A 70,084-nucleotide genomic window follows, 5' to 3' on the forward strand; every position below is an offset into this window, starting at 1 on the left:
TTGCAGCCATGGGTCATTGTGAGCATCACAGGGAAGGTTGCACCTGTATGACCTGCACCCATGTCGCTGCTCTTCTGTTTAAGTAGAAGCAACAGTGTTGATCCGTGTCACAGGGACTGTTACAGATGAACCTACATACTGGGTTTTGCTGGGTAATATGGCCAAGATACTGTCAGTGGTTGGCCATAAGATAGACCTCTACTCTTCAGCGGCCCAAAAAGGGCTCTGGATCAAAACAAAAACAGACCATCTGCAGTGACAGGTAAAAGAAGCCGTCCTCAAAAAAGAAAAATTCCACCTGCTACTGTGGAGGAGTTGTCTCAAGAGATGGGAAAATATTTTTCCAAGCATAGTTCTGTTCTGAATAACCCATAATGTTGCATTTAGGGGGCTATATAAATGATTTGCATTTACTGAATATGTACTTACTAAGTAACACTGTTCAAAAGTTGAATAAAGAAACAAATAAATGTTTACCTTTTTTTTTTAAATTACAACCACGTTGTAAAACATCACATCAGTTACAATGTAGTATCCATGTCGTTTATAGTTTACAAATGACAAAATGTTCACATAAAATCATGACAGCATTTAAATAATATCACCCACTACTAGCATTCTGTAATTTACTGTCTCTTTTTAAATGTATCACTATACAGCACAAGACTTTTAAGAGTATTTAACAAGAGCATTTTCCCCTGGTTTTACTACCACACTGGGGCACATGTTCACCAAAACGCAGCAAACCTTTGCCATCTTATCCAGGAGGGTCACCTTTTCACCCTCACATGGAAGATGTAATCTGATTGGCATGGTGGTATGCAGCATGTAGTTTGAAGCAAAGGTTCCGGCAGTGCCCCATGTGTAGTGTTGGAAACCAGTTAGGATTTGTTTCATCCATTTCATAGGCTGGTTTGCTTGCAATAATGCCAAATAATTAGCAACTCTATAAATAAAAGGTAGTTCTGCAAAATCACTCATTATGATGTTTGTTCTAATTTGCTATGACCTCAGAGCACATTGAAAATAAAACTAATAGGCTATAAACAGTAATATGAACTTATTTAGAACTTACCAGAATGAAAATACTGTAGCACACCAACAGATATCTGGGGATGGTAGAGAACTGGATATCAGCTCGTCTCACAGCTGCTATGCAGGCTAGACGCCTTCTTTTGGTAACATCCGATACATAAGCTCCCTCATGATGCTTCCAGGTGAGGAAACAATGAAAAGAGGGTCCATTTTCAAGCTTATTTCCTTGCCGGTTGTGCAATCTAACATCACAACCGACCACACAGCAAGCATTTGTTTGGCCTGCTGATATGGCGCCTCGACCAAAAATCCTGGCTACGCCCCATCCGGTAAGATCACGCTCCAGAGCCCTATTACGGATCTAGAAAGAAGATGCTGCATTTTTAACTCTGAGAGAGATGGAGAATGAGCCTATTTCCAAAAAAAGTGGAGTGTGTTCCTTTAATTACTATATTGTATATATTGTCAAAAATTAAAGTGAACATAGCAGTTGTTGTATCTTGTTTACTGTATTACTGAAAGATGATTTCAAAGTCAAGTTAACGCCACATTATAGTGAGATATTGTGTAATGTGAAATACTGTAAGCAAATGAACAAACAACCTAATTCTTGCTAAACCTTTGACTGTTTTGTTTGAATCCAACTGTTTTTTGCAGATGTACATAAGACATGTTTTACTTTTATTATTATTATTATCATTATTGCACTAAATACATTTTAAATAAAGGATACTTTGATATACATTCTACCGTAAGGTTGGAAATGTATTTTCTTCACCCTAAAATATCTTTTGAAATGTATTTCAGTTTGAAAAAAATATATTTTCAATTTCAAAAATATATTTCTTTGAGCATCACAAATACAACATATTTACCATATATTTGAAATATATTTTGGCCAGGAAAAATGTATTTTTTTTACCGTATTAAATTCCTTAACTACAGCCACATTAGCTCCACTACACTGTACGCCGGGCCGGATGTGGCCCGCGGGCCTTGACTTTGACACGTGTTGTAAACGGTTTCTTTATAGTTGCGAGAAAGCATTTACGATGACGCAAAACAAAGGCAAGGTGAGTCTAACGTGTGAAGCAATGGTGTGACTATGCCGAAATTGTGTCGAGGTTAAGAAACAATCAGAGCGGTTTCCACAGTGACATCTCATAATGCTGTTTTGTGAAGAAAAAAAAAAGAAAAAAAAATACACAAACTCTGCACAATTACAATTAAGGCCAATTATTACACCAGACTATCAATAACTTCGATCAGCACGTGTTTTGGCGAAATACCGGTACAAACAAGGAAGAAAAAACACCGAGGCTGTTCCCACATTGAGTGCTCGCTGATGGTAGTGTCCTTCAGAAAATTTTCAACAATACCATTTTCTCTCTGTTGACCTTCTTGAAGCTGTTTCAGTTGCTTAGTGATTGTTATGAAACACACAATAAATCCAGCTATAAAATAAAATATATTGAGAATGGACCGATATGTTTATTGTGTCAAGCTGTTTTGGGGCTCAGTGAGCTTTATTTTTAGCGAGCCTTGCCAACAGCCTGGGAAAACACCCATAAAAAAAAAATCTGAATCCTTGCGCCTGACCTGCCTTGAAACAGCAGGTGAGCCACCAAACCCTTACTTATGTCACATGACATACGTGTTTGAACCCCACTCTGGAGCAGTGTTTCTAAACGAAACATCAATTCCATATCTATATAAAAACATATAAAGTCAAATGAATAACTGATTTATTTTGTGAATCTCCAACAGTTTGATGCATTTTTTCCACAAATGTTTCTATACTTAGTTAAAATCCACACAAACTGTGAAGAAATCTTACATTCAGATAGATAAATAGGTGCAACAGGTAAAGCTAAGACAATAGAAGGGTCACAAAAGGGCTGTTGGGTTAAGGACTGGGTTTAGCATGAGGTGCAGTCAGTCATGTACACAGGCACAGAACACAGAGAATGGTTACTTTTTTCCTCCAACAAGAGTAAATCCATCTCTAATACATCATAATACATGTTCTGAGGTAATGCAGACAGCTACGTTTACAACCATAACATATCTGATTTTTTTTTTAAGCTCAATATGTTATTCACATGATCATGTGTATAACATCTGGATTGTCACTTCTTTTTTTTCTTCTAAACTTATCATCACCTTAGGTCTAATAATTACTGATCTTTTGGACTGATGGAATTACAAGTATACACATTTACTTCACAGCATGTAGTGTGCTCCTCTGTCATCACTACAGCATTGAAGCAAAGAAGCAAGGAAATGGGGGATAGAGGATCATCACTGAATCTAAAAAATACTGAAGAAAATGTGCATCAAAGTGCTGTCTCAGAGGAAAGTAAGCATAGGAAAAGGTAAGAGGGGAAACATAAGAACAGAAATGATTATAATGATTGTGGAAAGGGAAAAACTACAGCAGAGACTGGATCCACACTAGAGCTACAGGGAAATATCATGCTGATTTTCTTGCTTTTCTTTCACTTGTTCAAACTGTCATCAGATTGCCTTGGCATGAATTGTCTCAATTCCAGCATACTGAACTGTTCAACAGAAAGATCCAGAATTTGTGTTCAGGTTTGTGGATGTGTATTTGTTTGAGAGAGAAAGCGAGAGTAAGGTGCAACTATCCAAACATGTTTTTCCAGCGGGCACCCAGAAATGGGAGAAGACACACTGAATCTAAACAGACTATACATACTGCATATCTATGTATGTTGTTGTCATGGTGTGCAGGGCAATAATGATTATGTTACTGTATACAGTCCATTACATGTATCTGCAGTGTGTCCATATCTGGAGCCAGGTACTGGCACTTAGGACAACATAAATCCGGCAGCTCCTCAGTTCCGACTGGACCTTGATCACCGACTGGTCCCAATCCCGGAGTACGGAATGAGGGAGCAGGGGGCACCGTGTTGAAAGGGGGGAACACACCTAAGGCCGAGAGAAAGAAAACCTTTAAAAGAGAAACCACGTTTTACATTTCCTCAGTACATGGTGGTGGTTAAAGGTAGATTTACTCAAGTACGTATACACTGATCTTGACTTGAAAAACTAGACTGTCTATTGTTATCAACAGGACGATTTTAATTCAGTATAGTTCTGTTGTTTCTCTGGTAATAATAATAATAATAATAATAATAATAATAATGGATTGCATTTATACAGCGCTTTGAGGGCCCCGAAAAGCGCTTTACAATTCCACTATTCATTCACTCTCACATTCACACACTGGTGGAGGCAAGCTACAGTTGTAGCTAGGGATGCACCGATACCACTTTTTTGGAAACGAGTACGAGTACTTGCATTTCAGTACTCGCCGATACCGAGTACTTAATAAAAACATGATTTAAATTTGCAGGTAACAGCTTTAGTCCTATAATTTAACAAAAAACAAACAAACAAACAAGGGACTAGTTTGGAATTAAGAACATTTATTTAATGTTGTATGCAACATATTACAGAATAAATAATTATAAAAAAAAACAAAATTTAATTTTAAATTTGTTTGTCTGTTTCTCTGTTTAGAAGTGTCACTAGCACAGTCACAGCTGGGATGACATCAGAGGCTAGTCCGTCGTAGCTGCTCACTTTTTTAGTTAGTTCCTCAAAGGGGGCGAGGATGGCAACAGTCGTCTCCATAAGAGCCCATTGGTGAGCGAGATAGTCAGGGAGTTCGTGCTCGGACACATACACGCCCAGCACTCGCTTTTGCTCAATCAGGGACTGGAGCATGTAATACGTGCTGTTCCAGTGCGTCTGTACGTCCTGCTGCAGTCTCTTTATTGGCTGGTTGAGCTGTCCCTGAATGTCCTCGAGGCGGGAGTAGGCTAGGGCGGAATGTTTAAAATGCCCAACTATTTTCCGTCCCACTGCTATAGCATCAGCTATGCTCCTCTGTGCTAATAAGCGTGGGTAAACTCTTTGTACTCGTTGTTGTGTTGGGATTTTAGGTGCTTGATTAAATTGCTTGTGTTAAATGCGCTACCTTTAGAGCCTCCTCTGGACAATTTCGCTGAGCACAATTTGCAGTCCGCGTCGCGTCTTCGTTCACTTTGAAATAGTTCCACACAGCTGATATGTCTCGCCTCGCTTTCTCCCAGCTCTGAACTGCAGCCGGGGCCTGGGGGCGGGCACTCGGCGCCTGTGATTAACCCCTTACATGCCGCTCAAACATAGACAGGTCTCAGACCGTGGTATCGGTCCTCGGTATCGGGGGACTTTTAACGAATATGAGTACTTTAGAAAATGTGGTATCGAGGCCGATACCCGATACCGGTATCGGTGCATCCCTAGTTGTAGCCACAGCTGCCCTGGGGCAGACTGACAGAAGCGAGGCTACCATATCGCTTCTGCAGCGAGGCTGCCATATCGCGCCATCGGCTCCTCTGGCTATCACCAGTAGGCGGTAGGGTAAAGTGTCTTGCCCAAGGACACAACGACTGTCCGAGCCGGGGCTCGAACCGGCAACCTTCCGATTACAAGACGAACTGCCAACTCGCCACGTGTAAGCAGCAGTGCACCAGTGTCCAGAAGGAAGGCTACCATAACATGAAGGAATTTAACAACAAGAGCTGAGCGGTATTTTGCACTTGCTGCTTCATCACCTTTTCTATACCTGTGAGTAAACCGCAAACAGCTGTCAAATTAGTACAATGTCATCTCTCTCCCTCTCTCATTATGTTCTGACTGATTAAATCAATACTTGTTGGGAAGAGGCTTTTGCACTGACAGTAATATAGCCAGTTGTAATCAGCTCCATTAATCAAGTTGACACATGCAAGCAGGTACTCAGCCAGTAGCAGTATGCAGTAAAGACTTTCACACGATTTTGAATTAAGGCTACATCCACACTAATGGATGGATCCATGAATCGTTTTCAAACGAAAATGCATTGTTTTCTCTCCGTTTTGGCCTCCCGTCCACACCGAGACAGCATTTTCCCCGAAAGAAAGCGCAGCGTTTTCAAAATGCTCTCGAAAATGCATACATTTGAAGATGGTGCTTTCGCGTCGCAGTGTGGATAGCGAAAACGGAGACTTTTAAAAGCAATGACACATGTTAGTCATATGATGCAGTCATGTGACCAATTAAAGATAGCGGAGGGCATTATACAGCAGTTGTTTTGTTTGCTCTCAATTTTGACAGCCCTATTAAAGATTAATATCAGTTTGTACATGCTTCAGATAGCTTTTCTTCAAATTCTTTAATTCTCACTCGCTTTTGCAACTTTGTACTTTTGTGTTACTCGGAGCACAACTCCACCTCATTGTTAGTCCATTTAAAAAAACTTGGTGCTTTTCCTCGACATTTTTCCACCAGTGTGGACGTAGCCTAAGAAAAGCAAAACAGTTAATAGCAAAAATAGTTTGTAAATTCTTACTGTTTTTAACTTGTATTATGTTTTTTACTTGTATTGCTATGTATTAGGGCTGCACAATTAATCGTTAGAAAATCGCGATCTCAATTCATACTTATGTGCCATCTAATTTCGAAATGACAACGATTTAAAAGAAAAAAGAAAAAGAAAAAAAAAGATGAAGATTGTACGCATTTTGATCCGGGACATAAGCTGCATGAAAACACGCGCTCACTCTTCCTGCTCAACAAATGACAAGGGCGGAGGCTTATACCACGTGATACAGAAGTCAGCTGGCAGGGAAAAAACAACGGAGAGCATGTGAGAGATGACGAAGCTGTAAAGGCCAAGAAAGTGACTGGAGAAAATCTGTCCCGGTCAACCACCCAAACATCAAACAGCAAACCGTTTTATTCTCCGCGGGAGTTTGCTTCATTCATCCTGGCCGCTGTTTACATCCCGCCAGACGCAGATGCGCAGGCAGCTCAGTGCGCACTCGCGGAGCAGATTCTCCACACGGAGCGGACATTCCCGGACTCTCTCATCATTGCTCTTGGGGACTTTAACAAAGCCAATCTGAGCCATGAGCTTCCAAAATATAAGCAGTATATTAAATGCCCGACCAGAGAGGAGAGGACATTAGACCACTGTTACAGCACGATCAGCGCCCCGCTGATCCCCCTATCGCGCGGTGCCCCGCGCTTCACTCGGACTTTCTGACCACGTCATGATCCACCTAATCCCCGCGTACAGACAGAGGCTGAAGCTCTCCAAACCTGTCGTGAGGACTAAAAAACTGTGGAGCAACGAGGCTGTGGAGGAGCTTCGCACGTGTTTGGAGACCACAGACTGGGACACATTGAAGGCTGCTTCTAACAGCTTGGACGAGTTTACGGACACTGTCACCTCCTATATCCACTTCTGTGAGGACAGCATTGTGCCATCACGCACCAGGGTGAGTTATAACAATGACAAACCCTGGTTTACTCCTAAACTCAAAAAGCTGTGGCTGGAAAAGAGAAAGGCGTTCAGAAGCGGAGACAGGGACTGCTACAGAGAGGCCAAGTACAGGTTCACTAAAGAAGTGGACATTGCTAAACATCAGCACTCTGAGAAGATGCAGCAGCAGATCTCAGAGAATGACTCGGCCTCTGTGTGGAAAGGTTTTAGGAATATCACAAACTACAAGCCTAAAACCCCCCACTCCACTGATGACTTGCTCTTAGCCAACACCCTAAACGACTTCTACTGCCGTTTTGACGAGCCATCAGGCAGCCTTCACACCTCCAACGGCCCCAACAATAGAGACACTTTGGACACTAATTCCCCCACCTCTCCCCCCTCCATAGAGCCATCACCACCTTCAAACCGTTCACCTACAACACCCCCCTCCTCACCCCACACAAAAGAGGATTTCACACCACCTCCTCCCACCACAACTCTTCATATTCATGAAGCAGATGTGAGGAAGCAGTTTAAGAACCTGAATGCTCGGAAAGCTCCCGGCCCAGACGGTGTGTCTCCTGCCACCCTCAGACACTGTGCAAACGAGCTGGCCCCAGTGTTTTCTGGCATTTTCAACTCCTCACTGCAGGCATGTCATGTGCCTGCCTGCTTCAAGTCCTCCACCATAATCCCTGTCCCCAAGAAACCTAGGATCACTGGACTAAATGACTACAGACCCGTGGCTCTGACATCTGTGGTCATGAAGTCTTTTGAGCGCCTAGTTCTCTCCCATCTCAGGACCCTCACGGCCCCCCTCCTGGACCCCCTGCAGTTTGCATATAGAGCCAACAGGTCTGTAGATGACGCCATCAACATGGCCCTACACTTCATCCTGCAGCATCTGGACTCCCCAGGAACCTACGCCAGGATCCTGTTTGTGGACTTCAGCTCTGCCTTCAACACCATCCTTCCAGACCATCTCCGAGGCAAGCTTTCCCAGATGAATGTGCCTGATCCCATCTGCCGGTGGATCACTGACTTCCTGACGGACAGGAAGCAGCATGTGAGGCTGGGAAAGAATGTCTCGGACTCCCGGACCATCAGCACCGGCTCCCCTCAGGGCTGTGTTCTTTCTCCTCTGCTCTTCTCCCTGTACACCAACTGCTGCACCTCCACCCACCAGTCTGTCAAGCTAATCAAGTTTGCAGATGACACCACCGTTATTGGACTCATCTCGGACGGGGACGAGTCTGCCTACAGGAGGGAGGTTGAACGTCTGGTGTCCTGGTGCAGCCACAACAACCTGGTGCTGAATGCCCAGAAGACAGTGGAGATTATTGTGGACTTCAGGAAGCACACAGCCCCACTCCCCCCCATCATCCTGACTGACACCCCCATCACCTCTGTGGACTCATTCCGCTTCCTGGGTACCACCATCACCCAGGACCTGAAGTGGGAGCCCACCATCACCTCCGTCATCAAGAAAGCCCAGCAGAGGATGTACTTCCTGAGGCAGCTGAAGAAATTCAACCTGCCAACACGGACGATGATGCAGTTCTACACTGCAATCATCGAGTCCATCCTCACCTCCTCCATCACCGTGTGGTACGCTGGAGCCACTATCAGGGACAAACAGAGACTGCAGCGTGTTGTGCGCTCTGCTGAGAAGGTGATTGGCTGCAGACTCCCATCTTTGCAGGACCTGTACACCTCCAGGACATTGCGGCGTGCAGCTCGGATCTCAGCTGACCCTTCTCACCATGGACACAGTCTGTTTGACCTGCTCCCCTCAGGCAGGAGGCTCCGGTCCATTCGCACCAGAACCTCTCGCCATAAGAACAGTTTCTTCCCCTCTGCTGTTGGACACATGAACAATAACTATATGACTGTACCCGCCACTAACACATGACCCTACGCTGTGTCACTGCATCATTCCATGTTTGGCACTGATCACCACCTGCACTCATGTATATATCTTTCAACGTAGCACTCTTAATTCTTATTCTCATGTATATATCTCATGTATATCTCATGCACATATCTTTCCACTTAGCACTTTTAATTCTTATCCCTACTTTTAATTTTTTCCATGTCTATTTAAGTGCTATTTATGACACTATGTTTGCACTGAAGCACCGCAGCAATTTCCTAATGTTGTAAACCTGCTCAACATTTGGCAATAAACCCCATTCTGATTCTGATTCTGATTCTGATCAATATCAGGAACCTTATACAGCGCCTCCCCATACCCGTCGAACTCCAGCAGGCACAAAGAAATTACGGAAGTTATCACTTATCACCTGACCAAAGATATGGCTCCCATCAACACTGTTCAAAACGAGGGACTTAGGAAAATTATCAACATCCTAAACAAACGCTACACAGTGCCGTCCCGCAACTATTTTTCTATTGTTGCACTACCTGCTCTATACACGCAGTGTCGAGCAACGGTGGAGACGGAATTACAAGCAGTACAACATTTTGCGGCAACAACAAAATGTGAGACATTTATTGTTTTTATGTTTATTTGTTGTTTTTATGTTCAATCTCAACTGTTACGAAGTTGATGTGCAGTTAATAAGTGCAATAAATATTTATACTGGAAAAGAAAATCGTGAGAGAATCGTGATCTCAATTCTAAGCCAAAAAAATCGGGATTCTCATTTTATGCAAAATTGTGCAGCCCTACTATGTATCACTTTTATTTATCTTTTTAGTTTCAAATAGTTGTACGGCACTTTGTTTGAAAGCACTTTATAAATAAAGTTATTATTATTATATAATTACTATTAAAAGTACACTGTAAGAATAACATCCACAAATACCCGTGCTAATATTTAGGCAAAAAAGTAGGATCGCTAATTTGAAAAGTATTTTCCTTTTTCACTGTTGCATTTATTTACAACATATACAGTGGGGCAAAAAAGTATTTAGTCAGCCACCGATTGTGCAAGTTCCCCCACTTAAAATGATGACAGAGGTCAGTAATTTGCACCAGAGGTACACTTCAACTGTGAGAGACAGAATGTGAAAAAAAAATCCATGAATTCACATGGTAGGATTTGTAAAGAATTTATTCGTAAATTAGGGTGGAAAATAAGTATTTGGTCACCTCAAACAAGGAAAATCTCTGGCTCTCACAGACCTGTAACGTCCTCTGTAAGAAGCTTTTCTGTCCCCCACTCATTACCTGTATGAATGGTACCTGTTTGAACTCATCATCTGTATAAAAGACACCTGTCCACAGCCGCAAACAGTCAGACTCCAAACTCCGCCATGGCCAAGACCAAAGAGCTTTCGAAGGACACCAGGAAAAGTATTGTAGACCTGCACCAGACTGGGAAGAGTGAATCTACAATAGGCAAGCAGCTTGGTGTGAAAAAATCAACTGTGGGAGCAATCATCAGAAAATGGAAGACATACAAGACCACTGATAATCTCCCTCGATCTGGGGCTCCACGCAAGATCTCATCCCGTGGGGTCAAAATGATCATGAGAACGGTGAGCAAAGATCCCAGAACCACACGGGGGGACCTGGTGAATGACCTGCAGAGAGCTGGGACCAAAGTAACAAAGGTCACCATCAGTAACACACTACAACGGCAGGGAATCAAATCCCGCAGTGCCAGACGTGTTCCGCTGCTGAAGACAGTGCATGTCCAGGCCCGTCTGAAGTTTGCCAGAGAGCACATGGATGATACAGCAGAGGATTGGGAGAATGTCATGTGGTCAGATGAAACCAAAGTAGAACTTTTTGGTATAAACTCAACTCGTTGTGTTTGGAGGAAGAAATGGCCTGGTAAATGGCCTGCATTTGTATAGCGCTTTTCTAGTCCATAGGACCCCAAAGCGCTTTACACTACATTCAGTCATTCACCCATTCACACACACATTCACACACTGGCGATAGCAAGCTACATTGTAGCCACAGCTGCCCTGGGGCGCACTGACAGAGGCGAGGCTGCCGGACACAGGCGCCACCGGGCCCTCTGACCACCACCAGTAGGCAAACATGGGGTTAGTATCTTGCCCAAGGATATTTGGAATGCAGCCAGGGTGCAGCCTGGGATCGAACCACCGACCTTCTGATTAGTGGCTGACCTGCTCTGCCACCTGAGCTACAGCCACCCTATACTGAGAAGAATACTGAGTTGCATCCCAAGAACACCATACCTACTGTGAAGCATGGGGGTGGAAACATCATGCTATGGGGCTGTTTTTCTGCCAAGGGGACAGGACGACTGATCCGTGTTAAGGACAGAATGAATGGGGCCATGTATCGTGAGTTTTTGAGCCAAAACCTCCTTCCATCAGTGAGAACTTTGAAGATGAAACAAGGCTGGGTCTTCCAACATGACAATGATCCAAAACACACCGCCCGGGCAACAAAGGAGTGGCTCCGTAAGAAGCATTTGAAAGTCCTGGAGTGGCCTAGCCAGTCTCCAGACCTCAACCCCATAGAAAATCTGTGGCGGGAGTTGAAAGTCCGTGTTGCTCGGCGACAGCCCCAAAGCATCACTGCTCTCGAGAAGATCTGCATGGAGGAATGTGCCAAAATACCAGCTACTGTGTGTGCAAACCTGGTAAAGACCTATAGTAAACGTTTGACCTCTGTTATTGCCAACAAAGGTTATGTTACAAAGTATTGAGTTGTATTTTTCTTATTGACCAAATACTTATTTTCCACCCTGATTTACGAATAAATTCTTTACAAATCCTACCATGTGGATTCATGGATTTTTTTTTTCACATTCTGTCTCTCACAGTTGAAGTGTACCTCTGGTGCAAATTACTGACCTCTGTCATCATTTTAGGTGGGGGAACTTGCACAGTCGGTGGCTGACTAAATACTTTTTTGCCCCACTGTATGTAGTTAGATCCAAATGGTTTTGGACAATGACACATTTTAGCCATTTATCCTCTGTACACCACCACAGTGGATTTCAATCAAATAATCAAGATGCAATTGAAGTGCAGACCTAAAAAAAAAAGTATTACAATACATGTTTAGGATTTACAAACATTTTTTTACATAATCCTCCATTTTAAGAGGCTCATAATTAGTTGGACTGACAAGCATTTCATGGCCAGCAAAATGAGTTCTAAAGTGTATAATAATTTACACTCTGCTTTAATTCAGCCTAATGCCACAAAACTGATCAGATAACGTTTCAATGTACAAATGGAGAATGACCCAAACCATACTGGAAAAGCAACCCGAACGTTTCTGAAGGCAAAGAAATGGGATATATTCTTCAATGGTCAAGTCAGTGACCTGATTTCAAACCAATAGCACATGCTCTTTAGTGACTGCATAAAAGGAAACTGACGGTGGTCAAGCAAAACTAGACATTCAACAGACATCGTCATAAGATACGGGCACTTCCAAAGAGCGTTACTATTTCTTTGAATCTTATGAACAAAACATTGAATCTACTAATGAATAAAATAATTGTTAAAAACTTTAACAAATTAATAGTTTTTAATTGCAGCCCTATATGTGAATAAATTAAAAAAGAAAATAAATTCCAAAAAACACACAGCATGAAATTTTCTCTATTTCAGTAGTGAAAGTAGAGCTTCATGAGAATAAAACTATCATGATTCTGTACCTTGTGGGGGGGGGATGAGTGTGGGCCGTGCAGAGAAGTCATCCAGGTGTCTCATCTTCATTTGTTCCATACGTGCACTGAAACAGAAGGGAGCATTGAAAAGTTCTATGTTAAATCTCATCTTATTAACTGTACATGCAGATGAAACACACATAATGAAGCATAAACACATCCACATACCCAATCTGATGACACAAATAATTATTATAATTTGCAATGTCTTGGTTTTTACCGTGCGGTAGCTTCCTGTTTAAGCCTCTCATTCTCAGCCAAGGCCTGATTCAGCTGCTCCTGCAGCTCCTCCTTTTTCTGGTTTAACTTCTCTCTGGCTTCTCGCTCAGCAAGGAAATCTGCCTTGTAGATCTCAGCCTGGGTGAGAGAGACATGTGAGGTCATTTTTCATGCAGTAATTTGGGTTCATTTCAATAAACTGGCATTACATACATGTTAAAATGTCGGCGTGGCTGATGAAGACTGAAGTTCAAATGTGTGCTGTCATCATTATAAGAATACTGAGGTTCTCTCTACTCTTTCCAGGCCAGCTGCTGAAGTCACCTTAGTTTGTGGTGGTTTGAAACAATTATTAGCACTTTAGATTTTCCAGAGTGATTCAAAGGACTCCAATGAGAGGAAAGAATCTGAGGGACCAGTTCACCTTGGCTGGGATAATGTGGAGGGGACTCAAGGGAGAGCATCTAGTGGCCAGGCCTATGGAACCTATGTGTTACACTACTCAGCATTCCTGAAAATGTCTATACCAGGGGTTAGGAAAGTCCATCCATTAGTCGAATTTAGGATTCAGAGGGAACAATGTGGCTTTAGTTCTGGTTGTGGAATGCTGAACGAGCCCCTTACCCTCTTACAGATATTCAAGTGTGCATTTATTCTACATGTACTTTGTGCGTGTGGAGAGGGCATTTTTCCATTGAAAGATACGGAAGAAGGTCATTTGGTCCCTGTGCACCCGCAGTGAGAGTTTCATCCACATTTCAGGCAATGAGCTGAACACAATCCCAGCAGAGTTGGTCTCCACCACGACTGTCCTCAACACCATTTATATTCATAATTTTTATGGACAGAATTTCTAGACAAGAGCTAAGTTGCACCGGTGGCTCTCAAACAGTCTTTGTGTCAGATTCAAGATGCTGCGATTAGCATTTGAGCATTTTTGCTCCACATTGATTACATCCCACTTGGGTCGTGACAATGAGATTCACTACACCACTATCGTGGACTAAAGAAATCATATCTCTAATATCTCCCAATTTATAGAAATTTTCAAAAAGTAATGCAATCATTTTTTATTTATTTAAAGTTACAGTGTGTAAAATCTCACCACTAGATGTCAGTAGACTGCAAATTGCATTCTATGCATAAACTTAGCTACATTGGCCACTGTTCATCTGTAGACTGTCAGTCCGCTGTTTACTTCAACTGTCAATATGTGTCCATAGTCACTGTCATCTACCAGACCTGTCAAGTGACCACTTTATAAGTCAGCTCAACAGCTAAGAAGGAATACCTGTGCAGTAAGGACAGGAATTGTTTCCAGGGAGCCTTTCTGTTGCTCCACCTCTTCCTTCAGTTTATCAATCAGGTCCTGCTTCAGGGCCAGCGCTCGCTCAGCCTCCTCCAGTCGGCAGCACAGATCTCCACCCTGGAATGCATAAACACAGATTCATGTTTGGACTTGACCCCCAAGGTATTCCAAAACTAATGAGTGTAAAAACCTTTTTTAATTTAATGTGTGTTTGGTTGGGTTTTTATTTTTACCTCATTCTTCAGTTTAGAATCATAGTCTCTAAAGAGACACGTGTATGCATGCTGTAGCTGTGTCAGTTTTTTCCTGAGGAAATAAAGTGCAATATATTGGTAAACGTTCAATAAACCAAAAGGAGGAATGACCAAAGAGACTGTTAACAACACAGAGCTATTACCAATCAGTCTGTCTGGCTAGTGATCTATCACAGTTCACATATGACTTTGACCACAATTTGGGTTAAAACCCATTAGGTTATAATTGTGTATAATTACCAGTGTAATGCATCAATAGTGTAATGCAATGATCGGGGAACATTCTTAATTTCGTTGTACCTGTGACAATGACAATAAAGGTTCTGATTCCGATTCTAATATAGAACCACTTTTTTGCACAAAAGATTAAATAGTAAAGTAATTATTCAGGGTCATCACAAGCTAGTGTACCCTTAAGTCCTAAGCTCGGATAAAATGGGAGGCTTGTGTCAGGAAGGGCATCCGATGTAAAAACTGTGCCAAATCAAACATACATATCCGTTCACTCTGGTGGCCCCTTGTTAAATAAGGGAGCAGTTAAAAGCTTCTACATTTTTTTAATGCATGTTCCTCCGTTCAAATACATCTTTCTAAATAGCACAACAGTGCAGAAACATATGAATCATGTTGGCTTCTTCTATCTGTACGCGTCTTGGACTCACTTCTCCTCAGTGACAACATGTCTCTCTGACTTCAGGGCCTGCTCCAAGCTCTGGGTTTGCAGCAGCAGCTTGTCCATGGCTACATGATGCTGTTTCTTCTGCTGTTCAAGCTCCCGCTCTGCCACCTGCAGGGCCTTTATTTTACTGCTTAATCTGCACACAGGCAAAAACAAAACAAAACACATGAGCACACCTAAAGGGTGAACTAAGACATAATTCTGTGTATGGATCTATTGCAGGTGATGTAACAACTTACTTGTCTTCCAGGAGTACGCGTTCATGCTCACTTTTGTCCAACCAGCTTTGTCTTTCCTGTAGTTCTCCTAGCAGGGAAGTTGCCTGAGCTTTCAGGGCCTCGCAGTCCTTGGCCAGCTACAAAAACACAAACAAGCTTTTTTGCACTCCGCTTGCTAGAATTAAAAGTATAGGAGGTAGAAGATTTTTTTATGCTTTCAGAGTAAAAATGACAGCTAGTCACATGTGATACCTGGGCACAGTCCTTGTCCTTCTGTTTGAGCAGGGCTTCAGTTCTGTCCCTCTGAGCTGAGCTCTTCTGCAGGTAATCAAGCTTCTCCTCCAGCTCCCGATACCTACAAAATAAAAATCACTTGTAACAGGCAGTGACAGTGACAAATATTGAAAAATAAATAAATAAATAAATAAATATAGGAATGCCCTTTTTAAATTACTGTCTAATACAAACAGACAGCATGTATATACAATATACTGCATATCATTATATATTAGATGCAAAGAGCTGATCTTTTCTATAAAAGCACAATTTGAAAGACCGGTTGATTTGACATAAAAATAAATTAATTTAAAGTAGTAAGAAAATCTAAATATTGTACTTGTACATTACTGGATTAAACATTTATAGGATGTTAGGGCTGCACAATTTTGCATAAAATGAGAATCCCGATTTTTTGGCTTAGAATTGAGATCACGATTCTCTCACGATTTTCTTTTCCAGTATAAATATTTATTGCACTTATTAACTGCACATCAACTTCGTAACAGTTGAGATTGAACATAAAAACAACAAATAAACATAAAAACAATAAATGTCTCACATTTTGTTGTTGCCGCAAAATGTTGTACTGCTTGTAATTCCGTCTCCACCGTTGCTCGACACTGCGTGTATAGAGCAGGTAGTGCAACAATAGAAAAATAGTTGCAGGACGGCACAGTGTAGCATTTGTCTAGGGTGTTGATCATTTTCCTAAATCCCTCGTTTTGCACAGTGTTGATGGGAGCCATATCTTTGGTCAGGTGATAAGTGATAGCCTCCGTAATTTCTTTGTGCCTGCGGGAGTTTGACGTGAAGCGTTGTATAAGGTTCCTGTTATTGATGTTTGGGTGGTTGACCGGGATGGATTTTCTCCTGTCACTTTCTCCTCATCCCTGACGTGCTCTCCGTTGTTTTTTCCCTGCTAATTTTAGCATCACATGGCACAGCTTCTGTATCACGTGGTATAAGGCTCCGCCCTTGCCATTTGTTGAGCAGGAAGAGTGAGCGCTTGTTTTCATGCAGATCAAAATGCGGTACAATCGTCGTCTTTTTTTTTTTTTTAAATCGTTGTCATTTGGAAATGAGATCGCACATAAGTATGAATCGAGATCGCGATTTTCTAACGATTAATCGTGCAGCCCTATAGGATGTCTTTTAATAACTTTTGGAAATCATGAATAGGGATGGGTATTGATAAGATTTTAACGATTCCGATTCCATTTTCGATTCTGTTTAACGATTCGATTCCTTATCGATTCTCTTATCGATTCTTTTTTTTTAAAAAGGAGAACACTAAAGTCGATTAGCTTAGAACTGTGTTTTATATCTTCTCTTTGAACAAGATAGAAATTTAGGAGTAACATGGCCTTACAAACCCAACAGTGAGATCTTAAGAGATCCACAGCCTACGGCTCTTCAATGGGGTGTCACAGGGTCCCCAGGAAAAAAAATGTATATGTAAAATAATAAAATAAATATTCTCCTGTAGCAATAACAAAGTTTAACATAAATTATTCTGTAGCAATTACACAAGAATATCCAGTAATGTCCTGCCTACAATTAAACACATTCACTTACCAAAGTGAAATCGGGGGCATCTGCTGTGGCAAATGGGTGCAAGTCTTTGACCACAAACTTAGACACTGCTCGGTGACATTCGTCTATCCTGGCCTGAAAGGAGACGCTACCGGTAGACTGCAGCGAGAACTGCCAGCATCTGAGCCAGCCAGACTCTGTCTCTCTCATCATGGTTATCTAAATGCAACGCACAGTAATAGCAGGTTTTGTAATAAGGTAAATCGCGCTAACATAATGTGCAATGCTAATTGATTAGTTACCTGCAGTATTAACGGGAGAGGACGTGGAAACGCTACCGCTGCTGCTGGGTTGAGCTTCGCTAGTCCGGAGCGGATCAAAAACACGACTTTATTTGAACGCAATCGCGTGTTTTTTGAGCAAATGCTTTTGCATGTTCGTAGTGTTTCCTCCCTTTGATGAAATCTCTACTTTGCAAGTATTGCACGTTGCCCTGTTGTCATCCTTTCTCATAAAGTGTAACCAAACTTTTGAGCGTTTGTGCCGCTCAGGCGCCGTGTTTCCTACTGGGTAAAAGACGCTACTCAACGTGATGACGTCATTCGGGGCGACTGGAATCGATAAGGGAATCGTTTATAAAAGTGGCAAACGATTCCAAGGAATTGAAACAGTGGGAACCGGTTCTCAACAAGAACCGGTTTTCGATACCCATCCCTAATCATGAATGAGATAAAATACTAGATGACACTGGACAAATCATTGCTGTTGTGTTACAACATTATTGTGTTATTGGTCTGTGAGCTGAAGTTTGGCAGCTCTAATAAAATAAATGAAATAAGAACAAATACATTTCCTAAAACAAACAAACAAACAAGGAAAACAGGCTTTTTTCAGAATAAGAGACACACAGGTAGACCTCCTGCAGTGATGGAGAAGACAGCAGAGCAGGAAGCAGACGTGCAAACAGTGAGAAAGACAAAGCCACACAGAACTGCGGGCTCACCTGCCCTGTGTGGCCTGAAGTTGCTCTGTGAGCTTAGCCAGGCTAGAGCTGGAAAAAAGGAACAGAAAGAGAGGAAGGAGAAGGAAGACAGCATCTCAAAAGTGAGGTTTTTGTTGTTTTAAGCAATCAAAAAGCATGCTGGTGTCATTTTCCAAAAGAGAGCAATTCTCTGCAGATATTCTGTATCATTAAACAGAACTGTGTTAAAGGTTTAGCAGAAAGTAAAGTTAGTGCTGTTAGTTTCCAACAGTGCGCTTAAGTGAAAATGCTTCATACCAGTCGGACGAGTGCTGTGCCTCCGAGCGCTGCTGGACAACCTCCTCAGTAACATTGTTCGTCTGTAAAACAGTCATACAAGTTTTTCCACGTCACAGACGACAAAACAGATTGTGTTTATCATCACGTTATCTCTTTTGTAATTTGCAAGCAGTGAAAGGTCACATCTACCAGTGACACGCAAAATGCAACAGAGGAAAACAAGCCATTACTTTGTGAGGAGATTTCTTCTGATAACATTTTTATCATTTTTTAAATCTTCTTTATTCATGTTTTCAAATGTTATTATTAACTGTAGTGCTAATTGCTATTTAACATTTATGCTAAGAACACACAAGGAGGCTGAAAGCCACCAGGTGGAACTGAGACATGAATCTTCAACGTAACCTAAACAGTGTTGTTCTGTCATGGCTTTAGGAAGGCCACTCAAAATTATTTTATTATTTTTGATGTGATTAGTTTTTGTTTACCATGAAGCTGATTTGTCTGACTACCAATCCAAAACCTGAAACACCTCAATCATATTTCAAATATGATTACATGCAGCAGCATCCGTGAGCGAAATGATAGAGGTCAGCACATTTAGCTACACGGTACAGTAACATTACCGATAAATCATTGCTAATATTTGGTATTTATATTATTAATATTTTTACCGATTTTACTTATTATTGTATTTGTGATTTCATATTAACTTTTACCTTAACATGCCAACTAACTTCTATATTATCTACAGTAGCATCTCGGTGTTACATTCAAGGCCAAGTGGCAGTTCATGCTATACAAATCTGGAAAGTTATGCGACAGAAACAGAACATTCACACATTGTTTTGCTAGTAAATGTTCCCTTTACGCTGCCAGGATCATCTACATTACTACCTTACCATAGTGACTCATCTGAAAGACTTTTATGTGCCTGGATATCAACGTTACCTGTGCCTGGGCCAGTTTACCCCGGAGCTGGTCTATGCAGTGAAGCATTCGCTCCTTCTCTTTCTCTCCCTCGTCCCTCTGCTTCTCTAGCTCCTCATTTTTCCTTCTCAGCTCTCGCATCCCTTCCTCCAGTTTCTCTTTGTGGCTCTTCAGCAGCTGCAGGAACTCGTTTGCACCTTCCACAGGCTCCAGAGAAAAACATGGAAGTGGCATAGAGATGGGTTAAATAGATGAACATACAGAGAAGAATGAGAAAAATGGATCGTGTTCGTTGTGGGCTTCAGCACTGAAACTACACCGAAACATCCAACACCATGTGGATAAGGAGAAAAGGAGAGGTTGTGATTGGGATAAACTGTGTTACTGTCTTTTCCAAATTTTATTTGAGTGTTGTCCAAAAAACCCCCACGTTTGACCTCAAAATTTATGCTGCTGAATGTAAAACACAGTCCAACACACTTCAGTTGCTGCCAATGTCATTTTAGTCACATTTTCTATTAGTTACAATTTTTGACCTCAGCCACTGTTTGTAGATTAGGTGAGGAAAGCTCAAACTGGATGTGTGAGGGCTGCAGGTGCAGCGTTAGAGATCTGACTGGTAGAATTAGGATGGGAGTGACCGGGCTCACCTGGCTATTGTCATTGCCCATTATATCTCCCAGTTCATCTGAAAATGATATGGGGGGAGAGGATTGTGCGTAACTCAATGAGCTATGCACACTTGTGTTATCCTAGACACACAGACACACTGATTAGATGAAAAATATGAGCAGAAAAAAAAAACAGAGTTTGACTGACCATGACAGCACATGAACATGAGCCACAAACACACACACAAACATCTTACCAGGCTGCGAGGCGGTGATGTCTGTGTGCATTGCTCTGTATCTTCGACTCTCTTCTTTTCTCGCTGATCTAGAGTCTGAGAGACATAATGGAAAAGATTAAAAGTCCATTTCTCACCTTTCCCATGATATATATGGAGGCTCGTATTAAACAGGATTAAAAAATTTAAAAAAAAGAAGACCTTTTTTAAAATCTTTGCTCTGTATGTTGTCATATGAGCAGATATCCCTAATATGTTAATCTCTGGCTATTATACAAAAAAATCCCACCCACCTATTACCCAAGCATTTCGTTACTGAGGAACAGCCAATCAAAAGAAAGCTAGCTTAAAGGGGGGATGAGCTAAAACAGTTTGTTTCTGTACTGAGGGGCCACACAAAGACCCGTGTGAGTAAGGATTGCCTTATATACATCTACAGGACACACAGATTTGGTGCATGTCTGCTTGCCTTTGTAAATTTGAAAGTAGGTAAATGGAAACATGACTAATAATTATCAATTTCCAGCTAGCCAACCTGTGGTCCGTCCACTGGTCCATTCCTGGCTGTCCGTAGCTGCGGGTTTTCAGTCTGGCTGGAGCTGCAGCAGTGATTAGACGAGGTGTTGGAGGAGCCAGGTCCGTTCACCATGCTCTGTAAGGAGTGGTTCTCCTGGGCCAGCCTCTCCACCAGGGACCTTGCTTCTTGGAAGCGACAGCTGAGAAACTCTCGTTCCTCTTTTGTCCTTCGTTGCCATCCCTCCATCTCCTCACAGCGCTGACGCAAGGCCAGGTTGCTCCGCCGCAGCGCCTCTGTGGGAACAGAATGAGGTGGTAAAAGGAGATGGGGGAGACTAATATATACTAAATACAGTCATGTGAAAAAGAATCATTTCACAGGCTCTGCAAAGTCCTGTAAAAGACAAATCTGTGAAACTGTGATTCAGTAGCTTGCAGAAATACCTGTACCTGACTATCAGTCTCTCACACGATTGTGGAGGATATTTCACTGATTCCTCTTTGCTCCACTTCACTTAGTTGTACACTTGTTTAAGCACAGCTCTCTTGTAGTCCTAACACATCATTTCAGGCAGGCTGATGTCTGGACTTTCGGCCACTGCAACGCTTTGATTCTTCTGAGGTTTTTTAGTGTAGATTTGGCGATGTGGTTGAGATCACTGTCCCATTGTTGCATGACCCCACTTTACGCTAAGCTTTAGCTGTCAGATAGAGAGCCTCAGCTTTGACTCTATAATACTTTCACCAAATGTGCCACTGTGCATTATAACCAAACACAATCTCCACTTTGCTCTCATCTATCCAAAGACATTGTTTCAGAGTTCCTGTGATTTGTTCAGAGGCAACTTTGCAAAGCTAAGCTATGCTCCCATCTTTTTTTTTAAGCGAGAGGAAGTTTTCTCCTGGGAACCATTCCAGTACAGCCATACTCCTTTAGTCCTTTTCTAATTGTCAATCCATGAATTTAAACATGCTAATTGAAGCCGGTGGAGTCTGAGAAGTAGCTTTCAGGGTTTTGTAATCTCCCTTAGCATTGCATGCACTGACCTTGGGGTAAATTTGATAGGACACTCCTGTGTTAACATGCACCTGAAAACCAGCAACCTTAAATTTTTTTTAGAAATGGTCACACCTGCTGTAAGGGTGTACTTTCGGTGTGTGAAAATTATGCTTTTCACACGACTGCGTGTTAATGATATTACTGAGTAACTGAATTAGTTTGCTGATGGTTTCCTTGAATTAATGTTAATAAATATAATTTGCTTAACTGAAAAACTGTTCCACTGACACATCAAATCTAATTATACTTTTACAAACTCTTGCTCAGTTCTTGGAAATGCACTCAGATATGACTTTTATTTTTATGACACCCTTTCCTAACTGACTAACAACAATAGCTGATGTCAACATGAGCATAGAGTAGGGCTGCTCGATTATGGCAAAAATGATAATCACGATTATTTTCACTGAAATTGAGATCTCGATTATTTGACGATATTTATTTAACCCTTTAAGACCTACCATAGAACCAAGTCCGCCAGAGCTTATATTATTTTTTTACATGTTGTAGTGCCATTTTTGGGAGCATTTCAAGTTGCTATACATCAATACAACTGTTATAGCCCATATTTTAATAATATGTATGCATTAAGTCCATAGTAACTACATTAATTGCAAAAAAGTGCAAAAAACTACAAACATTTTTTTTACATATATTTCTAATTGGAGAAATTAAAGAGGTTTATCCATCAAAACTTTAAATACAAAAAATTTGCAAAAATTAGTTTACAACAACAGGAAATTTATTTTGAGTGTCTTCATAGTTTTATTTTGGAGATACAGCAATTTTTATACACGGCAGGAAAAACAAAAAACAATCCTGTGATGCAAATTCGCAAAGAAAACAGCATGTGCATCAAAATAAACTATTTCCAGCAGTGCAATTCGAGTTCTAAGCATTCCAGAAACTGTAGTTTTTTTTACTTGTAGGCTTTTAAGGCCTACAAGTAAAAAACGACATTTTCCGCGAAAATTACGTCACTTCCGGTTTCGGGCAGGAAATGGCGGACATGCAATAGTTCGCGTTGCGTGTTTCTGGAATATTATGTTTTTGTTCCTGCAAGCCCTTTTATGCAATTTTTGCAAAGCTTTATGTGGAGGGAAACCGTGACCGAGGACCAGCTGATGGCATAAGATGTAAGTACAACAACTCCGGTTTCATATGCAAAAAAATTATTGCGCTAGCTTATGCAGTTATGGTTCTACAGGGATTTAAAAATAGTTATGCAAAACGGAGCGTGCCACTCTGACCGGCTTTAAAGGGTTAACAATAACAATGTATTGAATAATGACTTTAAAAAATAATATAAAATAGTGTGCAAATACTGATAACAGTGCAAATGTTTGCAATATAAGAAATAAATGAAAAATGTAAACATCTATGTTTAGAGAACTTTGCAGTGTTGCTCTGTGGTGCAGCTACGACACCGTAGCAAAGTTTACACACTATGTCTACTTGATCCACGTCTGACTCTGCGAACCCATAATGTTTCCACACCACTGAAGTTTTTTTTACCTCTCTTTTCAACCAACGGCAGTCACTAGTGATGTGCGGATCGATCCTGAAATATCGATTCCTCCGATACCAGTCATTTATGTTCTAGAATCGATTCTCACATTAAAATATCGATATTTTTAGTCATTTAGGGTTAATTTGTAGTTTATCACTAACAGCAACACAGTGGAAAGAAACTATAACATTCGGATTCTCTACATTCAAAGGAACTACTTCCTCTTCCGCCTTTCATAGTCATGTGCGAAATACGGCTGTATAAATGGCTCGCAGCCCCTTGGCGCGCGCACTCACAACAATGGCTGAGCCTAATTGTGCGGACATATTTTACCTCCACAAACAGCTGAGACATGGTTTGCGATACATGTGGCAAAAAAGTGCTCCAAGAGTGAGGTGTTGTGGCTATACTTTCCCAACCTTGAGACCTCAGAATTAGGGAGACAATCAAAAGGGCACATTTTACAGAGTTTATTTATCGGATAAAATACGTTAAATGTCACCGAAACAGCGGGGGTGTCCAAATTCAGAGGCTGCTTCCACCTGAGGACCCGCCCTTCACGGTCTAAAGAAAGCCGGGTAGTACGTCATGAGTTCCCTCGGTGGAGTGAAACTCAGCCGTCTGCTCCTTGCTATCTAAAATATAACCAGGCGCTGGCGTAAACTCTCGACCGTCTCACACTTTCTTTAATTAGTTTTCTGTTTGGTGTTTATTCAGCTGTGTGAAAACCCCGGAGGAACCCACCTGAGGGATTAATAAAGTTAAATTTAATTTAATCTAATCTAATAACTTTAATCTCAGCCAAACCGATTTACTCACGAACAAACAAAACACTGTAAAACCCAAACAATAACATTTTTAAGTTATCAAAGTGACTTATATATCATGTTTAACCCGAGTAGTGAAAGCCTGCGGGGGTTTGAAGACGATGTGTCGATTGGCTCAGATAATTGAAGTTTACACAGCTACATTCTCACCTGAAAACATGTTAAAAGTTGGGGGGGGGTTTTGCGACCCAGAAAGAGAAATAAGAGTAATATTAAAACTAAGTAGCTGCCGCCATTGCTGGAAACTGGAATTGGCTCGGCCGCGCTATGAATTCTGCGATATGGTTTTTCAATTTTGTTGTCCAGGTGGAAATTCGGGAGAATGGTGGCTCCGGGATTCTCCCGGAAAAATCGGGAGGGTTGGCATGTTTGGTTGTGGCAACATCACTAACCTTGTCAAACACCTCAGAGTAAATCATATCACAGAATATGAGTAGCGTATGTTGAGACGAACTGAAGAGGAGGAGAGGGACAGGTGCTGCTAGGGCGAGACACACGTCTCTCACAGAGTCCTTTAGTGCTGCAGGCAGGCAACATGTTCAAATAGCGCACAACTTCAGTTTTTTTTATTTCCATATGATGAACTATGCATTATTAAGTGATAAGAACAAGTAATCTGATGACCTGTAATCATTATGACGCTATAATTTGAGATACAATAAATAAAATACGTTTTTTTGTATAAAGTATCGGTATCGGATCAGTATCGTCGATACCACCCTGAAAAGTACTTGGTATCGGATCGGAAAGGAAATCCGTGGTATTGCACATCACTAGCAGTCACTCTCCTCTCCAAATAACTTCTGCTTAGCTTTCCGAGCTTCCCTCGGGTCCTCTTAATTGTTGTGACGTGTGTTCGAAATGCAGAGAGGTGCGCTCGATTTGCTGCACGGAGCAGCGCGAGAGTAAAGCACGAGGGAGGTGCTAATAATCAGCTCAGTCATTTTTAATGATCTGTGAAAGCCCAGATCGTAATCGTGATTAAAATTCGATTAATTGAGCAGCCCTAGCATAGAGTTTAAATAATGACACAGACTCAGTTTGCTGACTCTTTCCTCGCCTTCCTGTTCGCTACTGTGTCTATTAGTCATGTTTACCATTATACAAATGTTGACAAAATAAATGTTCAACTTTATTAGCAGTAAAAACATTTCTCAGTTGAATTAATTTACATGAGCTGCAGCATATAAAGGTTAACGCCAACTAATGCTAGTTAACTTCAGATAGTTTGCTGTATAACTGAATATAGAAAGCTTCCTCTTTACACTCTATAAACTCAACAGTGAATGACTGAAAATACTTTGTTTAAATGTTCCTTTGAAACAGTAATGTGTACTCAGTAAACACACCACATTATTTACATTAATAAAGTATTTTTTTGTGCACTTATCTTGAGAGAGAAAGCATACCGAGCATACCATACTATATACTGGACACAGTTAAAGTGCTGTGACTCACAAGGTGTGTAAAGTAAAGTAAAATTTTACTTATATAGCACCTTTCAAGATAAAAATCTCAAAGTGCTTCACATAAGCTAAAACATAAAAATAAAAATCAACCAAAAGCAGGTTTAAAAAGATGAGTTTTTAGCTGTTTTTTTAAAAGCGACCACTGAGTCCACAGATCTCAGGCTCAAAGGGAGAGAGTTCCACAGTCTGGGGGCCACAGTTACAAAAGCTTTGTCACCTTTTGTTTTCAGCCTTGTGTTTTGGACAACCAGCAAGCCCTGGTCACGTGACCTCAGGGACCTGCTGGGAATGTATGGATGTAAAAGTTCACTTATATATGTTAGTGCTCGTCCATGCAGAGCCCTGAAAGTCAAGGTCAAAACCTTAAAGTGGATTCTGAATTTAAGAGGGAGCCAGTGCAGCTGAATCAGCAGGGGTGTGACATGGGAGTAGTTGGAGGACTTGGTCAGAAGCTTTGCAGCAGCGTTCTGAACAACTTGCAGATGCTCCAAAGAGGCTTTACATAAACAAGTAAACAAAGAATTACAATAATCCAAACGAGATTAAACAAATGCATGAATGACAATTTCTAATTCGGAGCGCGATACAATGGGACTCAGCTTAGCAATGTTTCTCAAGTGATAAAAACAGGAGCGGACCAGAGCTTTAAAATGAGTGTCCAAAGTCAGAGCTGAGTCAATAGTAACACCAAGGTTCCTGGTAGAAGGTTTGGCAAATGTAGCAAGTGGACCCAAGTTTTCCATAAAACTAGGAACAAATGTTTTAGGAGCATAAACAAGGACTTCAGTCTTCTCCTCATTTAGTTGAAGAAAGTTTCCAGCCATCCAACCTCTAATGGAGTCTATGCACCTATGCAAAATCTGTAGCTTGGAAACATCATGGGGCTTAAAGGAGATATATAACTGAATATCATCTGCATAGCAGTGATACGAAATGTCCTTAAAAGTGCTCAGTAAGTGCTGAAGAGGAGCCCCTGATATACCCAGCCAGTGTCTCAGCCTATCTAGCAGAATATGATGGTCCACAGTATCAAAGGCAGAGGTCAGGTCCAACATCAACAAAACGGAGCATTCTCCTGCATCACATCTCATCAAAATGTCGTTGGAGACTCTAAGAAGTGTAGTTTCAGTAGAGTGAGATCTACGAAAGCCAGATTGGAATTCATCCAGAATGCTGTATTCATCTAGAACAGCTATAAGCTGCTTAGCCACAACCTTTTCTAAAATCTTAGCAATGAACGGTAATTTTGAAATTGGTCTGTAGCGTCAAGCTTAGGTTTTTTTTTAACAGTGGGTGAATAACAGCATTCTTACAATAAACAGGGACCTGACCGGAAATCAGTGAGGTATTGATAATTGTAAGCACACAGTGACCGATAGACTGAAAGACATTTTTAAACAAAGATCCATGTAAAATATCAAGAGAGCAGGAGGATGCTCTCATTGAATCAACGCCTCCATGTTTCTGCTGATCTAGCTTATGTTTTTCTGTCTGTATTTGTGGTGTAGGTAAAGGGGGATCCTGCTGCTTTGTGAGGCATCTGTTGTAGTCAAAACACTTGCAAACAGGTGTGAAGAATTGTTCAACTTCATTGCATGCATCATTAGGTCTCCATAAATGCTTACTAATTTGTAAATGTGAATAAAGGAATTTGTATCTTAAGTAACATGTGCTTGCAAACTGAGACCTGGAATTGAGTATACAAGTGTGTAAATGACCTGTAGTTAGAGAGAAAGCGTTCCCACAGATATTTCCATCTACAGCGGCACAAGTATATCTGTAACTCATGAACTTTCTATTTTTCAGCCATTAATATCTCCGTACACATCTATAGATTTCATTACACTAGGAAATCTGAAAATAGATTGAGGTTTTTAACAAATGTACAAATCGGACGTCTTTTCCTGTTAAATGATAGTTCTGCCTCACCAACATCATCAGATACTTGCTCATAGGGGATTGTCTGCTCTTTGGGGTTTTCCCTCTATTATGCTGTAGGGTCTTCACCTTACCATGCAAATGTGACTAACACCAGAGACATTGTAAGAATGAGATGTGACACTTTAAGAGCCAAGATGCTTATAGAAACAGAACTTCTAGGGGGGAAAAAAAGCTTGTCTGTAACCTTTGAAAGTATGTGTTATCTCTGCATACAGTTTGTATATCCCAGTGACCACTGAATCGAAGAGTTAATGTAGATAAATGCTTTAAAATAATGAACCACACAAATATGCTTCTAAAATGACTTTTAAAGGACAAGATTTTCTTCTTTCTTTCTTTCTTTCTTTCTTTCTTTCTTTCTTTATCTGCTGTTTGAGCTCATCACTCAGTGCAGCGATATTCTTTTAAGAGACCTTTTTTTAGTCTGAACACGCTTACCTCTAAGCTGCTGGTTGTCACTCAACAATCTGGTCACCACTTCATTGGCTGCAAGCTCTGGTGGGACCCTCAGGGTCCCTCCACTCTCTTCTCCGGACATCTCCCACTGCATGGGGCCATCGGGTTGTGGCTGCACCATCACTGCAGAAACACATCAACATTACATCACATATAAGCACATTTCTTGTTTAACTAAACCGTTATTAATGTTGAACATCAATATGCCGATGACCTCCATGGCATTCTTCATCACATGACACATGGCAGACCAGGCCTCAGCGCCCTTTAGGCGGCCCAGGCTGTAAACTTTCATTTTCACTTTAATACAACGTCTAAATCCAAGTCCAGCATGTGTGTGAAATGGGTATCTGACCTGATGATAGACTTCACGAGTCAAAGATAAAATGTAAGTGATTTTTGAGCTAACGTACAGGAATGGAGGAAAACATTACGTCATCCGCATTACCGAGGCAATGGACTCGACACAAATGTAGATTAATTAAAGTATAAACGCCAGTCGTCAATTTTAGCCAAAAGCACCAGATCGCCCCAGCTGTGTTATAGGTAACGTTATAAACATCTTATTTTCTCCCCAACTAAACAAACAGGGTCAAACATGACTCCCGTACTAATTCTAAGCCCATCTGGCAGGTAATGTAGCTGCATTACTATGTGAAACTTCACTTACCCAATCTTCTTTTTCACTCCGGTCGCGTAGAGTATCAGACAACACAGCTGTCAGTCACATACAAACTGTTAGTAAGGGTATTTAACGCAATTAAACCAGCATCGGGGAGCTGGGAGCTGGCGCTAAACAGCTAGCGACTTAGCTAATGAGCTAGCTAGGATAACAAACCAAAAAGACAACAAAGTAAACTTAGGCACTTGTTGACTGACATTAAACTAGAACTACATTAACGAGCTGTCTGTCTTCAGAAAGATATTGTACCTGGTTTGTAATATTATTCCAACGGACTGAACGTGTTTGACATGGGCTGAGCTATCTGTTAAAGCTGAAGCGAGTGTTGTTCGCGCAGGAAATGAGAGGAAAAATTTCACCCTGAGCTGAGTCTCTCAGGCTAACCCCTAAGTCTTGCTAGTTTGAAACGTTTCACATCCCATTATTTATTAGAATTAATAGAATATCTTCTGAAACTCAATTCAAATGGTGACCCATTTTAACTGAAACGGATTGCCCATTATATCTAAAACATTAACATAAACTGGGCTGTTAACTAAAACAAAATGTGGTTTATTTTACAAAATGTCAGCATTTTATCTGACAGGAACCATCATGACATGGAGTAATTTAGAGTAATTTAGAGTAATTCATTATCCTTTTTATAATTGATTTATTGGCTTGCATGCTAAAATTGAATGTGTCAGGTCAGTCACGCAGTTTTCTGTGTCAGTCTCGCAATGAGGTGCTGCTCTGCACCACCTAAGTCTCAGACCAATAAAATCAATCAACTCAAGTGTTAAATGTACTGTACTGTTGTGGCACCAGCCTGCAATCACTATCACTCATTGGCTTAAAGCTTTAAAAGAGCTAACATGCTCATAGCTTAAATGACCAGTTTTACAGATTTTGCTGATTTCATGCCTAAATTACACAGATACACAGCTAAGTGACATAACAGTGGCATATATACAAATATTAACTTTCAATATTGATACCATTAGTACTAGCGGACAATACTTCGGTGACTAAAGCTGGTTAGATATTTTGGGTATAAACTGAAATTAGTTATAATGAAACTATTAATATCTTTCTAAAACATACGACGTTGTCACCTTGAGGGACTATAAAAAGGAAACAGAACTCACTTGTATCAAGTCAATAAAAAGGCCTAAGACAAAATACTAAACAGAAGAAAGAAGAAGAGAAATAACAATTTAACATAAACCACTGACACACTCCGGGGCCTGATCAACCCTGCAGGGCCTCAATGGATGAGGGTGTCTAGTGATAATGGCTGAAACACCTGATGAATCCAATGTCCACTATTGACGATGTGTCCCAAATTTTAATATGATAACCTAGATCAGATCTCTGATCCCTAAACCTAACCAAGAGAGGAAAAATGGCAGATAAGTTTGGGTAAAAGACCGAAAGTTGAGGCACACAACGACGTGTCCCGTTGGTAAAGTTTCTGGGCTGCCTTTTCTCATAACAGCCATCCCTCAAGATTTTCTCCATTTAAAGCAATGCATTATCAGGCATTGTAACATCTAGTCATTTTACTAAAAAACTGGTTTCAACTGCATCAGAATAATCCAACAATTCCAAGATGAGGCTTCGGTCACTACTAATATGTTTTTCTTTTTCATAATACAGTGGGTTTCTGTTAGGATTAAGGATTAGGATTTTTAGATCTATTTATTGAATTTATTAAAAAGGTCTGTGCACTAAAATATAAAACTTATTCACGGGGTGAATCGTGGACGAGCGTGGAAGAAAGTCGTGCCTGAGAGGTTAAACTCAGGGCACCTCCTTACACTAGGAAATCCCCTTCCTTTTTTCACCGAGAGAGAAACGTCAGGTAGCCGCAGCGGCTTTACAACTTCCTGTGCTGATGCGCCCAAGTGAAAGAGGCCACAAGATGCTGTCTTTCCCGGCTGCTGGAGTTATTTTATTACTAGCTTGGATTTATCCAAGTGACAGCCTTTATTTTCACATAGGGGAGACGGAGAAAAAATGTTTCATTGAAGAAATTCCGGATGAGACCATGGTTATTGGTAAGGACTATTCGCTTGTTAGCATAACCTAGCTAACTAACGGTACACGCTAACAGCTGGCTGCAGCAGAGATGCTGCGTCGGAAATGACAACGGGGACCACACGAAGACTTCTTCACGGTGTTCACACCGGTTAAAAGTGTTTAAGCAGCAAACTGTCAAGTTTTGGCCTACTAAAGAGGCAATCGGTTTGTCTCTTTATACTTAAAAAATATGTTAAAGTGAGTTTCTAATCTTAGTTAGCTAAACAGTATTTTACACCTGAAGCTAGCATAGTTGGAGTTGTACGTGGTAAAACTGGACGGGTTAACATACGTATAAATATATATATAAACAACCCATATTAGTGTCAAGTATTGCCGAAATAGTATTGTAAATATTTGTGCCAGCCTTGAATTCATAATTTGTCCACATCTAGAAGGTTTAGCTTTACCTTCACTCGGATGAATGCATTGGCACTGCTCCCCGCAGATCTATTTGTGGCAAGTAACCTTCACAGTACACTTGATTCGGTACATTTTAAGCATATGGATCTTTACTGTAGTTTGATGGTGTAATAGATTTAAATGACACGCTTTCACCAAGACTTTTTTATTTAAAAATTGTCGAAACTCAATTTCTTTTTCACACTGGGTAACAATATTCATATTACTAGAAATCTGAACAGAATGATGGTGATGCACCTAATATATGACAGTATTTTTTTAAACCAATTTTAGGAACAGTATCCACAAAATTGTACTTACCTTACAGGGCTTTTATATGTGTCACATCTTTGCATTTTATGTATTTATGCATTTTTAGGATGTGTGTAAGGGTTCAGCTGCACTCAGAATACTAAAACATTCTTAAATTGATCTCAGAAATGAGTTTGTTTTTTTAAATGCTGCTTTAATTAGGTGTAAAAAAAAAAAAAAACCAAAAAGAAAAAAAAGGTGACTCTATAATGCTACACTCCGTTAACTCTACTGAGTGTTTTGGCCCTTACAGTTTAATATTTTTGGTCTTGCTCTCAACACTCTGCCAGCAGTGATTTTACTAACTGCAGCAGTGGTGTTTTGAGTTTAGAAATTCCAATTTAGGCCTCTGTACACAGATACATTTACTAGCTTGTGAATTTTGTGTTTAAAAACAATTTTTTGCCTGACATGAACAGAAATATGCATATTGTCAGGATGTAGAGATTGTTCCACTTGCATTTTTAAGATCTTAAGCTGACTCCGCTATTTTCATGAATGCTTTTTAGAACGTCAGAAAACTGAATTCCAGCATTTCCAAAAGTGAAATCTGCCTTTATACCCAAACATGCATAAATGTTAAAGGCTGTTAAAACTACAGATCCACTGAGAACTGTTGTATATTTACACTTTAATGCATCAAATATTTGAAATAAAAAAAAAGAAAAATAAACTGTGTTTACTTACTTACATTTTGCTTTTTATGCTTTACCATTCAATGTGTTTTTATGTCCTGACCCTGTACATCTTGTGTAAATACCCTTGTTCAGTGTTATGATAGTATTTTCAACAGTATGTTTAATATAAACACACTTTACTGGCTGTGTTAGCAGTGCAGAAGTGAATGATTACATGATCCATTGATGGTATGTTTGCTTGGTTTTTTTTTTTTTTTTTTTTTTTATTTAAAAGGAAAGTACAGGACTCAATTGTGGGACAAACAAACCGGCTCCTTCCTTCCATCCACCCCTGGTCTTGGGATGCATGTTGAGATCAAGGATCCAGACACAAAGGTAAACACATGAGAGGTAATTTTCCATGGAGTGAAATTATTCTCAAATGAATGCTCTATGTTCCACAAGTGTAAACTAAGATTTGCAAAATGGTACAATTTGTATTTTGGAGTAGTCAAAAATGTGTGCTCAAATCTAAATCCAAAGCAATTTGAAAAACAAAAGACAATTTTACAAAATACACATATGAAAACGTGAATAAATGCTAATCATTGACACACAGATTTTTAAGTTCAGCTATCTAAATTGATCATTTTTGCTTTCATAAATCTTACATATGTTTGTTAGTCATTAAGCTAAGATGAATGCTATTGTGCTGTGTTCTGAGACTGGTAAGGTGATGCAGATGTAGTTATCCCACATTACCTGAATTATATCTATATTTCGATTATACAGCAGAATAGTTATCTTGTACTAACTTAAGAGGATGAGCCAGAGGGATGGCTTATCGTGCTGTTCTCCAATCCGCAGAGGCATACTGATTGGCTGTTTTTGTAGCGGAAGAGCATCCACCAGGAAGCAGCAGCATATTTGAACCATATATTAACCTTCATACAGTGGGGCAAAAAAGTATTTAGTCAGCCACCGATTGTGCAAGTTCCCCCACCTAAAATGATGACAGAGGTCAGTAATTTGCACCAGAGGTACACTTCAACTGTGAGAGACAGAATGTGGAAAAAAAAAAAAAAATCCATGAATCCACATGGTAGGATTTGTAAAGAATTTATTCGTAAATCAGGGTGGAAAATAAGTATTTGGTCAATAACAAAAATACAACTCAATACTTTGTAACATAACCTTTGTTGGCAATAACAGAGGTCAAACGTTTACTATAGGTCTTTACCAGGTTTGCACACACAGTAGCTGGTATTTTGGCCCATTCCTCCATGCAGATCTTCTCGAGAGCAGTGATGTTTTGGGGCTGTCGCCGAGCAACACTGACTTTCAACTCCCGCCACAGATTTTCTATGGGGTTGAGGTCTGGAGACTGGCTAGGCCACTCCAGGACTTTCAAATGCTTCTTACGGAGCCACTCCTTTGTTGCCCGGGCGGTGTGTTTTGGATCATTGTCATGTTGGAAGACCCAGCCTCGTTTCATCTTCAAAGTTCTCACTGATGGAAGGAGGTTTTGGCTCAAAATCTCACGATACATGGCCCCATTCATTCTGTCCTTAACACGGATCAGTCGTCCTGTCTCCTTGGCAGAAAAACAGCCCCATAGCATGATGTTTCCACCCCCATGCTTCACAGTAGGTATGGTGTTCTTGGGATGCAACTCAGTATTCTTCTTCCTCCAAACACGACGAGTTGAGTTTATACCAAAAAGTTCTACTTTGGTTTCATCTGACCACATGACATTCTCCCAATCCTCTGCTGTATCATCCATGTGCTCTCTGGCAAACTTTAGACGGGCCTGGACATGCACTGTCTTCAGCAGCGGAACACGTCTGGCACTGCGGGATTTGATTCCCTGCCGTTGTAGTGTGTTACTGATAGTGAACTTTGTTACTTTGGTCCCAGCTCTCTGCAGGTCATTCACCAGGTCCCCCCGTGTGGTTCTGGGATCTTTGCTCACCGTTCTCATGATCATTTTGACCCCACGGGATGAGATCTTGCGTGGAGCCCCAGATCGAGGGAGATTATCAGTGGTCTTGTATGTCTTCCATTTTCTGATGATTGCTCCCACAGTTGATTTTTTCACACCAAGCTGCTTGCCTATTGTAGATTCACTCTTCCCAGTCTGGTGCAGGTCTACAATACTTTTCCTGGTGTCCTTCGAAAGCTCTTTGGTCTTGGCCATGGCGGAGTTTGGAGTCTGACTGTTTGCGGCTGTGGACAGGTGTCTTTTATACAGATGATGAGTTCAAACAGGTACCATTCATACAGGTAATGAGTGGGGGACAGAAAAGCTTCTTACAGAAGACGTTACAGGTCTGTGAGAGCCAGAGATTTTCCTTGTTTGAGGTGACCAAATACTTATTTTCCACCCTAATTTACGAATAAATTCTTTACAAATCCTACCATGTGGATTCATGGATTTTTTTTTTTCACATTCTGTCTCTCACAGTTGAAGTGTACCTCTGGTGCAAATTACTGACCTCTGTCATCATTTTAAGTGGGGGAACTTGCACAATCGGTGGCTGACTAAATACTTTTTTGCCCCACTGTATATTACTGTATAGGATCTGTAAGTGAAGGGTGACAGGTTTTTTTTTTTGTGTATTTAGAAAACAAAAATGTCTGTGTTGTTTGAAGTAATGCAGAAATCCACAAGATTGCCAGATCTTCCAGTTTTTTAACAGGACTTGAACGCTGCTTACGTTTGTGGATCTGTTCTAAGCTGACACTGTGAAAAGAGTCCCAAACCCCTCTGTGCATCTCTGAATTGATCTGTGGAGGAAGCCTTTTGAAAGCAAAAATCATAAAATTTATGTAGCTGAACTTAAAAATGTGCATAAATGATGAGTATTTATTCAGGTTTGGATATTTGCATTTGCAAAAGAGTTTTACCTTCATTCAAAAAGTTTTGTACACCTGTATGGATTGGAGCCTGCAGTTGTGAGTACGAACACACATTTGTAAATCTTAGTTTACCCTTCTTGGTTATAACATACACTTTTGCAACCCTTTTGATACCAATGTAGCTCCATAGTTTTCTAATACACACCTGCACATGGAACATATAAGTTAAATCTAAGCATTTGCTGCTTACACATTCCCCAGATCATCCTTTCGCGTCAGTATGGATCGGATGGACGGTTCACATTTACTTCCCATACACCTGGAGAGCATCAGATCTGTTTGCATTCAAACTCTACCAAGATGGCTCTGTTTGCAGGTGGAAAACTGGTATGTGCAGAAGTGCACGTCTGACTTTTTGAACTGCCAGACTGCTTTCCATTAAAAATAATTAGCATTTGTTTAACAATAACTGAGTAATGTTAAGCAGTGTATAAATGTTTAAACTGTACATTAAATGAGTAGTTTAAAAAATAAACGACCTAAAAGTAGTTGATAAATCATTAAAAAAGAAAAAGAATCAAAAAGTGTGATCTTAGTCAAGTTTAGTGTATAAATGGTTATAATGGGTAGAGATTGTTTATATTTGAGCAATTTCAGTTGGTAAGTTTGAAATTGCTAGCTAAAAGTAGCTAAAAAATGAGCTGAATTACATTTAAATTATTCAATTAAGTGATTTAAAAAAATTAGTTGATGAATTAGGTCTTAAAGTAATGGTAAAACCCTAGCTACATAAGGGTAAGTTTATAACTGATAAATAATCCTTGTAATACAAAGTTGACCAGATTTCTTAAATGAAAACTGTCACCCTTTTTGAAGTATTTGACCTTCACAACAGTGTTAGATAACACATTTACTTGTGTCTAAAAACTTAAATTTCTCAGAAAGTCTGAGATTGAAGGTGAGTTAACCCTAGACGCAATGAAACAACAACAACAGTGGCAGCCTACCTTAATGCTGTTTGATCAGCAGCGTAAATGTAGAGTCAAGTCACTAGAAGCACAGTGCTACCTTAGATAAATTAAAAGTATTGTCTCTTTTTGTATTTTTGCATTACCTATTTATTATCATACATCTTAGACTTATGTTAATATATTTTTTTGGGCACATCAGTGAGCCTAAAAATAGTTTTCACTGATATTGTTTGTTTGTTTTAATCTTTATATATAAAAAAAAAAGCCTCTTAACTTTCTGTCTGGTCTGGCACTAGTCTGCACTTCACCTCAGACTGAAGTAGCAAACAATATGCCAGTATCCAGAGAACATAATGTATGTGCTGTAAAATAACACCAATAAATATGGGTGTGTTGAGCTATGCTGGAAATGACCTAAGCCCATTCTGATCCTTTTGTTCGAGCCTCTTGGAAGGTTTTTCCACCAGATTAGCTGAGGTTCTTAAATCAGTACAGTTCAATATTCTTGGGACCAGCATTTCAACTATGCTTTGAGTGAAAACATCATAATCAATAATAATAATAATAATAATGGATACTTTATTGATCCCCATGGGGAAATTACTTGTTTTTCTCTGCATTTGACCCATTCACTCAGTGAAGCAGTGGGCAGCCCACTAAGCAGGCGCCCGGGGAGCAGTGTGTAGGGACGGTACCTTGCTCAGGGGTACCTCAGGGTAGCCGTTAAGTGGATTCGAACCGCCGACCTTCCGATCATGGGGCGACCACTTTACCTACTGAGCTATCCCTGCCCCTGTCTTATACTAATCGTGGTGCAGGCCAGTGCACTGCATGAACTGATACCTTCAAGGATATCAAGGATACATTAGCACCAAAGAATCCCACTGATGTCACCGTTCTTCTTCTGTGGAAGGAGAACCTGCTACTTTTTGCTTCCAGACAGGAGTGAAATTTTAAGGTCTAAAAAAAATTATTTCATAAGGACAGTGTGCAGCTGTAGTCACCATTTCCCAAATAAAACTTAAGGTTTTAGTTAGTACATCAATTTAGCTTATTCTAAGGAAGTTCTTGATCTGAAGTTGACTGAAAAACATGTAAATCTGAAGTGTCTGTTACTGTAGAGAGTGCATCTGGACATTCAAGTGGGAGAACATACCAACAACTATCCTGAAATTGCAGCTAAGGACAAACTCACCGAGCTGCAGCTACGAGTCCGACAGCTGCTGGACCAAGTCGAACAGATCCAGAAGGAGCAAAACTACCAGAGGGTGAGTTAAAAAAACAAAAACCAAAAAAACCCAAAACAGTTCTGTTTTATGTCAAAAGTATTGGAGTTGAAGCCACTGCAGTGACTTGAATGTGCTGGTTTTCTTCTGCAGTATCGTGAGGAGCGCTTTCGCATGACGAGTGAGAGCACCAACCAGCGTGTTCTCTGGTGGTCCATTGCTCAGACGGTCATCCTCATCGTCACTGGTATTTGGCAGATGAAGCATTTGAAGAGCTTCTTTGAGGCCAAGAAACTGGTGTAACGTGAGTGTGAACAGAATCAGTGAGTGTGAAATGACACGAGCAGACAGACTTTGCTCACCCAAATAAAAAGGTGTAGGAGGAGACACTTGGTCCTAATATTAGCCATAAATGGTACGCGCAAATCTGCAGATACAATTTTGTGTCCCGGGTAATGTGGCTTTTTCCTTTCCTTTTAGTTTTTCCACAGTAACTCAAAACGGTTTGTTGTGTAATCCTGACAACACTGGACGTGTCACTTTTCTATCTTAAAGTGCAGGAAAAAGCATTTTTGTGATTGTATATGAAGAAAAATGAGAATGCTGAAGTTGTTATAAGTATTTAATTTTGGTCATTGTTAGTGTTACACATAGTTTCACACAGGTTTTGTAACTTTTAACCATAGGATTTCAGCTGTACTCATCAGGTACATACATTTCTGCATATACTATAATGCCTTTGGTTCCTTTTGCGCCCATTTCAGTGCTTGAGTCCCAGTTAGTTTTTATAAGCAGCATAATAAATAGTTTATAATTATTCCAGAACTGTGTTAAATACGCACATACAGGTATTCAAAGATTAACTCACGATACTTTGCCCACAATAGCAATGACATCATGATTCTGTGATATACATTAGGTTGATTTATTCAATGCATTGTGAGTTTCTATAGCTATATTTAGCTATATATAATATTAATATTTATTTAACCTATTGAATATTTTAGAGCTACAGCTTTGATATTGTTTCAGGTGCTTTACAGAAGCTATACCAATATTAAACCACTCGTCGAGATAGGCTTACAGTTATATTATAAACCTTTTATATGCTGCTTGTTTGTGTGAAATGAAATGTTAAAGTGTTACCATCCATCTTTCTACAGACAATGTATTGTTTGTAGTATACCAGATCTATCTGTAGAGCCAGTTTATGATATTAACAACAGGAATGTGTGTATAGATACTGGCTGCCCTTTTCTAATGCTTTTTACAAGGATTTAATACTACAAGAGCCTCTATACTTATCATTCCTGACACTAGATTGTGTTTCAACAAAACTTATTTATTGAACAGTTGTGACTTTTTTTTTTGCGCTGGGCTAGAGCCAAGTTGACTGTCAAACATTAGCAGGACAGCATTTTAAGATTTCTGATCATTTCTTAAATGCAGAGTTTAGATCCAATTTCAGATCCATAGATATCATATGCACTAAAGCCTTTTCAGAAATGTTAAATTGCCACTCTGGAAATATTCTGTTTTTTACTGTGGTCTGGGTGCCTGTTTCACATGCTTAATAAAAAAATAATAAAAAAAAAAAACTTTGGCTGAACTTTTTTTTGTTGTTGTTATTTGCGCCACTTTGTCCTAAGGAGAAGAAATACACAGCAAATGGATCATCGTTTCAACAATAAAATTTATTGCTTGGCTTCAGCTTCCCTGTGAGCCAGATTCCAAACCAAACAATGCTGAAATGCCTCGGTAGGACAGTAACCACACATTAAATCACAAACTGACCTTTTTTCTCCCCATGTTGACAGAAAAAAAAAAAAAACAAGACACACACAGATCTTGTGATACCGGTAAATAAACCACTGCTACACCATCAGAGCTGCAGTGTGAAAACCTAGTTGGATGATGAAACAAAATCACCACTTTGCATAGGTTAACCCTCACACTCACCTCCAAAGCACCACAGCACGGACACGAGACTGCTACACAGAAACACTTCCTCGGTTTACGCTCAGGTTTATTAATATCAAGAATAGAGTTTTGTCACCTTTGGCACACCAAACAGAACAATATCAAACACAATACAATGTGTCATTATAAAGGGATAAATGATTTATTTGTTAAATCAGGTCTTTGTTTCATATGTTCAACAAGAGTGGTACACTGTGCTGTGTGGAGGTCCTGATCTGTGGGAGACACATTTCAGCACCGTCCTGTGTTTGAGTGGAAAAGTAGAAAATATCACACACCAGCACAAGAATCCAAAGAAACCTCACGCAAAAACACTGAAGTCGTCGTGTTTTCAGTAGTTTGTCTTGTATCCAGTTATCTTGACTAAAAGGTTTTCCATGAGGAGCAAGTCAGGGCACTAAACGTTAATAACACTTGTTAAACAACGTTAAAAAGGTTTTCTAGCTCTGTGCCAAATGCCACTTTAATGCTTAAACTGCAACAAGGGCACACAAAAAGTTAGGATTAGGCAAATACAATTTACAATTAATGCAGGATTCCTCAATCCTAGCTCCACAAGGCTGTGTGGAAAAGATCTGCTTCACCGCTCTGTTCGTTCTGCATGTGAAGAGCAGAGCTCTTTTGTTTTGCTTTTTTAATTAAAGGTATTTCAAAGAAGGAGAGGCTCTTTCTTAGCGTTCAGACACGGTGAGGTGCTGCATCTTCTTGGCGGCATCTTCTGACACCATCTTAGATGTTTTCTCAGGACTGGGAACTGGACTGGGACCAGGACTGGGATTAGGAGTGTTCAGTGCACTGTTGGGATACTCCCTGTTGCCGAATATGATGCTACCCACTCGCACATTGGTGGAACCCACCTCAATCTTTATATGGAAGCAAAGAAAACAAAAACAACAGTTAAAAAGGAGGAAAATAGGATGTGCAGATTCAAATCAAATATCAGCAACAATGCTGAGGAGTCTCCAAGGACAAATGTTTGTGCAGACAGTCAGATTTTCATGATGACTCCACTGATCTTTTCTGCAGTGCCGGTACAATGTTGACATTTTTTTCAAAGTTCAACTTTTAGGAAATGCAATGTATGTGCTGATGTGGGGTTTGACACACATTCATGACCTACAGAGGATCATTGACTTTAATCAAAGTCAATCAAAAGAAATTTGATTTCAGAATTTGGACACAAAGTTTTTTTAAATTGCTGTTACCAGCTTCCATACAGGAGTGACACTCACCGCATGTTCAAAATCGGTGGACATACCCATACTCAGCTCTACATCCTCTGTAGGCAGCTTCAGACTGTCACACACCTCCTGTCTCCGACTCAGCAGCATCTGTGCAGGTGTATTGTTAGGATTACAGACTGACACTAATATTAATAGTGTTTTTCATTTTTCTTGGTGCACACAAAAATGACCACAGGTAAATGTAGCCGTTCTGTAATTGTTTCGTACCTGGAAGTCTGGGTTGGGCCCCAGAGTGAGGTCATAGCCGTAGCGCCCAATGGTCATGAGTCCTAAGAAGTGCAGGGCGGGACACTGTGTCACTATGTGCTTCACCGTGTTGACCGTGTCCTCTGGTGGCAAGCCATGTTTGCCTAAGACAAACATTTGACGCATTGTTCACGTAACAGCAGCAGTGTTGGTGATCAGATCGTCACACCCAAGAAGCACTCACTCTGTTCTCCGCTGGTGTTGACCTGAACCATGACCTTTAACCTCTGTGTGCTGGCTCCTCTGATGCGCTGCCACGAGCTGTTGACCCTGTCAGCCAGTTTTGCAGAGTCGATTGTCTCCACAAGGAAGAGATTCTGCACTCCTGCAAAAATGAGGATGAAAGGGCATCATGCTGTTGTATGTATTCACTTATTTATTTAGAAATAGCTTTAATTTGGTACAGTCATGGTAAAGAGAAAGTACACCCAACAAGCGTCATGGCCCTTCCCACACTGCTTCTCAAAGATCACTGCTGATTGTGTTCCCTTTGTTAACACACACACCCGAATGGTCCAAATGATCACACTGACAAAAGTCTGCCTTTATAGACGCGCTTGTAACGATTAGAAGTACCTGACTGTTCTCTCTTTAATTACTATGGTAGCAGTAAGAGTGTACTTTTTTCAAACACTGTTTTGTTAAAACAGATAATGACAGTGTAATATGACGTGTTGTTGCTCATCTGAGGTTCTATCTACCCAATTTTCAGACCTGCTAACGACAAGATGTTTTTAGGGTTTTTTTTAGGTTTACATAAAACCTTAGAATAACCACAAAGCACTCTGAGAGAGCATTTCACAGGTCTGTGACCTCTACGAGAGAGCTGATGGTCACTCACCCAAAAGTTTGTTGACATTATTCTTCTGTAGATGGCCGATAAAATGCCACTTGATTTCTGGACACAATTCTAAAATCTGGATGAAGGGAAAAGAAACAAAGTCAAGGTCTGCGGTGGGGGAGGAGCAATCCAATCTTCTAAAATATGTGAACCTACCAGAGGATCTGAAGCTTTGTCAACAAGTTCATTAACCTAGGGAGAAATGAAGGGCAACGTCAATCATCTGTATTACTCTCCACCTTCATTCTCCTCACAGGTCATTCAGAGACGCTGGCAGTGTTGCACACTCACATAATTTTCCCCAAAGTTCCGCTGCCCTTGCTTGTAGGCCTCCACAACCATCTCTGGGGGTTTTGTCTTGCTGACAGCTACAAGGCGGGGTGGTACAGCTGGTAGTGTCTGAGGAAGGACAACAAAAGCTCATTTTTCATCCGTATCAGTGAGCATGAGCAGAGGAGCGTGTGATGCAGCATGCAAGCAAAGGTCTTTTGCAGAGGAGTGAGTCAACCCTGTCAGCATCATCCAAAACAACGATGCTTCCGGCTGCATCCACATCCTGCTACAGATCGTTCAGCTGCTCCTCATCATTTAGATAAACCAGCTCACAGCATGTTCCCACAGCTGTGACCTACATCAACCTTGATTCTATTTGAATGGAGTGGCACTTGTTGAAAAGGACATCTACACTCGTGGACGTTTCCCATAGAGCAATAGTCACACAATAATGGAATGAGTAACTGACAGACATCATCTGTACCCACTAACACGCAAACACAGCCAGAGTGCGTGTACCATGCTCCCCGCACGCACTGTCACGCATGGGGTGTTATGAAAGTGCTGCCGCAAGCCCGACTGTCTCCCATTCAAAGGTTGAAGTGTTTGGCAGCCTTACATAACGATTCGTGCTGCCGCAGCACGTTTTTCTCAGGGCCCCAAGAGAGGAGCGAAGGCAGAGGCGCTACCGAGAGGAGCATCCCGGCCTGCAGTTACCTTAGGCCGCCGGGCCGCCGCCTGGTTCACCCGTTCCACTACCGACTGCAAAGCCTTGGCAACTTCCTCCGACATCGCTACTTTCCACATTCCGTTAAAACTGCTATGACACAGAACGCAAAGAAACGCGTCCGCACTGACGACACTCGGCTTTCAAAATAAAAGTCTAGCTGAACGGGAAGTCAGTCGTCCGGAGTGCGCCCCCTGTCGACCCGCCGTCAGCATTTGCGCATTATGATTACAAATGCACACAGCACTCAAACACACCGGAACTGAAACCTGAGTGAGAATTCCTCTCCGGCTTCAGGCCAGAAGAAAAAAACTTTTTGAAGTCATATTTAGGAATAAGGTCAGCAAAACTGTCTTTACCAGGTTTTTCTAGATGCAGATTTTATGTGCTGCTGACATATAAAGGACAACAGTATCCAGAGGCATTTGTTGGCTGCTGCAGTCTGGGAGACATGCTACTGAAAAGGAATGACATTGCTGTTTTTGTTTTTGTGTATGTAGATACAACCTGTTGGCAGTAAAACCTTTATTTCGGTCATGTCCTGCATTAAAAACATATCTAAAACAATACACACACTTTATATATTTGTGATCACTTACTGCTTTTTCTAAATATAAGAATTGCATTAGGATAAGACAGGTTTAGTCATTTATTTGTGTAGTCTTTAGTAGTTCTCTTAAAGACAATGTTGGCTGCTTTTTTATGGGCTCAAAATGTGGTCATAAATATTTTGTACTTGTAAAAAAGATTTGTATGTGTAAAAAAGATTTGTGTGTGCGTAAAAAAGATTTGTATGTGTAAAAAGAATTTGTGTGTGCGTAAAAAAGATTTGTATGTGTAAAAAAGATTTGTATGTGTAAAAAGAATTTGTGTGTGCATAAAAAAGATTTGTATGTGTAAAAAAGATTTGTGTGTGCGTAAAAAAGATTTGTGTGTGCGTAAAAAAGATTTGTATGTGTAAAAAAGATTTGTGTGTGGACTTAGAAAAAAAAACCCCTGCAAGTTACAAGTACGGATTTTTGACCCTATTTTTCTACCCTTCATCTGATTGGTCAATGTCATGTCAATCACAAATGTAATAATCCAATCAGAGAACAGATGGGTTTGGCTGTCGGAGGGGCGCTTTTTTGAACTGCAAGTCCTTGAAGGGTGATACCGTTTGTATCCGATAGCAGCTAGGTCCCCAAACTTTCAGTAGCTGTTGAAAGGAAAAAGTTGTGGTATATCAGTGGTTAGAAATAACATTATTACTTTAGGATTAGTTTAACACAAAGTCAGGGCTGACCCAGCACCATTGCTGTGAGTCACAGTGCGCAGCATAAAAGTCCTTTCACATCGGATGCAGGATACGCTGCTAATGCTAACTGCTAACTAAAAGCAAAGGATCCAGAATTTGTTACGCTGGCTGCTGGGCTCTATGGGTTTTTGCAGCAGCTCTACCTGTACTAGATGCACCTGCTCCTTGTCTTTTCTATCTCTGACTTTATGTCCTCTACAAGAGTTTGTTTTTTTTGCTAGTTCTTCAAATGTTCAATAAAAACATGTATGCTAATTCATAACGAAGAAAGCTTTGTAATGAAGACTGTCATTTCCAAAACACTGCCCGCCCCCACCCCGCGGTCCGCAGCGCTGTTGAAAAGGCTGTGGAAGTCCCTGTATTAAACACGTAGACCTGTGACATAAAAATCACCAAACTCGGACTACCACAGACTGTTTTCCTTCGTGGTGATGAAGGAAAACGCTGGGTTGGCATGTAAAAGGGCATTTATTCCCTTCAAAGACCTGCAGTTAAAAAAAAGCGCCCCTCGACAGCCAAACCCATCTGTTCTCTGATTGGATTGTTACATTTGTGATTGACATGACATTGACCAATCAGATGAAGGGAAGAAAAATAGGGTCAAAAATCCGTACTTGTAACTTGCAGGGTTTTTTTTTCTAAGTCCACACACAAATCTTTTTTACACATACAAATCTTTTTTACAAGTACAAAATATTTATGACCACATTTTGAGCCCATACCTTTTTGTCCCATTCTCTGTCAACATGATCCCACACTGCTTCACTAATGTTGGCTGAGCTCTGGGGACACCAAACCATGACTGACTGATCAAATTTCACTCACTTCACATGGCCTGTTGCCACTGATTTTCAAGCCACTTCTAATGTCAAATCAGAATCCTTTAATAATCCCTAAGGAAATTATGTGAACACTCATACCTCAGCCTTTTCTGCCTGTTTGTCTTCCTTAAGGATGACTTGTTGACAGCCACTCTTCCACTCAGACCATTTCTGACGAGTCTTTGGTGAACAGTAGATGGGTCAGTAAAGGACCTGTGCCAGATCTCTGCTGGATTCTTCTTTTATTTCTTAAGGACATGACATTCAGATACTGTTTGGCTGCTGTAGCGCTTTAGGCCTGCCACTCCTTTAATCCTTCACTTGTTTGTTTTTCCCAAAAATTTTTAAGCACACACTTGACACAATCTTGGCTCAAATATTCAGTTAACAGCTCTTTGGGCATCACATCATTGGTGAACCCCCCACTCTTTTACATCTGTCAGGCTGCTATCTTTGTAGATTCTGAAGCAGCAGGAATAAATTACTTTTTTGTAAAAGGCAGTGACTAAGTGCATACCTAAATTCAACATGTATTTGGTTTTCTCCTTCTTTTGAAAATAGGCAGGTATAAATGAGCTCAGCAGCAGCCAATCTCCAAAGAAAAACTTTTAGCTTCCGAAGGCCCAGAGAATCACTTAAAATTTCTAAGAAGATCTGTCTCTTAGCGGGGAGAATATGAAGAAATAAGGGTGTTCCACAGTATTTTATATCGGTCCAGCTGGACTCTTATCATCATATTTAGTGTGCAGCTTCCTCTGCCTGTTGCTATAGTAACATGTTGACAGTAACAGAACAATAACTTGTTGTATTGTGGTAATGTGATATAAACTGAATGCAGAAAACCAATTACAAAGAAAACTGATTTATTCACAAGATCACACATTTCAAAAATCCAAACAAAAAGACTGTATCTATCATCTCACAATTCAAATACAAATGCTTTGTCTCCTTACTGAGGAGCCAGAAAGGGACAATAATGTAAAAAACAAACAAACAAACAAAAAAAAACCCCAACAAAAAAAACAAACAAAAAAAACAAAATGTAGGGATCATTTTCTTCAGGTGCCTCCTCCGCTCTCATACTCTCTCCAAGGCCTCCAGCATGATGATGCTGTTTCCCCTGATGACCTGTGAGAAACAACACCACACAGAGTAAACACACTACCATCATGACAAATGTCCTAAAGGTTTTAAATAAAGCACTGAGCTTTCCAAATCTAAACAGAATTTAGTATCTTATTCATAGAAGGTAAAGCAAACAGCTTTTCTTGACATTTTAAAGCCTAAATTATACTGAACAGCTGAGCACTCATTCCTGTTGTTTGTAGTTCATTGCCTGGGGAGAATGTGTACTTAGTGTAAAGTAAATCATCCACAGACACAGAGTCCACACAGTCACAAAAAGCAGGCAGGCACAAACTGCCCTAACCATCTCATGATGAAATTTATAACAGTGGGACCCGAGTATACCCTAGCGGACTTGCTGACGGTATAATTCCTGCTTCAAACCGAGTTAGGATGGTTTTGAAATGAATGAAAATGATTTCCTGGAGCAAACAGCAGCAGATGCAGGTATAACTAATAATGTATGGTATGTGAACACAATTCCACAAGTGTGCTATCGTGCAGTCCACCAAACAGTCCCAACAGCATGTCACTGGATATGGAAGACATATGTGTTGTTCAAATGCTCACAGGTTGACAAGTGGGCCAGAAACGGGGAGGGCGCGATTGTGGAGTTCGGCAGGAAAGGGTATGACACAAACATGAAAAGAAAAGTACAGACAGTGACTGCAGTGGACACTTTTCGTTGTTTTTGAACACACTGTTCACTTCACTTCACTCCCTCCAAGACATCTACAGGAAGCGGTGCCTGAGGAAAGCGGGGAGGATCATCAAGGACTCCAGTCACCCCAGCCATAAACTGTTCAGACTACTTCCATCAGGAAGGAGGTTCTGCAGCATCCGGTCCCGTACCAGCAGAATGAGAGACAGCTTCTTCCACCAGGCCATCAGACTGCTGAACACGTCATAGACACCTCACCTTCACTACTAGAACTTCAACATTATGCACTCCATACTGTACATTAATGCCACTGTTTTGCACATGTCTCAACTCTGTATATTTTTATATATTTTATTTATTGTTTACTCTATTTAATTTGTAAAATATGTGTATACACACACACACACACACGCACGTAGAAAAATATTTAGTATACACATCCAGAAATGCATATACTATTATATATTGTACATATATTTATTAGTTTCAGATGTAGCCATTCTTGTATTTTGCTTGTTTACATTATTGTATTTTGCACAACTCTGTTGCTTGTGAAGCTCGCACACAAGAATTTCACTCACATGTACTGTACCAATGTACCTGCACATGTGATGTGACAATAAAAGTGATTTGATTTGATCAACTCGTTGTACTGAGAACTTTATACTTCTCCAAGGCTGGCTGATGGAACAACGACAGCACATGCAAGTGTGGCCCACGCACAGGTTGTAATACATATTTGTGATACTCCATCAACAACAAACACTCTCTGCAGGCAGTCTGTGATTGCGCAGGAACTGCGTTCATGCTACTCCCACTCAAGAATAAAACAAGCATAACAATCTGACGTTGTTCAGGTCATGGTTAATGTTATCGGGGACATGCTAAATGTCTGTGAAATAAGGGCATAAAACTTGTTCCACCAGCTGAGCTAAAACCAAACCGTCAAGTACAACCAGGTTACAAAGGACGAAATACTAGTAGCACATGATATGCAACCAAAATGTATACAAATGACTCCACCAAGTCTCTTTGCACTCCATATGACAGGAAGAGCAAATGGTGGATGGAAATGACTAATATGATGGAAAAACAGGGCTTTAATCAGGTACAAAATATTTATTTTATTTTGTGATGATATCATGCAGATTTCAATTTGTACTGCTGCTGAAACAGAGTGTGCCAAAATGCAAAGGGTTCACGTGCAAATGAATATTGGCAATCCTGTTAATATACTACAGCTAAAGCTATCAAGAAAGATCGGGGTCTTAATGGGAGTGCTTTGCAGCATGTTCAGACCGTGGCAAATATGAAGTCTGACACCATTATAACCAGAACTCTCTCGTAAATAAGCAAGCTGTAGTTAAGAGGAGAGCAGACTGCTTGAAGATAACAATGCTGTGCTGTGCTTAAGCGCACAACTTTTCTTTGGTTGGATGCACAAACTAAAGAATGAACAGAAGGAATGGGTTAATGGCCTTTGGTGACAATACAGAAAATTAAGAAAGACAAAGGTACTGACCACCATGCCAATTGTGTTCTGCTGTCCTCCGGGGCCCATCTCCAGACAGTCATCCACCACCAGGTTCATAAAAGGGTCGAACCCCCGCAGGATGCCTTGCACATGTCTGCCTCCATTCAGCTTCACTGAAAGGAGAAAAAAATAAATCACTATGAGGAATTTTACAAACTGCTCAGTTCATTTATTTCTGAGACTGATCCATCTTTAAACTCAAAGTTTAGATTGTCCACATACTACCACGAATATTTACATACAGCAAAATAAGACATCCATATTTATGCTATCACATAACCTAACTTTTGAGTCCACATCTATGAAAGGTACTTGACTTACCCAGTGTGAGGAATGAACTTATTATTCCGAGGGTTACAACAAGCTTATTTTCCAACTTTTAAGACCATAAAGACATCTCACAATTATAGTATAGTGTCAATGAAAGACAGTAGGGGTTATAAGATCTGTGCAAGTTATACAATATATCAACATTTGTCCTAACCATCGCATTTCTAGCAGTACTTCCCAGCAACACAACACGCTGCGCGTATTAAAATAAATTCCCCCCCTCCCCATGTGTATTGCCTGCACTACATGTCTGCTCTTTGTTATGAGATCCTGAACAAACAGGGAGCAGAGGTCATCGAAGAAGGCTTTGTGAAGTGTACCAGATGAAAACGTAATTACTGAAATTATTCAATAACTTTACTTTGATATTTCATGCTGTTGCTCAAAAACAACGAAAGACAGGAACAGATTCACTTTTAACATTCCGGCTGCATTTGAATCTGTGCTTGGAGTCATACTCACATGAAAGCTTCTTGTCCATGAACCTGGAAAAGAAACCCATCAGCATCGGTTACATGGTCACAGTTTCTTCACAGGCATGTTAGCTAATGTTAGCTTGTGGCTATTACAAACAATGTACCAGATCTGCTATACAGGAAACAAGAAGCAGGTACAAAATAACCAGTGCGCGTTTATTTATCAAAGATCATTGACTTACTTCTTCAGCTCGGGTGGGTGTGCTTTACTCATTTTAGCTGTATTTTCTGGACGCCGAAGCACTCGTTCGCAATCTTTTCGTTTCACGAAACCGCGGAAGGAAAGCGTGCGCCGACAACCGGAACTTCATTGGTGAACTCTCATAGTGGACCTTCTGCGTTTTCCTCACAGCGCCGCCATGAGGACAGGAGGAGGGAGAGCCGGCCAGCTTTGAATGCATATACCGGTAGTAGTGGAAGAAATATTCAAATCATTTATTTAAATGCAATTATCACAGTATATCCCTCAAATCACCACCAGAAACAGCCTTTCCTGTTGATAAAAGGCAGGATAGATTCATACTTTGATGTTTAGGCAAAATTCTGACCCTGCCATCCAAATGTTGCAGCCTGGGATCAAAACTCATCAAACCAGGTAACATTTTTCTAACCCAGTAATGTCCACTTTTAGTGAGCCTGGTTGATTCATAGTGTCAGTTTCCTGTTCTTAGCTCACAGAAGTGCCACCCGTTCAGTTCTGATGGTGCTGCAGCACATCTGCTTCATTGTCCGTGTTGTGCATTCAGAGATGCTGTTCTGCATACCTTGGTTGTAACCAGTGGTAATTTGAATTATTGTTACTGTCTGGCCTGACGAAGCACTATGCCAAAGCATTTTCACCCAGAGAAATTTTGTTCACTTACTGGGTGTTTTCTCTTTTTTAGACCATTCTTTGTAAACCCCATTTATGGTTGGGTGAGGAAAATCCAGTGTATGTTCAGTTTTTTGGGGGGTGTTTTGCTATAAGACCAAGTGGGCCCAATGACAACCATTATTTGTTGACAAATACATTTAATAATTTGAGGAAAATCATATTAGTGTAACTATTGTTTTAATAATGAATCTAATGTACATTATTGCATTTTATAACATTGTTTTACTGTTCCTGCTTTAAGAGTAATGTGTAAGCTTCATGGCCATTAGTTGTTATACTGTTGACTATGTTCAGAATACAAATGGAAGAGCTTTTAGCTGCGACCTGTTATTTTAATAATGATTTATATTATCTGAACCTAGAAACTAGCTAAAATCATCAAAAATAAATGTATATATTTGAGTAGAAATGAAATAACTTTAAACCACTTTGAATAAAATCAAATTATGGTATAATTTTTGCAATTTGCCCTTGCTAATTTCAACTGTCATCCATTAATTACTATCAGTCTGCTGTATGGCTGTGGCATGCAGTCAGTTTGAAAATTCACAGAATTAGAACAGCAGAAATGATGCAAAGAAAACATCTGACAACTGTTAAATTTTATTTATGTCATCTGCAAAGAGCCATACACACCAACTTACAAAAGACCTCAGAAAAGTAGAAACTTCAAAACCTAGAAACGTATCTTCTACATGTTCACAGTCGCATTTTGAAAACAGTAGTTGAAAATACTTTAGAAAAAAAAATCATGTTGATTTAAGTTTATTCACCAAAGCGCACTTATTGAGCATCGTAGACACACTGAAGGGCTGCCGTCAGTCCATCTGTTTGCATAGTTAGGAAATACGACCAGAGCTCATGCAAGCTAAAAAGCAGGGGCATTATGAAAGGCATTGTTTCGGGTAGAGTTATCCATGAAAGCCAAGTTTGCTCACTGTATAGATTACTGCGATCTCTCTTCCATGATAAAATATTAGGAAACAGCATGTAAACAAACAGTGTTACACATTACAATCTCATTCAGACCCTGGGGCTGCATTTTATCTCTCGAGCAAAGAAATGAACCTCCACCCAGTGCTCTAAGTAGTGCTGCTAACACTCACGTTCGGGACACAAGACTGACAACACGACAAGTTCAGACACCACAATTGATGAATAATTATTGCCAAATTTGTAAGAAAATACAGCAGAAAATATAACAAAAACTAGACAAGTGGCAAACAATTTGTCAGGCAGTGTTCTGGCCAGAATGTACCACAGTTGAGCAGATGGCCTCATTTCTCAAAAGAACAAAAAACAAAACCCTGAGGCAAAGATGAGCTTAGCTCCACTTTGAGCATGCGAGCAAATCCCAACCTGTTTTTGGAAAATGGGGTCGATTAGAAATGAACAGTTCAAACTCTAAGAGCTGGGAAGTTTATCCAAGGTCCAGGAACCTTTACACAACTGATGTTATTATTAACAGCCATTTTCAGCTGCTCCCTTCTCAAAAGGGATCGCCACAGTGGGTGACTCCACAAGTTTGACTGGCAGAGTTTTATGCTCTTTTTATGGCCTCCCTAATACAACCCCAAAGGGGCTTTGTGTATCTGGCTGGAATTAAACCAGCCCAGTTGCTGCCAAGTGGTGAGACCATCTTCCAGGATCATAAGCTACCATTCTTAATTAAAAGAAAAAATAAAAGGAAAAGCAGACAATTTGTGGAAGTTTTTATACCACTCTGTGGTATAAAAGTGGATACACAGACAACAACTGGTCTGAAAGAGGGACTCCTGGGTTTAAAGGTTTGGATACTTTGAATGGATCAAACGAATCAAAATCAAACTGTTCTGGCTTCTACAGTTTTCAATGCATTATAGAGTGAAAATTTGCAGACAACAGTCCTTCACAGTGAAAATATTAGCTTTATGTTCAATTTCATATCATCAGTCTTGCTGTAATAAAGCTGAGGCTCATCTTAAAGGCTGCTGCTGCTAAACAACATAAACACATATTCTGTGTAATTCTTCTTTGTTGTATTTCACTACAATGCAACTTGTTAATGCATGGTTGCTCTGCAAGACGCATCTGAGAAGATGTCCTGTTCTCAGATGTACAAACACTGATTAAACCTCCCTTTAAAAGCTGCTGTGATGGATCTTAGACAAACTGATATCCACACTGTGCTTTTCAATGAGTCTTGCAGGAGAAAATAAAATTCATGGTAAAGGGCTAAATAAAAGCTTAATAAGACATTCTTTTTAACTGTTGATATGGTTTGGATAACAAAGCCCGAGTTTGGGGTACAAAAGCAATATATTCTGAATTCTCAATCAGTGAACTCGTGACTCAACAAGAATTTCACAGAGATTTCATCACTCCCCTCTGTCTAACCCTTCAAGGCAAAAAGGCGGGTTGCTGATGACATTCACACTGACACGTCAGGCTTTGTCGGCTTGATGCGTGTAGCCCTCTGTCAAGCTGTCCTCCTCCACCCTAACTCGAAGGTGCTCCTGACAGTGTTCTAGGAAAGAGTCAAGTGCAGAGAACCCCTGCTGGCAGGGCACGCAGTGGTACAGCCTCTGCCTCCTGGAGCCTGGCCATTTGCACGTGTCCATCTCGGTGGTGCACACACTGCACTGTCTCCTCTTCATGGAGGTTTGGTGGAGCTCCATGTGTTCCTTCAGCTGCTGCTGCAGAGAGAAAACCTCTGCACAGGAGGGACACGGGAAATCTCTCTCCACCTCCTCTTGAGCTTCAGGCACTTCTGTGCATCTCCCTGAAACACCTTTCTTGGTCAACTGTCGAATGACTTTCCTGGGTCTCCCTGGGCCAGCCCTGACTGTCTTAATCTCAGCGAGGCTGGTTTTGGCTTTATTTGGTCTGTTTTCTGATAGTTTGGATGAGTCTTTGGTGGTACATCCTACAGTCTTGCTTTTGTTTTTGATAGCCACCAAGCTCAAGGCTGTATGCTGTCTGTAGTGTGCCCTAAGCGATAAATGGTGGACAAAGACTTTTCCGCAGACCTGACAGGGATACGTGCCTGCTTTCCTCCGCTTGATGACGACTGGCCTCGGCTCTCTCCTGACATTCTTCTCTCTACTGTGCTTTTCTTTTCTGTGCATGTACAGTTTAGAGGTGCTCCTGAAAACCATGTCACAGGAGCGACAGCTCAGCAGCTTTTTTTGAGATTTTGAACTCTTGCTTGGCTCTTCATCCACCTTAGCACTCCTTCCTTTCCTCACCTCCCCATCGGTGGCACTTTGCTCCTCTGCATGGCTGGCCTGTTCATGGCGTTGCAGTGCAGCTTCTGAGCGGAAGACTCTTGAGCAGAGTTGACACGTGTTGATAGCTCGGCCACTGGGCCCTGGAGTATCTGAAGAATCAGAGCGAGTGGAATCCCCCTCAGAAACAGGTGAAGAGCCGTCAGGGAGTCTGCTGGCATCAGCTATATCGGACAGGGACGGCAGCTCATTGCAGCCGGCCTGTTGGTGCTGCAGCAGAGCCTGCTTCTGGCTGAAACCTCTCCCACACGGGGCACACGCATATGGGCTGTGGTCCATGTGATGAGGCTGGCGGTGAAGTGGCTTGTCCAGGGGGCTGCCAGGATCAGAAGTGTGAGTCACGCACGTAGAGCAGGGGGAACCAAATAGCGACATCCCATGACAAAGCTCGCAGCATGTGGACTCGCACTTGTGTAGCTGTAAGGATGACCTCAGGGAGAACTCCTGGCCACACGAGGGACACCGGTGAGGCTTGGGCAGTGTGTGTTCAGACTCCTGGTGTTGTAACAGATCTGTGGCATAAGGAAAGGCGTTACCACATTCTTGACACAGATAGGTGGGCTGCTGGGGCAGACGCTGCCTCTGGGTTTGTGTGTGCTGTTTTGTCTCTGCCCTAGCGATAAAGGTGGCAAGCCTTGACAGAGTGTCTGTGGCTGAGCTGGAGCGACCAAATGACTCCTGGGACCTTGTAGTACTCCAGCTGACTCCATCCATCCTCCTTCACCAAGCTTTCTCCTGGCTTTTATGGAGACACAAGAGGTTTTAGCAGCTACCCTTTAATTCACTCAGACACAAGATCTAAAAGGCTAAGGTACTGAGAAGTGTTTTGGTTGTAAGCTAAATGGCACCACGCCTGCAGTCAACAGCTAGCCAAGCTCTGTAGGATGAGGGGAAACGTGCCTTCTTTTTAACTTGTTCCTCTTTTTTTGTTGACATTCTGAATTACTGGTCGCTAAGTTTTATTCTTCTATTCTATTTGGACAACACAGACTGCGACGATAGGTATCAGTTTAGTGATAAGTCTGAGCCTCTACAACGGTAAACCTTACAACAACACAGCTGCGACCACGGGCTAGCTTTGTGTTTGCTAAGGTTAGCTCGCTGCTAGCCTCGCCAACACGTCAGAAATGCACACTTGCGCTTGTTAACTAGCTTACCTTGGCACTCAGACAGGAGCAGTGCAGCGGCTGTATTGACGAGTGAATAGATTCAGACAGTGCGTTGCATTATTAATGGAATTCTTTAACACAAACCACACTGGCATGACTGCTAAACTGAAAGCCAAGTTTTCTTAGCACTTCCGGCACGTCACTTACCCACTTTGCAGCTTGAGTTCTCAGGTATGCGCAGTGACTGTAGGTATGATGCTTCTCCTCTCTCTTATCTAGCCCATTTACAGTCTTGCTAGTTACAATTAAAAGGACTTTCAAACCAAAACAATTTACTAATTTTTTTTAAATTAATGCCAGCAGTTGCTGACCCCTAATTAACTATTAAAAAGACATAAAATCAAAAATGTTCTCTGCCCCTTTCAACAAGGGTGTTTCCAGATTCATATCGACCATGTTACAGATGGGAACTAGAACAAATGGTGCGATATGGCAGCCTCACTTCTGTCAGTCTGCCCCAGAGCAGCTGTGGCTACAACTGTAGCTTGCCTGCACCAGTGTGTGAATGTGAGAGTGAATGAATAGTGGAATTGTAAAGCGCTTTGAGGGTCTCGAAAAGCGCTGTACAAATGCAATGACTGACTGTTTGTGTGTTTTAGTCCTGTGATATACTGGCGACTCGTGGAGGATTACTCCACCTTTTGCCTGGTGACCCTTCCCCCTTTCCTGACTTAGAAAAAAAGAAGAAAATGAATGGCTGAAATAAATTATTGTCACACAGAAATACTCAAGAAAAATTTTAAAACTAGAGAAACAACCCAAGTAAGTATAAAATGCAGTTTTTAAATGATGATTTCATTTATTAAGGGAACAAAGCTATCCAAACTTAATTTAAAATAGTAATTACATGCGACCCCTGGCAGGAATAGCGACAATCAAGAACAGTGGCTCACATCGCTGTGGAAGAATTTTGTCCCACTCTTCTTTGCATAAGCATTTCAATTCAGCCACACACAAAGGTTTTTGAGCAGAAGCCGCCTGTTTAAAGTCACACCAAAGCATCTCAATCAGGTTTAAGTCTGGACTTTGATTAGGCCACTCAAAAAACTTTTTTTAGTCATTCACAGGTGAACTTGCTGGTGCATTTTGAATTTTTGTCTGAATTATTAAGTGTGCTTGAGCTTCAGGGCATGAACAGACGGTGAGAAATTCATTCTTTCGGGTAGAGAGCAGAATTCAGCAGACGACACCGTCGTGGTGGGCCTGATCTCTGATAACAACGAGACGGCCTACCTGAAGGAGATTAGGAATCTGGAGAACTGGTGCCAGAGGAACAACCTCCTTCTAAACGTCAGTAAGACAAAGGAGCTGATAGTGGACTTCAGCACTAAGCAGGAGAGGAACTACCAGACCCCCGTCATCAACGAGTGCCCAGTGGAGAGAGTGGACAGCTTCAAATACCTCGGAGTTCACATCACGCAGGACCTGTCATGGTCCTGTCACATCAACACCGTGGTGAAAAAGGCCCGACAGCGTCTCTACCACCTCAGACGCTTGAGAGACTTCCAACTGCCCTCCAAGGTGCTCAGGAACTTTTACTCGTGCACCATAGAGAGCATCCTGGCGGGAAACATCTTAACCTGGTTCGGGAACAGCACCATGCAGGACAGACGAGCTCTACAGAGGGTTGTGCGGTCAGCTGAGCGCACCATCCGCTCCGAGCTCCCTGACCTGCACTCAATCTACAGCAGGCGGTGCTGGACCAAGGCCAGGAAGATCGTGAAGGACCTCAGCCATCCCAACAACAGACTGTTCTCTCTGTTGAGGTCAGGAAAGCGATTCCGCTCCCTGAAGACCAACACAGAGAGACTGAGGAGGAGCTTCTTCCCGCAGGCGATACGGTCTCTCAATCACACCACCACACAGTACTGACCCACACATATGGTTCTTACACACACACTGGACTTTCTGGACTTTGGTTTTGCACAACACTGGTCACTATATTCTTCATTTCCGGTTAATACTTGTACAGCTGCTGTTACTGTGTATATATTTATTTATATTTAGATTTCTTCATACATTCTTATATAGTTCTATATTGTGTATTGTGTATTTTGTTGTACAGTTATTTTATTTTCAACTTTAATTTATATATTTATCTTTATCTTATTCTTCCCAGTTAAATTTACCCTTCATTCTAATTTGTGTTGTACAGTTATTTCATTTTTAACCTTAATTTATATTTTATTCCTTCCTAGTTAAATTTACCCTTTTTAATTTTTCATATTTATTTCCTTTCTTATTCATAGCCTTTTCCTTTTTTGTTTTCTTTAGGTCACGAGCAGTTGTCCAAGCATTTCACTACATATCGTACTGTGTATGACTGTGTACGTGACAAATAAAAAATTTGAATTTGAATTCATGGTTCCATCAATTACAGTTGAGTTGATGATGGCTGGGATGACGTTCTTCTTATGAAATGATGTAATATTTTTATGTCAAAGTGGTTTTTACTACATTCATATACAATTTTTTTGTTAAGTTTATATGAATGTGTGTGTGATTGGGTGAATGACCTGCTGTAGCAAAAACCACTTTGAATGCCCCCCCCCCCCACCAAAAAAAAACAAACCAGGAAGACAGCAAATACTTTTTCACATCACTATATGTGCTTGTATAATTTTTCCTCACATAGATTTCATCATAAATGTGAAGCACGTTGGAATTGCGTGCTTTAAATGGTGCTATAAAATAATATATCAACCCAATCCATGTACACACATGTTGTTTGTTTAATATCATCAGAAAAGGTGAATATACAGCTGAGACTGTAATAATTTAACAAGTCTTCATTTAAGGCTGAAGCCAGCATTGACTAGTGAAGCACTCTGTAAAACAGGCTGTACTTGTACTGTTCCAATAAAGATTGGATTTGTTGTTGTAGCTGCATGGAAAAAAAATTTTTTGTTAGTCTTTAGTTATTAACATCACATTTTTTTAACAGAATGACCTTTAAATTAAAACAAACAAACAAACAAACAAACACAAAACCCAGAATGGAGTCACAGTAATGACAATCATGCGGCTCACCTGAATGAATGAAAGTGACTTTAAGGCTACACGCATACTGTAAAACTCCAAAAAACATTCAAGGTGGTAGATGAAGATTGATTATGGAAATCTGATGACTGATAAATAGTGGACAAGACTGGTGTTCCTTCATAAATAAAGGAGAATCTATTTCACCATCATGTCTTCAGTAGCACTTCACTGAATAAAATGCCATTAAGTAGCTCAGAACTCCAGTTATAGTCGAAATGGATTAAGACTCGTGAACAATGTTGCTCCATTCAGTCTGCTGTGATCTATGGTGATGACGGTGGCATCCATCTGCTGGGCGTCACAACTTTCCAACAGAGACTTTGGTCCAGAATGAATCAGGTTAAAGAGTGAAGCAGATGACCCAACTTAGATTGATTTTCTTTCTATTAGATGCACAAAGTATAAGAGTGTTGTCATACCTTTCAAACATATGTTGCACTATTATTATCACTGGCAATGAAGGTAGATGAGTTGTAACGCACACAATCATATTTAAAAAAAAAAAAGAAAGAAGAAAAAAGAAAGAAGAAAAACACTGTTGCACAAATAAAGTTTCATGGAGCATGTCAGGAAAGCGTTACACTGTATGTGTACCTTACCAATGCTCTATAGGGTATTGTCAGGGATGTGGAGCTGCATTCAGATAGCATAATGACTTTCAATACCAACACAGGCATTTCCTCCAATTAAAACATACTGATTGTAAATATTCTGTATAACTGATGTTAATGAATGTTTTTCATCACTTGTAATTATGCACAGATTTTACACTGACAGGTATCTCTTGAAACACTTCGGGTAAAACCTCCACCCTCAGGCCAAAACTGACAAGCTGGCTGACTTTTGAGTGTTGATGCAGTGTGTCAATCTGCAATCTTCATCAAAAACTGGATCACAATTGTATAAACTTTACTACAATTTTAAGCAGCTACTGAATTAATTTAGCACAGTTCAGGTTCAGGAAAGATCTGAACAGTGCTAAGTTTAGATTTTTAAATAAAACTCTAACTTTACAGTTGTTGTTATTTCCAAACTATACCTCCGTTCTTCACAGTGATTTAGAAATTAAAAGTGATATTGATACCAAATCAGTCTTTTTGCTTTACACCCCAAACACAACCTAAAAAATGAAATACAATACCTTCTATTTGCTACTCATAGTTAATACTTACTAATTACAACCCAGATTATCAGTCGCGGCTTTAAAGATGCTGATCGTACAGAGCGATTTTGGTTAAACCAAAAAGCATCTATTTAACAAAGAAAGGGGACTGACAGCCAGACAATGTAAAACTAAGCTTTGTATTCCAGTTGCCTGCTTTATACCCAATATTGTCCCTTGTAAAACAAAAAATGCAAAAAATATAATCTTTAGATACCATTTCTCACTAAAAGGATGATCTCACAAACATTCATCATCCCACTATATTACAGTGTCTTCTTTCACGCTTACAGTGAACATAAGAGATGACCAAAAACAGTATAAGTAAACCAGAGTGGCATAGTCGAGTTGTTTTTTATACTGTCACAGTCCACCGTTGCAGTGCAACACTGCCTGCAAAATAGTCCCATATTCACTGAGCTGTGTGCAATGTAAGCCCCAAATCCACTTAATATTCACTGGACTTCATTTTCACAGGATAAAGTTGATATCACTGACATAACATCCCGTCAGTCTCTTTTACGTTACCTCAGAGACAGCACCTGATGTGCATCACAGACACCGAAGTTGCCCACTCAAGGTTTAAATTGATTTTTAAAAGTCAAAATGCAGCATTTTCCCTGGTGCGGAAGCATTGGGCTTATCTCTTGTAGTGGCTGGGAGCATCTGCAAACATGTATTTGAGCCTGTAAGCTTCAGCCAGGAGGAGACCGACTTCTTCATTCCCCCAGTGGATTGTAGGAAGGTTCTGCAGTAGCATGAGGAGACCCTAAAGAGCAAGAGAGAGTCCTTAAGACACTCAGTGTTTTGAAAGTTGGAGATACAAAGCCTTTCATTGTCAAACATAACATATGGGTTAGCATATAAAACTTAGCAGATGTACATGCATACTTGGTTGGTAAACCTACTACAAAACTACAAGCAACACTTTTATTTTCTGGTGATCAAATAAATACGGAGCCCCGCAGGGGACATGGGAGAAAAAAAAATTAAGACGGACTTTTGCGAAACAAACAACAAACAAACAAACAAACAAACAAACAAACTCGGGATCTCACAAAACTTTTGCGAGATCTCGCAAAACAAACTTGGGATCTCACAAAACTTTTGCGAGATCTCGCAAAACAAACTTGGGATCTCGCAAAACTTTTGCAAGATCTTGCAAAACAAACTTGGGATCTCGCAAAAGTTGAATTCCAACAATGGCGGCAGCTACTTAGTTGTAATATTACTCTTTCTGGGTCACAAAATACACTATTAAGATATTTTGAGGCGTGAATGTAGTTGTGTAAACGTCAGATACCTGCTCGGTTTACAAGACATCACATATTTGCAAAAGTGCTCCAACGTTTTCGGAGATCTGACACCCACTATCTCGAAGCTAACGGGAGGTCGAGACCTACTATAGCCAGGAGGAACACCGCTTTCCCAGCACATTGTGCCTCGACCTCCCGGTCGGCTTCGAGCTGACGGCCTCCGAAGAATGCGGCTAAAACCTTTGCGAGATCTCGCAAAATAAACTCGCAAAACAAACTTAATTTTTTTTTCTCCCATGTCCCCTGCGGGGCTCCGTAAATAAATGATTACACTGACATGTTGATGTTTAGAAGGATGAAAGAAAAGGAAATCAAATTACAGTATTTAAACCTACTGCCCCCTTGCTCTAGTTCAGGGGTGTCGAAATCCAGGCCTCGAGGGCCGGTGTCCTGCAGGTTTTAGATATCACCGTGGGTCAACATACCTGAATGAAATGATTAGTTCATTACCAGGCTTCTGGAGAACTTCAAGACATGTTGAGGAGGTCATTTAGCCATTTAAATCAGCTGTGTTGGATCAAGGACACATCTAAAACCTGCAGGATACCAGCCCTCGAGGCCTGGAGTTCGACACCTGTGCTCTAGTTCATCATCTTAGTCACTAGTTTCAAGTCTTACCAATTGCAGCAGATTTATTTGGTAATAAATTATGCTACCATTAAGAGTAAAATACACATAAAAGCAGGATATGATGCAGGAAGTGGCTATCTTATGATTGATCGAAAACAAGTTAGACCAGCATCAAAATTGAAGAAGAACTACAAATGATGTGATTTAAACTTTTACAAAGTAAAGTTGATTAATTTTAACTCAGAAGACTCCGCCCTTGTCCGCCAGTCTGCCTTAAATGGGTCATATTAGTTTCTCTGCCGTGACTGGATGACATAGACAAATGTACCTGAAAGTCAACCATGGACAGGATTTCTTTGCGCCACTTAATGAGGAAAGCAGCACAGACGTACAAGTGGAAGCGGGAAAAACCCTCTGCTTCAGCCTGTGGAAAACAGAATAATGGTAGCCAATTATACAAATCAGCTTCAATCAAGAAAAGATTTGTCTAATGACTTACAAATATTGTGTAACAGGCCAAATATTGCAACCACTGACATACACAAAGGTTAAATTATTGTGAGTGATTGAAAACGGCATTCTTTCTAATGTTCAGAAAGAGGCAACTCCTTTGATTGCCAAAAGAAGAGTCCTTGTACAGAATTCTGTGAGGGAAAAATGTTACTTTTCACTTTATCTTCGACCTCAATGAACACATTTCTGAGGGGTTTATTCAATTCAGTTTTATATGTATAGCCTCAAATCACCAAAACAGTCACACTCAATTCACTTAATATTGTAAGGTAAAGACCCTACAATAATACAGGGAAACCCCCAACAATCAGACAACCTCCTGTGTGAAGGAAAAACTCCCTGCTAACAGGAAGAACCAGTCTCATGGAGGGGCATCCATCTGCTGTGACCGGTTGGGGATGAGGAGGAGGAAGGAGACTTACAAGTTCTATCGCTAGTTTCAAGTCTTGTTTAAGATGTCACGGGGTTAATTTATTAAATCATCATTTGGTGTAAAATATAAGAATGCTTTGATGTATGACTACTTTGGTGATTCATTTTGAGTGTGCAGTGTCTCTTGGATTCTTAGTCACATCCACCCCTTGGCTATCATGTCCAGTTTTCTAACATGATTTCCAAAAGAGAGTATGCTGTCTTTATTTGAACTATTCTCCACCAGTCATAAGTGCATTAACTACTTTGTAGGATAACAGATTTCCATTGTTGTCATCAGTGTACTGTTTATCACCAATGGAACAATAAAGGTGCCTGGAACCACACAAGTCCTTGTAACTCTCTGCATCCTCAATTAATGTTCATGTGATTCATGCTGACTTGCTGCTCACTTCTGGAGGGGAGTGCAGTGTGCAAAATTAACCTCACCATCAAAACTTTTGATTAAAAGCCAAAACTGGTACATTAATAAAACTGGTAGTGGCTATAACAATTTAGTATGTGGCATCTAATCTGGTAAAAAATGTGAATGTGTAAAATCACCTTTCAGGTATTTTCTTTTGTAACAGTCCTATACCCATTTTGTAATTATAAGATGTATAATGCCACACATGTTGGACTAATGAGCTTGAATAGTTTTACAGTCTATCAGGGCCCCATTATACCCACTGTCTCATGCCAGGCAAATTGGAATCTGTCATTTCTGTTGGTGATGCACTCAAGATTTTTGTAACCTGGCGTGCTAAATGAAGACAGGAGGATTGTGTCGATTGTTACTGTGATTATAATGACACAGATGCTCAGAGATTTATAGATTATACAGAGGAGATGATGCAACAGTTTGAAAATATGACTTAAAAAAAAAAAAAAACTTTTCAAAGCAATTTATTTGCGTCCCGTTTTGACAACTTCTCCTACACCAGCACTGATGTGCAGGATTTGTTTGAGTTGTGACACTTATCATTCAGGAGAATACTGCAGCGAGTACCTGTGCTGTAACGGTCAGCATAAAGGGATACAGCCATGTGATGATGTCACCAGTGACACGCAAAGTGACCAGTGTGGTAAGTATAATGGGGCCATCAGAGATCTCAGATGCACATCACAAGATTTCATGAAATTTCTTCATCTTGACCCACAGAGCATAAAATAAGCTGCACTACAGATGCAGACACACTGACTGAAACAGCAGCAAATTGTCTGAGACAGCTGTGACTCGTGTTCATTGCTCATAAAAGCTCAGATAATGGTGGACACCCTGCCTTACCTGGTAGGTGTCCCAGAGACGGATAGTGCAGCGGAGTGGTAACTCCCTCATCAGAAGATTGTTCATCCACCGGAAAGCAAACTGCAGGTACTCCACTTCATACCTCTTGAAATGATTGTGAATGTCCTCTGGCAACAGACACAGATACACACACCTGTTAAAACTGGGTCTCCTGCTGTTAGCTTGTGGAAACAGGTTTCCCTAAGCATAAGCTTGTCCACGTACCATCTATCCTGCTGACTAGCTCCTCTAAAGCTTTCACTTTGTTCTGAATTCCAGGCTGAGCAAAGGTGTAGTTGTCCTGAAAAGAAATACATTTCAATAAAGTTGCTTACTAGTTTTAAATTAGCACTGATTGAGATTGTGTCCTGACCTGTATTCCATCCAGCAGCTTGCTCATGCACCAGAAACTGTCAGCTTCAATATTTCTCTGAGTTTCCAGAGGTAGTGCTGCTACGTCAAAGTTCTCCATATCCTCCGCTGGAAAAACAAATAACACTGACTGAGACTGATGACTCATATCAAGTCTTCTCTGATGTGAGCTGAGCTTTGATGAAGAAATTTAAAATTGTTGTCATTCAATATATAACCTAACTAGAAAAAGAACAAACCAAATGTTTTTTTCCCCCCGATTCAACGTGTAACTTACTGACAAACTCTGACAGGAAGACAACAAAAAAAGGTGTGACCAGATCGTTGATTCCTTGAACGTAACCGCTGGCTGGGTGACGGATGGCCCAGATAAAGAGAATTCGCTCAAAAATCTGAGGAAACAAGGAGAATTACTGCTAATGTTCAGCTCCAGCGTGGAAGTCTTTTTTTCTTTTGATTCCTGTCCACATTTTCAGTCTTATGTCTGTAGACACATATAAGCGTCTGTAAAAAATAGCATGAATGCTTTGAAGTGTGTTTTACAGACTGTTGAAACTGTTGTGTACATTAACTGAGGTGCCACAACATGACTGGTATGTCTAATCCTTATACCTGGGTAGTGTGGGGAATATTCTTGAAACTAACTGTGTTAATAAGACTATCCTACAGCACATTAACTACTGATAAAGTACATGTACACTGGTGGTCAAAAGTACCCCAAGAAAGACTTTTATTTTCTAACCCTAATTTCACAATATTATGTGACAGCATTTCAATGTACAATATGAACAGTATCACAAACATAAAGAAAAGCAAAATATTTTTATTTGACAGGTGTTGTCATGAGATTTGAGCAGCTGTAAGGACAAAAAACTGAAGAGCTCAGGGAGTTTACAGAGGAGGTTGTCAACTGGTCTCAAAGAGTTCAGGTTCTGGCAAACCAAGTAAGGAAAAGGAAGGACAGGAAGGCTTCCCTCGGGATGTGTTCTGCTATCTTGGACTTGAGACCTAACCAACACATCCTTGGTGGAGGATTATGAAGACCTTGGGGAAAGTCTCAGCCATTACTCTGGCAAGGCTTACCAAAGGAGCTTCTTTGTGGCGTGGCATTTAGTGTAGATGAAGGCTCTGGATATCAGTAGGCTGTAACATTATGTTGAGATCGGGATCAGTAATGGTTGAGTGCTGGGCGAGACTTAGATTCTTTCTCGGATGTCAAGTTTGGAGGTATTTAAAAGGAACACGAACATATGTAAATCCTTAAGAGTTGACAGAGGCTGTACATTTTACCATTAATGCAAATACATGTTTGTCCTGAATATTCAGAAATAATTATTGTCATGTGTAATATCTTGGTTGTTTTGCAAAGCCACTAAAAATCACTTCCTTTGAGGAACAGGCTGGGCTCAGTGCATTTCCTTTTTAACAACTAACTTCCTCTGGAGTGTACTAATCTGATGAAGCTTCTTCCTCAATGACAGGCAAATACACCACACTATACAACCCTGTATCACTTACAGTGTTGTCAATGCTTTTCACAATGAGTCCAGCCACAGAACAAAGCTGGAATGTTAACTTTTTGAGCAAATTAAGATGATATGCTGTATATCAGCACACACAAATAAAGACAATGAAAAACTTCATTATCCCAAATTAGTTTTTCAGTAAAGTAAAATATGACTTCTCAAAAGGTGAGTTCCCTTCATGGATTTATCTTCCTCCAGAAAACATTTTTCTCCATGCAGAATCTGACTTTGTAAAAAAGATTGACCAGTTGCTATGTTCCCTGCTGATCTGCACTAATAGAATAAAAAAAAATAAAATAAAATCTTGTATAGTATACATAGTCCCTGTGCAGCCAGCCAGGAGACCCTGCCTGTTTCTCCATAAGAGCAAGACTTTAAACATTTTTAATAACATATTCATAAGGAATTCAAAGTGGAATGTGCAACATATTGTTATTGTGACCAGAGACCATAATGCCAATAAAATTCAATATCTGCCATGACAATGAAAGGCGAGTTAACCACTGGCGAGAGTAGGTGGGTTTCTGACAAACTAATGTCAACTTTGAGAGGACACAAATGAAATCAGTGGGAGGATAAAATTGAAAGAAAACAAAAAATCCAGAACTTCCAATGATGCCAGCAACAAAGCAAAGCCTCACATTACATGTCTTATAAAAGCAGTAACTCATACTAGGGGCTTAGCTATTAATATAATCTCAACATAGGACAATCTGTTGTGATGTACCACTTAAACATTTTGTAATAGTGGAAACGCTGAACTGAACCAAGAATTAGCTAGAGCCACTATCTCCAAAACAAAAACAAGTCCCTGGTTCACTCTAAACTGGAGAAACGAACCAACCAAACATTAAAATAATGTTGGTATTCCGACGCTCATCATGAACATAGAAAACGAGACACGTGTACTTTGGAGAAACAACTGAGATATTGGAGCTGCTTTTCAGTAATCTTACCTCTTGTACTGCAGGCTGCTGAAACAAGGGAATCAGAGGATTTGTTCTTGGAATGTCAATGTGGATCTGACAGGAACAAATGTTGACATGTTAGGTCATGGATCTTTTACATACATAAACTACATCTCTTTTTTTGTATTTCAGCTGCAGCATCACCTGTCTGTATGTGTCTTTATAGTGCTCGTCTGTTCTGGAGTGGTAATACTGCTCTATGAACCTGAAATATTCCTCTCGCTTCCTTTTCAACACCAGTTCTCTGCGTTCCTTGTTGGCTGGCAGGTAGCCCTGAACGAGCCATTAGAAAGGTTAAGATACAGAAAAAAACAACCCTTTTTTGATTAGCCGAACAATTTCAGAGGAACAGAACAGGCTGACCATTAGATAAGACGAGAGAACACTTGAGATATGTGCCGCTGTAAAGATAAAGCTTTTAGCATTATCTGAAAATTTTTACGAATCAAACAAAAAGAATAAAAAAAAATTGAGCTATTGAGACAGAATGCTTTGGATTATTAAATGCTGAGAAAAATGTGCTTTTGCAAAACTGAAGGTCACAGCCTTACAGAAAGAAGTCTCCATGTGATTGGCCGGACTTCTCTTGGTATGCCTGACCAGCTGTGCTTGCGGAGTTCTTCTGTAACAGCACAGAGCAAGATAGAAACAAGCACTGTCAATGCTACATAGAAACCAGAGCAGAGATCAGCACAACCTACACAACTAGTGACGAGTCACCCATGCAATAGAAAAATAAAGCTGTAAAATCAGTTTAATAGAAAAAATGTGATGTTCAGCTTTACAAAAGAGAGTTCTTTTGGTGAAAAAATCTCATCCAAGTCCTTCATTACTTGTGTTAACATGTTTATTAAACTGAAGGCTGTGTGGGTTCTTTCAGACAAACCCGTACCACATATTCTGGATCCATTTCTTTCTGGTGACAAGCTCATAAAGTTTTGCAGTCTATTCTTTAGCTTGACATTCCAGTACGATAAGTGAAATCATTATCATGTTGAGCACTGATGACAGAAAAGACATTAAAAGAAAATGGCTACAACCTGAAAAATACACGTCTACAGAAAAATCTAACTTCTAAAGCACAAACACAACCAAAGTCTTTTAGAAGAAAGTCTCAGCACACGAGAGGCATTGTGAAGTGCAGTTCTTTCAAAGTGCGATCTAACTCACAGATATTTCATTTCAGAAATCTTTGAGGACCAGTCTTACAATGTTCCTAGCTACAGCCTAAAGATTTTTAGCAGTGCAACAGTTACAGCACGCCAGCAGTTCCTCTTAAAAGCTGGTGAGATACTGTGCCAATTTTATTAAATATGTATGACATGTTAACTCACACTACACATTTGAGTTAAAATCAGGCTTACTGTGCAGCCAGAGTTTCCATTTTATTTGAACACGGGTGAATCAACTGGAGCTCACACTGTGTGTAAATACCCAGATCCTGGTTGTTTTCATCTAGTGATAGTTAACAAAATTACAAGCTGAACAATGTCCTCTCTATGTCCTCAGTGTTTACAAAATCAACATCCAGCAATTACTTTTTAAAAGCTGAATTTGAATTGCTTATCATTTAAGTTGTTACATAGATGTCTTCATGGGCAATGTTTATTTGAATTACATTTAAGAGATCACTGACCTTTCCTTTGAGCTGCATTGAGGATTATAGTTAATTTGTAAATTTTGGATCTTGTATGGGTAATGAAAGAAATTTCTCTGCTCTACCAAAAACATATAGAAATATATAAAGGCTTACATAGACTCTTGTAAGTAGAGTCTACGGAGCTTGGAAAGAAAAGCGTCTGGACTTCTTTAAGTAGCTTGAAGACATTTCACCTCTCATTTGAGAAGCTTCTTCAGTTCTAAGGTCAAACGGTGGACAGTCCCAGATTTTAAGCCCTATGGGAGTGTCCCCGAGAGGGTCATGGACCCCCTATCATAATCACATGAGCTAAGGTGTGAAAACGGGTGTAAAATCCGGAACTCTCCACCAATTGCGCTGAAGAACTGAAGAAGCTTCTCGGATGAGAAGGAACCTTAAAGAAGTCCAGACACCCTTCTTTCCAAGGTACTTAGACTCCGATGACCTGGATGACTGAGAACCTTCACAGACCTCTCAATTAGACCACAAAAATGTCAAATTAATCAAATCAAATGATCCTAATTTATTGATTTTCAGCAAGTGTGAGCACCTCTATAAAAGCAGAAGTTTTGACAGTTTGCTTGTTCCAATCACACAGAAAAGACATTGGCACTGATCTTAGAGGTGCAATTGCTGCTGCTTATCAGTCTGGGAAGGGTTATAAGGCCATTTCCAAACTATCGAAGTCCATCATTCTACAGCAAGAATGATCACTCGCAAGTGGAAAACATTCAAAACAACTTCCAATCTCAGCAAATTAACCCCAAGGTTGAAACTGAAACTTCCCTGACCAGTTAATTTACAACATAATGGATAAATGGGCCATTGCAACACGCTGATCATTTCCTTTTTCAAAGTCCAGACCTCAACCTTGTTGTAAAGAAGAGTGGGCCAAAGTTGCTCAGTCAGCAATATGAGAAGTGTCAGATATAGCTGATTGATTACTGATTGATTGCTGCTAAAAGTACTTCTACAAGCTACTAAATCATGGGCTGTACTTCGTTTTTCCACACACTGCGTCTACTTTTTGGCTCAGTTTTTGTAAAAAAAAAAATGACACAGTGTAATACGTCACATTTTTTGTTCATATTGTTGTATTGAAATAATCTTAGAATCTGTTTTATACATAAAAAAACAGAATTTCTATTCAGGATGCCTGCATATTATACTTGCATGTCAATAATCTGTTTCCTTACTGGTGTATGGTACTGTAAATTATTAGGTAGCTATCTTCTGATTCAACAAAAGGCACGGCCTTCCTGCAACGATCAGTCCTTTAGCACATCCCAATATAAGGGAAAAGCTGCTTCTGTTGCTGTACCTAGGTCAGTGTTGGGACTAGCCAGTAGCTGCCTGAATTTGTCAAGCCGGCTTTTCTCCCGCACTGTCATCGGTGGTGCCCCTGATGCATTCTGGTCCGAGATGCGAGCCACCAGTGGGATGATGGGACGAACTGGGAGAGACTGCTGCTTCTGCAGTGTGGAGCGAACTGCATAAGGAGCACATGGATTAAAAACAAGAGGCAACTTTACAATGGAGAATGAAAACAAGCAAGAGCCACGATATTAAAGGAACAATAAAAAGGTTCAAATATTTTTCAAATGCAATTAATCTTAAATTAAACAAGTAAAGCTAAAGAGATGCATATTACTTTACAACAATCTCCTTAAGCTATGCAATTATTTTCTTACTTTGTTGCCATATTTATTTCTGTGGTCAGGTATTTATTCCTTGGTGGGAGTTGTTGACCTACTATTGATCCTGTGCCTCACCAAAAAAGGCACAGGTCATTACCAGCAGAGGTTTCGGGTGAAACCATTGGGAGACCTTGCCTCACCCTATCATGTGACCTCACCTGATGTGAGTGGGGGCTAAGGTGCCTGGGAAGGGATCTCAAAACTGGATTGTAGGTGGAAGACAGTCAGTGTTGTGACTTTGTAAACACATAAAGGCAGTTTAATAGGATTAAATTAGCTGAAGTGTTGACTACTGGCTACAAACGATTATTTTGATAGTCGACTAGTCACCGATTATTTTTGCGATTAGTCGACTAATCAGATCATGCATTCATTGGACATAAAACATACAGCTTATTGCACCAGCATGCATCTGCTCTTAATATAACTATCATTAGCTTAAGTGTTTAAGGTATGTGCTAGCTAAAAATAAAGGCAAGATTAAAATTCATTAAATTTTAATGAAATTTGCAGATTGTTTCAGTGAAGTTTAATAAACTCAGCCGTCTGCTCCTTGCTATCTAAAATATAACAGGACACCAGAGTATATTCTTGAGCATCTCACACTTCTGATAATCAGCTGTATGCTTGAGGTTTATTCAGCTGTGTAAAAACTGTAACTTTAATCTCAGCCAAACCGATTCATTCAGGAACAAATAAAATACTAAAAAAAAGCCAAACAATAACATTTTTAAGTTATCTAAGTGACTCATATATCATGTTTAACCTGAGTAGCGAAAGACGGCGGTGGGTTTGAAAACGATTTGCCGGGAGTCCGGTGTTCTCACGGGCTCTAGTGAGCCTTGAACCCGTTAGCTATTGAGCTGGTGGGTAACAGACGTCTCCGAAAACGTCAGAGCGCTTTTGAAAATATGTCTTGATAAACTGAGCAGATATTTGAGGTTTACACAGCTACATTCTCGCCTGAGAATATCTTAAACGTTTATTTTGTGACCCAGAAAGAATAATAAGAGTAATACTAAAACTAACTAGCTGCCGCCATTGTTGAAAACTGAGCAGGGCCACGCTATGAACTCTGGGACGCAGCTTCTTCTTCTTCAGGGTTTAACAGCAGCTGGCATCCTTGTACATGCAGTGCCGCCATCTTCTGTTTCAGTCCGTTATTACACTCTTAAATCCTACTACTTATTCCTGCGTCTTTTGGGATCTTACAAAGCTTCAAACGACGCGTCGACTATTAAATCAGTCGTCGACGATTTTGATAGTCGACATAATCGTGACTAGTCGACTAATT

General features: G+C 40.5%; 6 protein-coding genes across 14 annotated transcripts in view; 1 reads left to right on the forward strand and 5 right to left on the reverse strand.

Moving 5' to 3' along the window:
* Positions 1 to 2,763: 2,763 nt before the first annotated feature.
* Positions 2,764 to 31,503, reverse strand: ikbkg (inhibitor of nuclear factor kappa B kinase regulatory subunit gamma). 6 transcript variants are annotated; one of them, XM_085449544.1, is made up of 17 exons: positions 29,224 to 29,330; positions 28,963 to 29,009; positions 28,275 to 28,415; positions 21,049 to 21,323; positions 20,535 to 20,609; positions 20,317 to 20,418; positions 19,688 to 19,873; positions 18,755 to 18,816; positions 18,479 to 18,526; positions 15,916 to 16,018; positions 15,685 to 15,800; positions 15,429 to 15,581; positions 14,746 to 14,818; positions 14,495 to 14,629; positions 13,205 to 13,341; positions 12,973 to 13,049; positions 2,764 to 3,990 (listed from the first exon to the last, which is right to left on the reverse strand). In XM_085449544.1, exons 3-17 carry the CDS (start codon positions 28,411 to 28,413, stop codon positions 3,806 to 3,808), a joined length of 1,866 nt encoding a protein of 621 aa, XP_085305670.1. In that variant the 5' UTR covers positions 28,414 to 28,415; positions 28,963 to 29,009; positions 29,224 to 29,330; the 3' UTR covers positions 2,764 to 3,805. The 6 variants fall into 6 exon arrangements, with proteins under 6 accessions (XP_085305670.1, XP_085305671.1, XP_085305669.1 ...); XM_085449545.1 differs by lacking the exons at positions 28,963 to 29,009; positions 29,224 to 29,330 and adding an exon at positions 31,446 to 31,503; XM_085449543.1 differs by having other exon boundaries at positions 28,963 to 29,330.
* tmed4 (transmembrane p24 trafficking protein 4) lies at positions 30,784 to 39,031 on the forward strand. 2 transcript variants are annotated; one of them, XM_085449549.1, is made up of 5 exons: positions 30,786 to 31,013; positions 32,662 to 32,762; positions 35,487 to 35,612; positions 37,318 to 37,464; positions 37,576 to 39,031. In XM_085449549.1, exons 1-5 carry the CDS (start codon positions 30,851 to 30,853, stop codon positions 37,723 to 37,725), a joined length of 687 nt encoding a protein of 228 aa, XP_085305675.1. In that variant the 5' UTR covers positions 30,786 to 30,850; the 3' UTR covers positions 37,726 to 39,031. The 2 variants fall into 2 exon arrangements, with proteins under 2 accessions (XP_085305676.1, XP_085305675.1); XM_085449550.1 differs by lacking the exon at positions 35,487 to 35,612 and having other exon boundaries at positions 30,784 to 31,013.
* Positions 39,032 to 39,097: 66 nt separating this feature from the next.
* Positions 39,098 to 42,899, reverse strand: plpbp (pyridoxal phosphate binding protein). The gene is made up of 8 exons (XM_085449176.1): positions 42,724 to 42,899; positions 42,025 to 42,132; positions 41,890 to 41,925; positions 41,734 to 41,809; positions 41,077 to 41,217; positions 40,854 to 40,996; positions 40,635 to 40,733; positions 39,098 to 40,265 (listed from the first exon to the last, which is right to left on the reverse strand). The coding sequence occupies exons 1-8, from the start codon at positions 42,811 to 42,813 to the stop codon at positions 40,074 to 40,076; spliced, it is 885 nt and encodes a 294-aa protein (XP_085305302.1). The 5' UTR covers positions 42,814 to 42,899; the 3' UTR covers positions 39,098 to 40,073.
* A 2,798-nt stretch (positions 42,900 to 45,697) lies between these two features.
* Positions 45,698 to 49,292, reverse strand: snrpg (small nuclear ribonucleoprotein polypeptide G). Its single transcript, XM_085449191.1, has 4 exons — positions 49,160 to 49,292; positions 48,964 to 48,986; positions 48,160 to 48,284; positions 45,698 to 45,979 (listed from the first exon to the last, which is right to left on the reverse strand). The coding sequence occupies exons 1-4, from the start codon at positions 49,189 to 49,191 to the stop codon at positions 45,929 to 45,931; spliced, it is 231 nt and encodes a 76-aa protein (XP_085305317.1). The 5' UTR covers positions 49,192 to 49,292; the 3' UTR covers positions 45,698 to 45,928.
* A 1,144-nt stretch (positions 49,293 to 50,436) lies between these two features.
* On the reverse strand, positions 50,437 to 54,547 carry LOC146681388 (uncharacterized). Of its 2 annotated transcripts, none has more exons than XM_085447323.1 (2): positions 54,434 to 54,547; positions 50,437 to 53,856 (listed from the first exon to the last, which is right to left on the reverse strand). In XM_085447323.1, exon 2 carries the CDS (start codon positions 53,829 to 53,831, stop codon positions 52,275 to 52,277), a length of 1,557 nt encoding a protein of 518 aa, XP_085303449.1. In that variant the 5' UTR covers positions 53,832 to 53,856; positions 54,434 to 54,547; the 3' UTR covers positions 50,437 to 52,274. The 2 variants fall into 2 exon arrangements, with proteins under 2 accessions (XP_085303449.1, XP_085303448.1); XM_085447322.1 differs by lacking the exon at positions 54,434 to 54,547 and adding an exon at positions 54,275 to 54,425.
* Positions 54,548 to 56,994: 2,447 nt separating this feature from the next.
* Positions 56,995 to 70,084, reverse strand: part of tbc1d22b (TBC1 domain family, member 22B) — a 23,701-nt gene continuing 10,611 nt past the window's right edge. For both annotated transcript variants that reach the window (XM_085447321.1, XM_085447320.1), the window contains exons 5-14: positions 68,415 to 68,582; positions 66,006 to 66,076; positions 65,599 to 65,727; positions 65,443 to 65,508; positions 63,238 to 63,352; positions 62,962 to 63,068; positions 62,814 to 62,889; positions 62,589 to 62,716; positions 60,705 to 60,800; positions 56,995 to 59,259 (exon numbers count right to left, since the gene is read on the reverse strand). In XM_085447321.1, coding sequence (XP_085303447.1) covers positions 59,131 to 59,259; positions 60,705 to 60,800; positions 62,589 to 62,716; positions 62,814 to 62,889; positions 62,962 to 63,068; positions 63,238 to 63,352; positions 65,443 to 65,508; positions 65,599 to 65,727; positions 66,006 to 66,076; positions 68,415 to 68,582 — 1,085 coding nt within the window. In that variant the 3' untranslated portion in view covers positions 56,995 to 59,130. The remainder of the gene's footprint in view (positions 59,260 to 60,704; positions 60,801 to 62,588; positions 62,717 to 62,813; positions 62,890 to 62,961; positions 63,069 to 63,237; positions 63,353 to 65,442; positions 65,509 to 65,598; positions 65,728 to 66,005; positions 66,077 to 68,414; positions 68,583 to 70,084) is intronic.

This window comes from Copadichromis virginalis, linkage group LG23 (assembly GCF_057382275.1).
Source record: "Copadichromis virginalis isolate Kocher_CV1m ecotype Utaka linkage group LG23, C_Virginalis_male_GT1.1, whole genome shotgun sequence".
NCBI classification, from domain to species: Eukaryota; Metazoa; Chordata; class Actinopteri; order Cichliformes; family Cichlidae; genus Copadichromis; species Copadichromis virginalis.

Excerpts from the sequence above, each read along its gene's own strand:
- snrpg (XM_085449191.1), bottom strand. The coding sequence starts at position 49,191 with ATGAGTAAAGCACACCCACCCGAGCTGAAGAA. Across the intron at positions 48,285-48,963 it reads CATGGACAAGAAGCTTTCAT|TGAAGCTGAATGGAGGCAGA; the intron begins GTGAGTATGACT and ends TTCTCCTTTCAG. Across the intron at positions 45,980-48,159 it reads AGAACACAATTGGCATGGTG|GTCATCAGGGGAAACAGCAT; the intron begins GTCAGTACCTTT and ends TGTTTCTCACAG.
- plpbp (XM_085449176.1), bottom strand. The coding sequence starts at position 42,813 with ATGTGGAAAGTAGCGATGTCGGAGGAAGTTGCCAAGGCTTTGCAGTCG. Across the intron at positions 41,218-41,733 it reads TAATGTCAACAAACTTTTGG|GAGTGCAGAATCTCTTCCTT; the intron begins GTGAGTGACCAT and ends TCATTTTTGCAG. Across the intron at positions 40,734-40,853 it reads GGCCCAACCCAGACTTCCAG|ATGCTGCTGAGTCGGAGACA; the intron begins GTACGAAACAAT and ends ACACCTGCACAG.
- tmed4 (XM_085449549.1), top strand. The coding sequence starts at position 30,851 with ATGCGCCCAAGTGAAAGAGGCCACAAGATGCTGTCTTTCCCGGCTGCT. Across the intron at positions 31,014-32,661 it reads GGATGAGACCATGGTTATTG|GAAAGTACAGGACTCAATTG; the intron begins GTAAGGACTATT and ends TTTATTTAAAAG. Across the intron at positions 37,465-37,575 it reads AGGAGCAAAACTACCAGAGG|TATCGTGAGGAGCGCTTTCG; the intron begins GTGAGTTAAAAA and ends TTTCTTCTGCAG.
- LOC146681388 (XM_085447323.1), bottom strand. The coding sequence starts at position 53,831 with ATGGATGGAGTCAGCTGGAGTACTACAAGGTCCCAGGAGTCATTTGGT.
- ikbkg (XM_085449545.1), bottom strand. The coding sequence starts at position 28,413 with ATGGTGCAGCCACAACCCGATGGCCCCATGCAGTGGGAGATGTCCGGA. Across the intron at positions 19,874-20,316 it reads TGGGCAATGACAATAGCCAG|CCTGTGGAAGGTGCAAACGA; the intron begins GTGAGCCCGGTC and ends TTTTCTCTGGAG. Across the intron at positions 18,527-18,754 it reads GCACAGCACTCGTCCGACTG|CTCTAGCCTGGCTAAGCTCA; the intron begins GTATGAAGCATT and ends CCTTTTTTCCAG.